The sequence below is a fragment of the Primulina tabacum genome, chromosome 3 (genome assembly GCF_025594145.1).
Source record: "Primulina tabacum isolate GXHZ01 chromosome 3, ASM2559414v2, whole genome shotgun sequence".
Lineage (NCBI taxonomy): Eukaryota > Viridiplantae > Streptophyta > Magnoliopsida > Lamiales > Gesneriaceae > Primulina > Primulina tabacum.
This window is the reverse complement of record NC_134552.1, coordinates 28,621,453-28,693,541: the sequence shown is the minus strand read 5'-3', so window position 1 is coordinate 28,693,541 and position 72,089 is coordinate 28,621,453. Positions and strand designations below refer to the sequence as shown.

Here is a 72,089-nt window from a genome sequence, read left to right as displayed (position 1 = left end):
CTCTTCCTCTTCCAAGTGTTGAAAATGAAAGGAATCCATCCACGTACTCACTAGCTCGGAATGGGAAGCTACGAGTAGCTTTTCAACATTCAAAGTTTTTAGCATCTACAGACACAATACAACACAAATTAGCTGCATACAAACCAGAAAACTTCTCAAATTCATTGCAACCAAACACCATAATGATCACAAACTAAAAGATAATAGCACAAATCAAAGATATTTTCCCGCCAGAGCAAGAGAGTAATTCGTAATGGATATATTGCCTTTTCTATTGATTCCACAAGGAGCCTGAAGTTTCCCTTGCCCTGGTGTTCTTTGCAAGTCGCTATGAAAGGTAACTCTGCCAATTTTGCACCATGTATTCTGCAAGGCAAAGCAAAAAAACTGTAATTGTTATGAGATTTTTACCCAGAAATGTTTTAGGTAGGACGTGGCTAGGAAATTAGCAAAGCAAATACATGCTATAAACAATCATTTCGAATCTACTGCATATTGGTGTTATATCCCCTCTTCTAATTGCTCAACCCATGTTTTCATACATTGGATGGATCATTGATATGTTACCAAATATATAAATAATTTACTAAAGTCTGCCAAATGAATATGCCTATGGAGAAGCATTAGAAAGACAAAATTACCTATCGAATAGAGTGCAGAGTCTTGATATATTTACACTTGGGCACCGTAGAATGGTACAGAGGCCGAGATGTCAAGTTTGTGAATACAACCATATTAATGCATCCTGAAATATCCAATACTATATTCTCTACTACACGCCTCGCATGCATACATGAGATTTAACAACAGCCAACATAAGATTTATAGCATAAATCTACACTACCATTATGTGTCTTAACTTCAAAGATGGAAATCAAAAAATAAAAATGCATTATATGTAATTTGTCTAAATAAAATTTCACAGTTAAAAACATCAGAAGCAGGGTTGCAGGAGATGAGAAACTGAAGAGAGCACGTGTCTGACTCCACAATGATAGAAAGCAAAGCACAAATCAGCAGTAATAAAAGTGCTAGACATGAAAAAAGGAAGCAAATCTGGTGTCATACATGAGGCGTTCTAACATGTTCGTTCAACAAACTACTAAAAGCTATTTGAAAACAGTAAAATAAAAAAAGAACCGATGGATTGAATTACCTTATGCATGCCACAGACATTGTAATGTCATTTTTCTCCAGAATCACGGCATAAAAGTCACTGTAGTCAAAACGAGGAAGTTGTGATCTGAAAGAAAAAAAAAATTATCATGATTTTTAGCTATGAAACATGTTATGATCAAAGCACAATTAATTATTCTGCGCACAAGAGTTAAAATATGAGTAACAAAGCCCAAAATTCACAGAGCACAGCTGCAAGCATGGACTCAAAGCAATCATTCAACAGACTAATTTTACGATGTCTGTCACATAAAGAAGCTCAGCAAACCCTTTTGAAATTATAAGCCACAACAGGAAAGGGGCTTTAGAAAGCCCATAGGCCTGCGCAAACGTGAGGAATGTATTCTTTCTTTCTCAGGCATGGTGGAATGACTCTGTTACAAGGAGAAATTCTATCTCTAAAACCAAGCTGATCCACATAATCTCATCTAAAATTATATATAAACAAATCAAAAAGTAAATGATCATACCTATAATATTTAGTTGAGAAAAATATGGAAAAAAAATTGATGAGACGCCCTTCAAATTACTAATATATAGATGAGATCAAATCCACTACAATGTAAGGGCAAATTTGGAAATTAAATTGGTTTATCCATCATAACAAAAGAAGTTGCTCTATTATGCTCAAGTATAGTTGTATAGCATAGATAATTTATCCCAAAAAATTATTTCTCAGTTTTAGGTGAAACAAAGCTGTTTTTCGGACATCTAGGCAATTATCAAGTTGTAAAATTATGTAAAGGCAAGAAGGTATAGGAGAACTTGAATTAATCCCAAATACCTAGAAAATTTAGTTTTAGTCAAAACTTCCCTATTTCTTATACTAACCTATTTTGTTCCCATTTAGTTAGACTGTTCCAGTTTCCCTTTAGGATCCTTAAATTTAAATTTTTTGTAATCTCTTGTTCTTTAAATTGAATACAGAGAACGCTGAGCCTTAATAGTTAAAGTAGGTGGAGAGTATATAGTAGGAATTTTCGAAGTCCTCTGCTGGATCCAGGATGGAAGACATGCATGAGCATATTAAAGTGCTTCTATGGCCAACATACACTCACGTAAGATATTAAAACAGCTTCTCAACACTTGAACATCAACTTTCCCGAACAGAGATAAAAATGCATTTCTAAATGGTAAGCTTAGAGAACTGTTTATGAAGATTCCCTCCAAACAATTTGGTGATGGAAGTAATAATGAATCCGGACATTAAAAAATCTCTCTGTGGATTGCAACAATCTCCAAAGGCAAAGTTTGTTAGGTTCAGTTCATACTCAAGGAATTTCCGGTATACCACAAGGTCAGGCTGACCACACATTGTCCACAAATCAAGCTTTGATTAGGAAGATATTTGTTCTTTTGTGCATATGGATAACATCGTTATAACGCATAATTTGCTAAAAAAATAAATTCTAAGACAAGGAACTAGGAATTCTTTGTTACTTGAAATGAAGACATCAAGAAGTTTACAAACAATATTATTCCTACAAGCGACGAGCACATTCCGGGAAAGAAATTGGAGACATAAAAGAAGTGGATAGGATCTTCCAGTAACACCAAAAGTTAATTGGAAACTGACAAATCGCTTAGTTTTCAACTTGATATTGTCCCTTTCTTTTAGTGCGAGAATGATAAGTCAAGGCATGCGCTCAGCCAATATAAGAAACTTAGAATCAATTGACTGCTTATTAAAAATCTTGAGGATACCCTAAGCATAAAAATATTGTTTAATTGCATGATACTCGTTTTATCAAAAGTCATAATCAGTGGTAGTTACGTGAAATCAAATATTTTAAATTGTATAAAAACTCAAGAAGCTTACATTTCAATCAGTTGGGCGATTAATGTTTTCCAACAATTCCCCAATAACTCATCAATATCTGCATCTTATGGAAACCAATTATGTGATGTTCATTTTGATACAACTTGCAAGATCACGTGTTTGTCGTTTTACCAAAAGTTATAGTTGGTGATAAGGATGCAATTCAAATGTTTTAAATTATAAAACGGTCTCGGTGTCACAATTCGATCAATGCCCAACTAAAATAATTAAAAGGAATAATAACAAAGAGATCGAATCATTTGGCACAGTGGGCTGCATAATCCAAACTTAAGAAATCCACAATCCGAAATTATTTGAAATGGGGAAATCTTGTAACTTAGACAAGTAGAAGCAACCAGTCACAACCAAAAGCAATGCAAAAGCCAAGTATCAAGCAGTTGCACAAGTTTTGATAGGTCAATAGAAAAAATTATACCAAATATACAATCTTGAAGGGTAGGTCCTATAAAGCTCAAGAGTGATAACAATTTCACCATTGTAGTTTAAAGTCGTGTGTAGCATGATTTTTATGGAACATGCCAGGACTGATAGAAACTTCATCAAGCACAAGTGGTACTAAAATGGTAAAGTAGAATAAGTACTACCCGAGGACTAGGAAGTCGATATCCTCATTGGTCATGAAGGAAAAAATGGGTATGCCTGATATCTATTCTCCAGCTTAGGGCAGGGGTTGAACCCTTGAATCACTCCAAATTTCCAAAAAAATCAATTTAGTTGCTATTTTTCTGTTGCTTGCTGTAATCTTTTCCCCCCTATACAGGACTATTTCATCTACATATAGACTAGTAATTGTTATTGCATGAAATTGGATATAGGAGTATTTTTTTGCTTCTCTTTAGTCAAGCATTAAGAAATCGAAACCCAAAATATTTCCATTTACTTTTCGAAACTTTTATCAATTTTTAAGTATTTGAAACTTAAGTTGAAACAAATATTTAATACATGGATACAACTAGCAAATGCCAAAAAGTAAAATTTTAAGAGATGAATATAATTAAAAGGAAAAGTGGTACATATACATGCCTTTATCAGTTAGCACAGCCTACCAATAATCTAAAGAACTAGTTTACTCGAAAACACCAATGATGGTGGCAGGATAAGTCAGTCATAAATCACAATAGCTACAGTCAGAAGACAAGAAAAACAATAGAACTACTCACTCATGCCTATGTTAAGAAATATGAACAAGATGAGCTAGTTCTGGGAGTTGGAACAAGGAAAAGCCAGCATATTTATGACTTAAGTATCGAGGGTATGCACAATAACAGCAGTTACCCCCAATTGTATATGGCTTGAGGTATCATGCTTATCTTGGTATCTTCATCCTCCATAGGCCGAAAACATTCTTCCATAATTTTGATGGCAACAGCTAACTTTGAGTTGCATTCTGCCTTCAAGGCAACAAAATGCTTAGAAGAATGCGCTTTATGGTCGCCATCGATGCACTTCAGAAGTGTCCAAGAGATACCACTAGACAGATGATTCATCAACCCAATCCGAGATTCAAGACCAGAGTAGATCTGGAAAAAATTGAAAAAATAATTTCAAGCTCGAACTTAACAAATTAATCCATGATACATGCTATTTCACTCTCACGTCTTCCATTAAAGCTGTGAAACCTGTTCCGTGAACATCATCAATACTGCATTCAACAATAAGAGAGATTCATTTTGCTCATTATGTCAATGTTGTACTCCCATTAGCTTCGTAAAACAAACGAGAGGTTGGAATCGACACGAACTGCTTGGCAATCCTTGATAGAGCTTATGTTGAGCCAACTTGTCATCGACAGATTTACATGCATTCTTTAAATGTTAAAGAAGTATTTTACCTAGCAAAACCGATTACCTTTGGCTGCTTTAAACCAAGGTATCAACAATAAACTTGCATTAATAGTCGTTCCCATTTATCTTATAGCACCATACGGGGTTTCGAAATTATGTTCATTTTTACCCTCAATTCATGCCTGTTTTAGCATTACTCGCATTAACACTACTTAGAGAAAGGAACAAACCGAGCATTTCCATTTCTGCAAAGTGATTTGCATTTTATACTGAGTTGACCAGAAAAACATTCAGCACTCGAATTGACAGATCATATGAAAAACATTTAAACTGATGACTGAACCTCTTCAACCACCCAAAGAAGCCCAAATCAAAGTTTATTACCATTTTGGTTTTTTTTTTACTATTTTTAAAAGGTCGTGTGCTTTTGGTTTTTTTTTTATTCAGACCATATATTGTGTTTATATTCAGTAGTATGCAGTAGAAAAAAGAAATATATACTCTAATTTATTTCTTGTTCTAGTAAGAGAAGAAAGATCGACAAAAACAGATATTGTATAAACTTCTCAGGCGATTTATTATTTACCTTTCAAAACATCTACATATTTATTACATATTAATAATTTCATGTATAAATATCAGTTCGATAACGTTGCTCACCAATTAAACCATTTAAATATAACCGTTTGATTTTATGATTTGATTGATGGTCCAGTTTATTATATGTTGGTTCACATATACGCTCAAGAAATCATTTCTTTGATAAGTAGAAGGCTGGGCCTAAAATAAAGACTTCAACTAAGCTACATAGACTAAGCCATACACAATAAATCTTTACATAGGTTTAGCCATGGAGGCTTTGGAGGGTTGTCTGTTACTCCTCACAGAATTTCTCGTGTCCTCATTCTCCTACCATAAAGCCTCGCAAGACTCATTGCGGTGTTCAGGTCATAAGGGTGTTGAAGCTCCACTTTGATCGGTATTTTCACTTGAACCCACGAAGGAAGATCTGAACCTCTTGTTCATTAGTCAATGAACAGGACCAGAGCGCCAATTGTTCGAAACATCATTGGTAGTCAGCGAAATTCCCAATTTGGCAAAACTTGGCTAGTTTGACTAATTTGTTGTTGCGTATGGGAGGCCCAAACCGAAGGTTGCATTGGTCCTTAAATTTTTTCCCTTGTAGCGGAAGTCCAATTTGAGAAACCACAACTGACCATCTCTCTCAAGATGGAAGGATGCCAACCCCACTTTTCCTCTTTTGGTGTTCTCTGATGGCGGAAAAAATGCTCACAAAGATTTAGCCACCCCAAAGGATCAGATCAACCACTGTGTCTAGAAAAATCAAGCTATGAATATCGGGGCATATAAAAGCTGCAATCTTCACTGGTACAGGAGCCCCTTGAGCGCTGGTCCTTGATGCCTCGTCGAAAAAAGTTGTTATGGTCCCGAGTTATAGATTGTGTTATGGAGTGATCAATAGGCTTATAGTTGGGCTTCGCATATTATCCCATTTGTGGGTTCTTTGACCTTTTTCGCTTTTGTCTAATTGTGGAGATTGAGGCTCATTTTAGGAGAGAACCCCGCAATCTCACAACACTTCGATTTCTGAAAAACCTCAATGATTATTTTATAACTTAATCAGCCACATATTTATAATTATGTGATAGCCTAGATAACATTAAATCTTCAAGATTCAACTATCCGCAATTTTAGGACAAGTGAGATAAAGATGACAACATGACACTTGTTTCAAATAAAACAACAATTGATGTGAATTTGACCGGGTGTCACATGCTAACTAGTGGAAGAGATTTCGAGAGATATTATCTAGATTGTGAAAGCTTGATGGTGATTGAAAGTGAAGTATCAAGTATATTCAAGCGATTAAAGAAGTTCAAGGAAACACTTAGTGGAATCGTATCGAGCTATCAAGCATTCGAGTGCAAAAATACCCCGGAAAACAACAATTGATGCGCACCATGCGCACAAAGCCAACCAAAATTGCCCATTATCAGTAGCATCCGTGCAGCAACCTGATATCGATGTGCACCCGTGTGCCACGAAGCGGAAATAGTTCAGAAACCCTAGATTCAAGATTGGCTTTGTTTTCTTGCTTTGTTTTACATATAAACATGTAATATTGAATATATAACAGATTATTATTGATAGTTTTAGAGTTTTTTCTCTCAATTTAAAGTTTGGCTTTGCTACACCTTGTGTGTTTCTCAAATCAAACTTATCAAAGTTTCTTGCTTTGTGACGTTTGTCAATTATTATTCACGCGAATTTTCAAAGAAGAGTTCTTTGAAGAGTCTCTTAAGAGCGATTGTTATATCCGTGTTATTTGTTACTAAGCTTCATAGTTTAGATGTGAATATCACAAAACACTCAGTTTCAACGATCGGGACAAAACTAAAGATTTGTTGTGCTCTTGGATTCAGGGCTCGATTTCACCAAATATTCGAGTTTGCTTTTTACATTCACGAGGAATCATATCATCTGGTATCAGAACTTAGGTTCCTTTGGTTCAAGTAAGTTATATTGTTTTATTTATCGAGTTTGCTCTTTGTTCTTTTATTTACGTTCTTGTTTCTTGCGTCGCAAGATTTCTATTAGGAATCTTGTATTCTAGTCTTCTGGTGTTCGTGAATCTCGCGATTCTCGAATTTTCTTTAGTCTTTCTTCATTGTTTGTTGTCGCATAAGTTTCTTCTTGTCTTATGTGCAATTTGTCAAAGAAAATGTTAAAATTGGAACAAAAAGAAAAGAGAGAGAGAAGTTCAAAGCTTGCACTACAAGAAAAGGATCTTATACCGAATGTTTCCTTGTTGATACAAGTTTCCTTCTTGCATTCAAAGTTTTCCTTATCTGTTTGATTTTTTTTTGTTTGGGATTTTCGATTGAGAATAGTTCTCGTTATTGTAAGAAAAAAATTGATTAAAAGAAATTCAGTTAAAAAAATTTGATAAAAAAAGAAGAGAATCGAAATTTACAAAAAAAAGAATAGAGATCGAAATTCCCTTTGAGAACGCATCTAGTATTGGAAAATTTTCCTCGAGTGTTGAGTCACACTCACGTTATTGGGAAAATCCTTTCAATTTATTTGTTTTTGTGCAATTAACGTGAGTCAATTTTCAAGTGCCTAAAAGTTTGGACTTGTAAAGTTTGATGCACACTAGCTACAAAGCCTAAGTAACCTTCTAGAGAATTCTCAAATTTGAGTAAAATACTTGAGTGTGAGTGTTTTTTTCTTGAAGTGACGCCTACAAGTAAAAGGAGTTCGAATAGCTATTGGAAGATAAAAAAAAGTGATTTTTTTCTTTGGAGTGACCTGTGAGATTTGGGTGAGAAACATATTCTTGTTATTTTTCTACTAACTTTTCTTGCAGGTACAACATGTCCGATGATCTTAAATTTCAAACATTGGTTGGAGAGTTGGGTAGAATTTGGGATAAGGAGTTTAGGCCTCTACGTGAGAGGTATTGGCAAGTTGATGGGAGTAGGATAGAAAGAAGAGTCGATGTGGATAGAATCACGTCTGGATTAGGATGATGATAGGCGGTGTGATAAGAGTAGTAGATATAGAAGTCGGGAAAATATAGAGTAAGTGGCGTTAAGATGACAATTCCATCTTTCGATGGAAGAGCCGATCCAAATGAGTATCTCAATTGGATGAGAATATGAAGTGTATTTTTGTGGTCCAAGATTATTCGGAAGCTAAGAAGCTAAGACGAGCTTGTAGCGAGTTTGCCGACTATGCTATTACTTTGTGGGATCAGTTAGTGTAGGGTAGGAGAAGACGTGGAGAGAATCATATAGTCATGTGGGATGAGATGAAAATGGAGATGAGAAAACATTTTGTTCTTAATCAATATCATAAGGAAGTTGATAGAAGAGGTGGGTGTGACTTGCATGAAGCGTCATTTGCTTCCACATGGAGGTCGAGCATGGATGAGAAATACATGGCTAGGCCAATGATGGATTCAAGGCATGAAGTTCTCAAGCATAGATATCATTATCAAGGTATATCTAAAATTTCAAATGCTCGTACTTGTGATATTATATGTTTTTTGTCTAGAAATTGGACATGTTATTAGCTAATGTCAAAATGAGACGGTGAAAGTGATGGATTCTCAAGCGGAGCTTGAATCCAAAGTTGTAGTTGATTATCAATCAAAAGTTGTAGTTGATTGTGAATCCAAAGTTGTAAGTCGAAGTTGACAAAGTTGAGACTGATGATACTCCACCGATTGATTATGCGAATATTGAACAATATGCGCTGGAAGTGAATCAGTAAATGAAGAAGGAGTTCCTAATATGTATGCTATGGAGGAGGAGAAAAGCTGAAGTGATTCTTTAGTGATGGAAGAACGTCATGGGTTAATCCGTATGACTTCGGAATCAGTCAAAGTGAGGTAAGAGTAGTTGGCAAGGACTATGAGGTATGTCTTGCTTCCAAATCTTAATTCTATAATGTCTTGTTTTCAATAATTTAGAAGAAGAGCCATGGATACGGTGTTTAAGAGATATGACTTAAATTAACTTTTGTCTCTAAGTTTCATGGATGTGAGAGTGGTGAGAAACTGCATGCATTAAGCTTAAAATTTTTGTTTTTGATTTCTCACAAGTTGTCAAATTGATGGGATTTAGTGGCAACAAGGATGTATGTGCATTGAGTTTAAATTCTAGTAAAGTGTTAAAAGCATGCAAGGATAGTACATGTGGCATGTCTTATTTGTATGATTTATATTTGTTTGGTGAGAGTTTACATGATTGGATGTGAGAATTTTTATGTTCATCATCAATATTTGTTTAAAGATGATAAATTTTTCATTCTATATTCATTGCATGAGTTACTTGACAGTGAGGCACATAGTTACGGTTTGATGTGTAACTATGGAGTAGCTAGAACCATATATATAATGCATGAATTTTTACCATGGTTGTATATGAAGAAATATATTGAGTGGGATTGTGAAATATGCATTGCATACGGAAAAATGAAGTCTAGGCTAGATTCTTATATCTTGCATGAACTACTTCTTACTCCTATTGAGCAAATGTTGTACACTTGTATAGATTTTATTGTAGGGTTAACTAGATCTAAGAAGGGGAAGAATTTAATTTTGTGATGCTTAATGAGATTTTATTATTATCATTTGGTATCATTTGGTGTAATTGATAAAGACATGGCGAAGGCAGCCATAGAGTTGAGATTTCTAGGGTTGATGGAGCAAGTAGATCATAGCACCTACGAGCTATATTTGAAAGGTAAGTATGGTGCTAATTTAATTTTTTTTGTTACCAACATTGTTTTTGTCTTGGTAGCAAAGATTCGAGGACAAATCTTCTTGAGAAAAGGGAGTGATGCGAATTTGACTGGGCATCACGTGATAACTAGTGGAAGAGATTTCGAGAGATTATGTTATCCAGATTATGAGAGCTTGATGGTGATTGAAGATGAAGTATCGAGTATATTCAAGAATTAGGAAGCACTTAGATCGTATCGAGCTACCAAGCATTCGAGTGCAAAATGACCCCGGAAGACGACAGTTGGCGCTCACCCGCGCAGCAAGAACGTGCATCCGTGCGCCCTGACAACAAATTACGCACTGGGCGCGCAGTGAAGCCAACCAAAGGTGCCCAACATCAGTAGCATGCGCGCACAGCACGATATCAACGAGCACCCGCGCGCCGCGACGCAGAAATAGTTCAGAAACCCTAGTTTTCGAGAATGGCTTTGTGTTCTTTCTTTGTTTTACATATAAACATGTAACATTAAATATAGAGCAGAATATTATTGATAGTTTTAGAATTTTTCCTCTCAATTCAAAGCTTGGCTTTGCCACAACTTGTGTGTTCCTCAAATCAAACTTATCAAAGCTTCTTGCTTTGTAGCGTTTGTCAATTGTTCTTAACCGGGATTGTCAAAGACGGAATTCTTTGAAAGTTCTCTTGAGAACAATTGTTATATCCGTGTTATTTGTTACTAAGTTTCATAGTTTATGGGTGAATATCACAAAACTAAATATTCGTTGCGTTCTTGGATTGAGTGCTCGATTTCACCTAAATATTCGAGTTTGCTTTTCATGTTCACAAGGAATCATATCAATAAGCTGGAAAAAAACTGGAAATAAACTTTAAAAATAAAATATTTAAAATCCTAATATTTAAACTACTCGAGACCGATCCTCTTTAATGGGCTTGGTCTTGGCCATGACCCATTACAGTATGTTATCGTGTCGTAAGTTAATATGGATTATAATAGGTTATCCATGTATGGAGTTTAGATGAATTTTGATAAATTTGTCAAAAAGGCTTAATTATTTATTTATCCGAGGTAATGCCTCCAAATGTTTGATATTTTAATAAGTAATGCTAAATGCAATTGTAACTAAAGATATAATTTATTTGCATGATTTTAAAAAAATGTGACCTCTTGATTCATTCACGCCTTTGCATAGAACACAACAGCTTGAGGATATAATCAGGTCAGGTTTTTCATTGAAGTATATCGTGGTATTTAATTTACTAAACGACAAAATTCAATTAAAACTTGTAGCCTGCTGAGAAGATTTGCAAACAAGTGGAAACAAATTATGAGATGACAAGGTTAGATTATCAATCCGGTATGGTGAAGAACAAGGGCCAAAAGGAATGAAGAAAATGGAGATTGGTTACAACCAGCTATAGAAAAATGCTTATAATGCCGTTCTTCGAACCATTTAGATTATCAGTCTGGCATGGTGAAGAAAGAGGGCCAAAAGGATTCAAAAAATGAAATGTTTATAATGCCATTCTTTAAACTGTTTATCCGCGGGAGATGAGCCGTTAATACACGAGATGAGGATTGAAATGAAGGAAACATCTAATGTTGGGCATAGTACCTGAAGCTAGACTCATCTGTGCTTAAAAACTGGAGCCGACCAGTGTTTGAACCGATGCAAAAATGGTAGTCTCTTTTAACCAACCAGATGATAGTTGACCAATAAAATATCCAAATAAACCTGTGGGTTTTTTTATCAAAACTAATGACCCAATTATCAAAGACCTACCGGGTTATTTCCTACAACAAATTTTGGAATAAATTTTATAGTTAATAATAACTAAATATTATTATTTTATTATAAATAAAGCATATAACTACGAGTTTTTTTAGAGGCATAACTGTAGTGATCATAATTTATTTATTTAGTTAATAATTTAAGCAATGCATGTTATGTGTTAAATTATTTCAAAAGTATATATATTTATTTTATTATGCAATTTAAAATGTTTATGGGTGTAATGTTAAGTTAAGTTTGTATGGATTTGGGTTGTCGTTATAAGGTCTAAGAGTAAATTAGGAAAGTTTGGGTTTCAGGGGTAAATTACACCTGAAAAATGTTAGACATCCTGGCAATGCCCTGTATGCTGTAATGAATGTTAAAATGTTTATTTTAAAAGATTATGAAATTTTATGATAGAAAACGATAAATGTTAAAAGATGTGATGTATGTTTGATTTAAAAGAAATTGATATTATTGCATGTATTTTCATAAAGTTATGGACATTTGATTGTGACGGTAAGGATATGGGGATTCGTGAGGGACGAAGCCCTAGTGGAATCCGTTTATGGGACAAAGCCACGTGGGAACCCAACGACCGAATTTTCATCGAAAGGATATGATGATATGTAATTCAAGGCTCAGTTGACTGGTGAGAGTGTCGTTGATGTCCCTGCCGACTATAGGCCAAGGCACATAACGGAAAAGTGGTTAATGTTGCCTCGCCTCCTGGTACCAAGGTTACAGCTGAGATTGATCGATTGACCGAAGGATGAGAGGATGGTCACAATTAATTAACGGAATTCATATTAAAGAGAATGTATATGTATATGTTTATGATGAAAGGAAAATGATTTAAAGTATGCATATTCATGAAAAGCTATTTTTATTTAAAGTATTTTCACTGTCACATGTGAATGCATATGTATTACTAGCTATCATGGTTGAGGTTTGCTGAGTCATTAGACTCACTAGGTGTGATCGATGCAGGTGAGCATGATTTTGATGATGTTGGACGACTTGATGGTCGAACTAGCTGGACTGATGGTGCACATAACCCGAGAACCTTTGCTAGTTTTCCGCATTAGTATGATTTTAAGATTTTATAACATTTATGACTTTTGATGCTTTTGAGCGGTTTTGAGAGGATTTAAGAGCTTATGCTACTTTTGAAAAAATACTAGTTTTCCGGTTTTATGTTTTGCACTGCGTTCTTTTGGATTTTTAAATAGTGAGTTGGTGAATTATTTTAAATGGTGCAAAAATACATTTATGCATATATATAGTCGGCCGAAAGCATATAAGAAAAAAAAATTCTAGTATATTTTAAAGAAAAAAGAGTAGTAGACGTTTCACTGACATTCAACAATAAATAAGATACACCTCCATATCTTTCTAAAGTTTTCTATAAAATCTTCATTAATTTTATTCATAAATTTATTGTTTGCTTAATTCATTTATTCCATTAATGAATATTTATAACTGAGAATATTCTACTAATTCCTTATTAGGAGTACATAATATGGTTTTTGCTGAATTTTTATCTGGTAAATGCTAATTATCATGGCCGTATTTCATACAGAAAAATATTTATTCTTTTACTTGTCAATAATTGACCGCTGGTCCAGCCATCGGTTAACTGGTTGCACCACTGACCCAATGGCCCACTGCTATAACTGGGTCAACTGGGTCAGTTTAAACACTACGATGCATGTTACTCCTATGATTATAACTATTGATGAGAAATATAAAAGGCAAGCACCAGATACTGCGTTTGTAAAAGACTGGTGCCGGATAATGTTGTATTCAACAACACAGCACAAGACAAAAGATAGTTTTCGGTTCCGGCATGTGAATTGAGCAATTGTTGAGAGAGAGACTAATTATGGAAACAAGTTCATTCACATAATAGTTTTCCAAAACAAAGACGATGATTTGAACAAAGTTAGAAGTCTTCTACTAAAAAAAGACTTGGCTTTTTCAAAACAACGGAAACAATGGGAGGCAAAAATTAATAAATGATTCATGCTGCTGAAGGGAATTGCTTAAATGTTATCAACTTTATCACCTATTCCTTAACATTCATACATTTCTAATTCAATTAGAGCTGATCAAAACAGCACAATAAGAGACTAGTTCCATTTTAGAAGAAAACCACGCAAATCCATATTTAGAATATTTACCTATGCAAGGTTTCATTTTCCTTGGTGTTTTTCATCTTCGGAAATGAAATCAAACATTACCATCTCATTTTCATATCTTTTCCAACAATTCACATATCCCTATATAATTCAAGTGGTTGTAATACAATTTTTTATCACTTTTCAAAAATTGTCTATTATAATATTATACCCTAGCAAAAAATCGAATTTGTACGCTATGCTTCATTAAACCAATGCATTGTTAAATGAAATGACATTTACAGTAGAAGAAAAAGTATAATTCAAAGAAAAAAACTAAAAATACACCAAATTATCCAGTCAATCTCTATAAAAGCAATTCCAGAATAACATGTCAGGAAATATGACAAATGAATCCAGATATTACCTTAGTTTCCCTTGCTACAACTACCTATAACAGAATTGCAGATCATAAAAATATAAACTGCTTCAATAAACATAAGACTTACCTCGTGACAACTTTGCGTACAGAACCACCTGTCTGATAACAACCCACCATCCGTAATTTGGTTTTGCACACACCCGTAATGATCTATTCACAAGTAACAGTAAGTACGGTTATCTGGATTCAGTAAATGAAAAACACCAGTAAATTTCGCAACATTGTCTGTACTACAAGAAGAATAGGTTGGCGATAGAATAAATAACAAGAAATTAAGTTCTTGCGCTCATGAAATGTTGAAATTCATAAGATACGTCTCAGAGAAATAAAATATCAAAGAAACAGGAGGTGTACAAAAAATACATTACATTTGTGCTTACACAGGGAGCATCTCAGACCACCATCTTTGCCATTGACCATGATTCCACAGGTCTGACAACAACAGTGCAGACAATACCAGCTTCCAGGCGGCAGCACCTGGAGAAACAAAATAAATGGGTTAACCTCCTGTACAAACAAAATCATAAATCATGTTATTTTCCCAAAAAAATGAATTTGCATATGTACCTATTCAGTACAGAAACAAACAATTTAATAAATTTCAGAGGCATAATAAACTGGGAACTCCTGTTCCGTGCCCGATTTGTGCAACAAAGTCTTCGTCAACGAGTTCTATATTCAATGATTGTTTCACTGGAAACAGATTAATCCATAACTTGACTGTGCAGATGCATTGTATCCTGCGTCAAATTCTTTTGCATCCACAAGAGAAGATAATTTTTGCAGAACTTATGGTCCTCTATAGATAACAAAATTTGAAAGGTGGATTTATTCTAATATGTGAAATCCATACACAAGTATTTCAAGAGAAAATTATATTTTCACATGCATGACTAAAAGAATATTCACAGTTGAGCTGCTCCATAAAGCAATTATACAATGGAGTGCATATGAATTACTACAAACTCTTGTTTCTTGGACTCATTAAAAGGATTTTGTTGATTAAATTTTATTTAGCCCTCAACATAGGAGAGAAAGGAAAACCTTATCGAAAAGCTTATAATATTAATGTAACGTCTCGAAAATTTGAGTTTCACGTAAACCACATACATGCAAGTTATTAAATTGTATAAAATATTGTTTTAATGCATGTTTATTTAATGAATTTGTGTTTTAATTCATGGTTTATTTAAAGTTTCATGCATTAGGATTTTAAGTTGCATTTCACGTTCGAACGAGGAACGGAGACCGGGGATATTCAGGAAAATTATTTTTATTGAACAATTATTATTAATTATTTAATATGAGGTGTTTTAAGTATGATATTTGAAAATGGACCTTGGTTGGATATTTTTATCCGCCGGGTTATATTTTTAGCTGGTAAGCAAAATTTAGCGAATCAGGGGACTTTTTGAGGATTCAGACAATATTTTCAAAAACGTACTTAAACGGAATATTTTTCGGGAGTGTTATTGGGCTTGATAGGATTATTTAATTGCTTAATGGGCCAAAACACTATTAATCCATTTATTTTTTATTAAGAGCCCATTAGCACCTTATATTATCACTTAAACACTTCATTAGCAAGCCCTAAACCTAATTGATACATGGTGGCCGCCCCTCCCCATTCAGCAGCACCTTTCTGAAATTCCAGCAGCCCCCAACCTCGAAAATCCTCTCCAAACTTTCAGGGAAATCATCCACACCTTCTTCGGTGCACGTTTTACGCGAGTATCTTCAAGTTTTCGAGCTGTGTATCGGGGCGTAACGCACGGGGGCTGGTGTTTGGGCAGTAGGGTTATCTAGGGCTGGTCAAGGAGAGTCCCTTGGGTTCGAACTTGGCCCTAGTTCGTGGCCGGTCCAGTCTAGGGTGGGCTAGGGTCGAAGATTAATGGCTAGGTGTGTTAGAGTTTTCGGATGACAGACAGAATTTTTCCAGCTGGTTTAAGTTGGGAAAGATTTGGTTAAGTTTCGGGTTGATTCGGGACCCCGATCCAAGTTTTAAAACGAATCGTTTAATTTTTTAAACGGGCTTGAGTTTACGTTTAAGAAATGCTTATAAATATGTTTTGGGATGTTTTAAGGAGTATGGTAAACTTCGGGTGGAAATTTAGAGTTCCAGGGGCAAAATGGTCATTTTGAGTTTTCAGGGGCAAAATGGTCATTTTGCACCCGAGTTGAGATTTTAGTCCTGGCAGCGCCCTGACCCAAAATTACCATTCTACACCTGGACCTTTAAATTTCGACCAAAAGCTTACCAAACTCCTTGAAACATCCCAAAATATATTTATAAGCATTTTTAGGCATAAACTCGAGCCGTTTCAAAACTTAAATTATTCGTTTTAAAACTTGGACCGGTGTCCCGGTTTTAACCTGAATCAACCCGAAACTTAACCAAATCTTTCCAACTTAAACCATGAGTTGAACCTACTGGACCAGCCTCTAAACCACTATTTCCAGACACTTATGACTCACCAAAGAAGCCTGGAAGTAGATGGAAAAATTCTGTCTTTGTCATCCGAAAACCCTAACACACCTAGCCTTGAATCTTCGAGCCTAACCCACCCTAACTGGACCAGCCCCGAACCAACACACCCTAGGGCCAAGTTCGAACCCAAGGGACTCTCCTTGACCAGCCCTAGATAACCCTACTGCCCAAACACCAGCCCCGTGCGTTACCCCCCGATACACCGTCACAACACGACAACCGAGCCACCCCTAAACTTAGCTCCTTCGACCGACTCCTAGACCGCAACCAGCTGTTCATGGCCTTCTCCCAGCCCTGTCACGGACCCAAGAGGGTCAAGCGCTTGGGTGGAATCGAGCGATGGAGGGGTGGACACCCAAATCCTTCGATCTCACCATACCCAAGCCCAAGCACTATCCATAAACCAATCGGCTCTCCCTATCTCGACCCCTATCCATCTCCAGAGCGTGAGTTATATGCAAGGAAAAACGCTTATTTCATATCAAACCTTTAAAAAATGACACCACTTGATACATTAAATAGTTCCTCATGCAAATACATATATATCAGCATAAAAATGGTGTGAATGATGAGAAAAAGAGATACAATGCGTGCCTTTGCGTATTTACGCTCGAAAACTTGAAGATACTCGCGTAGAACGTGCACCGGAGAAGCTGGGGATGATTTCCTTGAAAGTTTGGAGAGGATTTTCGAGGTTGGGGGCTGCTGGAATTTCAGAAAGGTGCCGCTGAATGGAGAGGGCGGCCACCATATATCAATTAGGTTTAGGGCTTGCTAATGAAGTGTTTAAGTCATAATATAAGGCGCTAATCGGCCCTTAATCAAAATAAAGGAATTTTGGGCCCATTAAGCAATTAAATAATCCCATCAAGCCCAATAAAAATCCCGAAAAATATTTCGTTTAGGTACGTTTTTGAAAATATTTTCTGAACCCTCAAAAAGTCACCCGATTCGCTAAATTTTGTGTACTGGCTAAAAATATAACCCAACGGGTAAAAATATTCAACCAATGCCATTTTCAAAAATCATACTTAAAACACCTCATATTAAATAATTAATAATAATTATTCAATAAAAATATTTTTCCTGAATATCCCTAGTTTCTGTTCTTCGTTCGAGTGCGAAATGCAACTTAAAATTCTAATACATGAAACTTTAAATAAACCATGAATTAAAACATAAATTCATTAAATAAACATGCATTTAATGCATTAAAAAAATTTAATAAAATACAAAAGAAATTTAATAACTTGCATGCATGTGGTTTACGTGGACCATCAAATTTTCGTGACGTTACAATTAATCACAGTTAATTTCTAGAAAAGAATACCAAACCACCAAGCTTCAACTGAACTTTGATTTACTGCAGCTTAACTTAATATTGCATACAAGCATCAAAACAAAGCCTTGTTTCTTTTGACCAAGAGTGTAAAGCTTTGTTTATTTTTTAATAAAAACCCCACCACTAAAGGGGGCAAAAGGAAAGGGTGGAAAAATGGTTCTATAGCGAAAAGCTGAAATTTATCATGATGTAACAAGGACATGGTAAAAACCATATAATTATAAACTACATCATACGTAAATAAATATCTCTACATGCAAAATCTTGAGAGTACAAGCACATTTGAACAAGGAATAAACATAAATATTTGAGCCTATGAAGTTGCATTCCTCAAATGATATATGATGTCATAAATTTTCCGCAATACAGAGGTTAATTCTAAGACATGGAATAGTATTAATCATACAAAATTTTAACACATTTCAAAATTATCATATTGGTAGACTTACACGGCAACAAAAGATAAAAATAACTAGCAGACATCAATGAAATCCTTGTGAAAGCTAGCTTGTCCATTTCAACTCATTTCATGTAGTGACGGTACAGCATCTCTTTTAGTAAAGAAAATGGGACGTCCATCTTTATGAGCCAATTAACAACTCCAGTGGCCAAGTCTTTCAAGAAAAAGAAAAATAACACACTGTTCGGCGACGAATGAAGTTTAACTTCCACAGAAGTGAAGTTCACCATAAATTGGACGGTGCATTTTTATCCTTAGATAAGAAAAAAACTGGATAATTACAGTCAACAGAGATTCTGCCACATTAATGTTTGCAATAATGGAAGTGTGTGCATATGATGGGAAACAATCATTTTCACAAATGTCTGAAACACTTGTCGTGAATAAAATTATAGACATCATTAAGCTCTATATTTTTATGCATGGAGAAAATATGGAAGAAATCCAATGGACCAAAATCTGTGAAGAAAGCTGAGACAAACCTGTTCAAGCATACATGCCTGGTGAAATGCAGATGGACAGTTGTCACAGCAAACCAAATCACCAGCACTACCACACAGCCCACAGAACTCATCATTTTCACCTACATGAAAAACTCTACCCTTTTCCAGGGGCGCTTTTCTAGCAAGGTATTCTGCTGACCATGCTTCAAGTTGGCTTAAAATTAACGACTTTCCATTCTCCATGAAGAGATTCATGCATTGACTGTTTAATCCAAACCCAGCATGCCTTTTAAACTCAGAGATGGAAAGCTCCTCCCAACAGCACAGGCATAACAGGTGGCCATTTTTTACTATGCCCTCTTTTACAACAGCATCATTTGTACGACTCCTATATTGAATTACTTCATTCTGTGAAACAACCCCAGAATGTACTAACCAAGATAAAACTGTTCTTGGTGGGGATTTCTTTTTTTTTCAAGTTATATCGTTTCTGGGAACATCTGAAGTTTTTGTTGGTTATAACTGATGAAACCAACAGATCATCGTCGTTAACTTCAAATGTATTTGATTCCATTGATTGGATGCTTCTACTCATTTTACCCAACGAATATTCTCCCGCTCTTAAATGAAGTTTAAACTCACTAGGGACTTTCAATTCAAAAAATTGCCACAAAATTTGTTGGCCTTCCGAGGATGAAAACAACCTTCTTCCTCCATTCACTCTTTTGTTGAAGCTTTAGGAATTTATCATAGCTTGACTGCAAAAAACAGGGTCCACATCACCTGAACTGATGACAAAATCATCCTCAATGACTAACTCGTTGCCTTGTCTCTCGTACCTTAAATTAATATTGCTTTTTGTTCCAGCAAATTATATTTCTATTTTATATGACTGATACAGCAAGTGCATCATTTCTCAAATTCTTCGCAATATCAGCTTTGATGTGATTAGTGGTTGTACAATGGGAACTGAAACCAAGAATGTCAAAATTATCAAATTAATTTCATAGAGAAAACAATTAAAATAATTACAGAGAAGAAATTAGCGCATGCCAGCTAATTACTTGCCAAAATATAAAACTAAACAAAAAATTGCATGATATTAATCTGGTCTGAATTCTGAAAACTCCGTAATCAAATCTCTTATGGATTTTCCTTCTTACATTCTGTAATTTAGTAGGCAACCTACAAATCTTGGTAATATGTGTGTAGAAATTACAGATGTGGAAAATTTTGCACAAGGGACCCAATTGTAAATTGCATAAATCTACTTCCAATAGATGTAAACAAATCTACAGATTACAAATGCACTAATTATACAGCCATAAATAGAGATGGATAGAGAAAAAGATCACTATAAACAGATTTAAATGGCATTAATTTAAAATTTTGCCAATAAGGAAATAGTTTAAATTCATAATGTGCCTATACTCCTGCAGAAAAATAGCAAACTTTGCATTACATTTGATGCATGAGGATGAACGGAACACATTGATAATTGGGGGTTGGGGGAAGATAATAAAAACATTCGTAAAACTAATCCTTGAAACATGCAAATGCATCAAAATAAAAATCTGAGAGTGACAATGGTTCTATTGATGATTAGTGTATAGACCTATTTTCTCACCTCTGCTTTAGCTTTGAGAGAAACAAAGCTCAAATTTCTATAATAATGCTTTTGGAGTCTAAGATTTAAATTTGTGCAATTGGAAGTCATGAGTACTCTAAAGCTTCAATTCCTTGATTCCAATCCTCTGTGCAAGCTGGTGTTAGGAAAGCTTTAATAGTTATGTTCAGACAACATGGAAGAAAAAAATTAACAATAAAAACCCTCTACCAGGGAGTCAAATATTCAAATAGTCTTTTCTTCACTTAGATTTCGGACTTGGAGCAAAGTAAGATGCAAAGGGATTGAGAAAATTTGTTAGATGCCAAAAAGGAGAAGATGAATGGCAGAGGTATTTTTTGCACTCATAAATGCACTCGCAAAGTGAGTGACAAATTTCCACATATTGGAGGGTCAGTAGGTTCTTCAACACAACGGATGGCATTCATGAACCTGGCTCTCTCTCACACAGTATAGATGTATTTCATCATTATACCTGTAGCATTGAAAATTTGCCAACTTATAAAACAATATAACTGATGGTAACAGCTTAAATCTGATATTTTTAAATCTGGAGAAGAGCAAACACCGTATTCGGATCGTTGTGTCATATAAGACAACCACACCAAATGCAATTGCTGCTACCCAACAATGTGTATCCTATCGACACCTACTGGAAACTCTTTTATGTTCCCTTTAACAATAACATACAAGTGAAAAGAACACCAGATAAAGGAGTGAAAATAGTCCTTGCCTCCGTTAGAGCAAAACAACATAGAATAAATGAATTGTGAAGTACAAAGAACCAAGAATTTAATGAACAACACCACATTCCTATCTGTTTTTGTTTTTTGTAACAACCTCGTGAAAAAACGAATTCAAAATCCTAACAAAACATTCCTTCAAAAAAAATCCTAACAAAACGTAAAATGAGAAATAAATTAATTAATTACCATTCAAGTTTCAATAAGAGGGAAAACATCAGGCCATGGATTCAAAATAGGTATAAAGCCCACCAATCCAACCACAATTACCCACCAGACCTCCCACCCCCGACCCCCAAATACCAATCCACTCCACCGCTAGCCTATCCCATATTAACGGAGACCGAGTTCCATTGTAACGTCAAGGAAAATCTGCAGTTGTTCCGTTGTGAGAGTTCCACTCCCATTTAGTGGCCATTTTTGCAGTTATGCCTTTGATTAGCCTCTGTTCCAGGTCCTGCTTCATCACAGGCTTGCTGAAGGGAGCCTTCACAGTCATACTAATCCTGATACCATGAAAGAAGTGCAAAAGCTCCCATTTGGCAGACAAATGTTGAGGCTTACTCTTCTCTCCCAGAGCCTGGCGCGAAAAGGCCATGTAAAAGAGCAAAACATCGAGGAGGAAGCGTCGGGACATGAAAATTGATCTGAAACTGTATGGATAAACAATGGTGGTATGAGTCGGCTGAGCATGCCATTTCTTTCAAAATTAGGGGGAAAGTTGAGGGATTTTGAGTTCATGAAGAATTCTGTTCCAGGTTGGGCTGATCATAAGACCACCGCATTAAAGTTTCTCTGATAAAACTCATTTAAAGTTAAGCGATTTTAGTTGAAATTATAGGTGATTGCCGGGATGATATTGGAGAGGAGTTTTTTTTTGTTCGAAGCCTGAAACCCGACAATGTTCTTGAGATTAAAAATAATATTTGACTTTTCTTTAATCAAAAATTTGAAATTACTTCTTTGACTTTTGTACTTATATTATATTTGCTCTATCTCAATATGTATATTTTTCTTTTCGTGAATGCTCTCTCTGTCTATTTGAAAGTTGTTTCGGAAAACAACAATTTAGAAAAAATGGAAGTATTTGAGCGAAATCATTTTTCAAACTTTATCGCTAGTTCTTCCATGTTAAGGATATCTCCAACTAGGACTTGAAAATAGCATTTCACGCTATTTTGCTGTCCTATGTCCTCCAACCGGGGCGCTATTCCAAAATAGGCGCCCCTCAGTCAAAATTTGACACAGGATGTTGTATTTTTTTTTTATTTTTTTTTTAGAATTTTTTATTTATTTTTTTATTATTTTTAAATTATGATTAATTTAATAAATAATATATTTAATAATATACGAATTCTTTAATTTATTTTAAATGATTTAAAAGCATTTAATTAATATATTAAATAAAAAATTATTTTGTTAGTATTAATAATTGAAATTTATTTTATTAACATATTAATCTATAAATTGAAAGGTTAATGTAAATCATTACTGTAAATAACATAATCGAATACACAAATTTATTGAATAATATTTAAACATTCAAACACACGATTAAAATAAAAAAAGGAAATCAAATACATTTAATTTAAATGCAAGGATAATAAAAGAGAATCAAACTAAATTATCAATAATCTGGAAAATCAGGTCCTGATCCAGATCCTCCAAAATCACCAAAAAATTTTCCAAATGTGTTGCCTTCACGTTGACGACGTTCTTCCTCTCTTTTCTGCATAATTCTTGCTCTTTCATTTTGAACCATTTGACGCATTTCTGGATCATCAATTGTGGTCAGATCCATGTACAAAATTTTATTCTCCTCTTGAAATGCAGCCAATGCTATTTGTTGTTGACAAATTTCTAGCTTTTTTTGTTCATTTTGCAACATTAACAGCTTAATATCATAATTTTGTTGCATATCGGTAGCTCTCTTTTGTAATACATTGATAAGATCGCGATGACCTTCCTTCATCGTAGAAATTAATTCTGATACATTTTCTTCTCATTTTTTCTTTAATTTGGATTTTTTCACTCCAAGTGGTCGCTGAGATTGAGTACCACATGCATTTTCATCACTACTTAAATTAATTGAAAATGAATTTATTCCTTGAGAACCTGACATTGGAGATTCCGGTTCTTGATTATCTGATTTTGACGAATCCAAATTTGTGACATGTTGTTTTGATAGTGGTATCGGTGCACTGTCGTTGGCCGAAAATTTCTCCAAATCTTTCATGATTAGGCCACACATGATCAAATTTGAATCCTCGACTGAAATTTTTATCTTGCATCATTAAATCTTTAGATCGGTTCAACTGCACAAAAATATCCAACCCGTATAAAAATAAAGTTAGCGTATCCAGAATATTTTAAAACTAAAGACTTACAATATCTTCCTCGGATGCGCCACTCGGCTTCAGCTTTTCAATTATGCTTACACAGCCACATAATTTTCTAACAGCACGGAGGATAACTTGCATGCGACATTGCATTGATCTTCTATTGCGTTCTTGCATGTTATTCGATCTACTGCCATTGAAAGCTTCTTCAATACGACTCCAAAATCGATCTTTGGATTGGTTTATACCGATGATAGGATTTTGCGAGACGTCAAGATAAACATGACATAATAGCTTATCTTCTTCGATAGAGTAGTTAGATGTTCGGATACTGGAGTCCATTGATTTTCTTTGAAGAAATATATTATTTGGAGTATGATTTGTAATGTTTGATAATTCATTCAAACAATCAGGAGTATATTTATAGTAGAAATTCCACCTACCATTTCAAATGCACCTACCGGTCCAAATGCACCTATCGATTCACCTACCGTTCCAAATTCACCTACGGTTCCAAATGCACATAACCTTCCAAATTCACCTACCATTCCAAATTCACCTACCGTTCCAAATGCACCTACAATTCCAAATTCATCTACCGTTCCAAATGCACATGACCTTTCAAATTCACCTACCGTTCCAAATTCACCTATCATTCCAAATTCAACTACCGTTCCAAATCCACCGACCCTTCCAAATCCAACTACCGTTCCAAATTCACCTACCATTCTAAATTCATCTACCGTTCCAAATGCACCTAACCTTCCAAATTCACCTACCATTCCAAATTCACCTACTGTTCCAAATGCACCTATCATCCCAAATTCATCTACCGTTCCAAATACACATAACCTTCCAAATGCACCTACCGTTCCAAATGCACCTAACGTTCCAAATCCATCTACGGTTCCAAATTCACCTATGAAACGTCGTCTCTTTTTTATTGCTTTAAAAGTACTAGAAATTTTTTTTTAACACTCAATTTTCGGCCATGTACTCTTCTCACATGAAAATATTTTTATAAAATATTTTACCCTTTAAAATTAAACATTAACCAACTAGCATTTTAAAAACCAAGTGCAATAATGATAAAATGAAATCGTCGCATATTTTACCAAACCTAAAAAGCAATAATTTGAAAAGAATAGCCCATACTAAACCTCTCAAAAATCTCTCAAATGCATAAATAAATAATCTTAAAAATCTTTAATCATAAAGCATGAGTCAAAAGTCATAATGCGGAAAAAGTAGAAGCGCTGGTCCTCGGGTTGTGTGCGCCTTCAGTCCAGTCAAATCACCCGTCAAGTCCTCCCTCAAACTCACCTGCATCCATCACACCTAATGAGTCTAAAGACTCAACACACCATCATCTTTATAGCAAGTAATACGTAATACAGTCAACATATAACAGTGAAAAATATTTGTACTTAAAATATCGTTTTCATGAAGATGCATAAACTTCAAACATGAACATTTTCGTGAACCTTTTATGATGCATGAACTTTAAATAGGAACATTTTCATAATGATGCGTCAACTTTAAGTATAAACATTTTCATGACATGCATAACATAAACCTTAACATTTTCTTTTTCCTCAACATGGCAAAACATAAACATTTTTCATGATCATAAACATTTTTCTTTTCCTTTTCATTTGTTGAATTCAGATCGTTAATTGTGACTTTCCTCAAACCTCAAAAGTCGATGGATCCATCTACATGTAACCACAGTACTGGGCGGCGGGGGACACCAGCAACACTCTCACCGGTCAATTGGGCCCTGGCCTATCATGATCGAATAGAAATACGATCGTCGGGGCTCCCTCTGGGGCCTTCTCCCATAAATGGGCTCCCTCTGGGGCCTTCTCCCCTCACGATATTCCCATTCTTACCTCAAACCTCATATCCTCATAACCTCATATTCGCAATAATGGAAACACGATCGTCGGGCTCCCACTGGGACCATCACCCTCACGACATCGCCATCATTAACGAATTAGTCACAATCACTTCACTTCCTTCAACATTTACATTCTCACCACTTTATAAAAATCATGCATAACATAACATTTTGTTTTTGAAACCAAGCATGCAACATGTCTTTTAAATGTCTTCCTTAAATCATAAAAATCTCTTAGACATTTAAAAATCATAATTTAATCATGAACATTTCATAAACATTTAAAATGACATTTTACCCTCAAAACATGTAAAATAACATTTTTACATATTAAATCATAACCATCTAAAATTCCTTAATCATTTAAAATATCATTTTACATATAATAATTCCATAAACATCCATAACTATAGAAAATGATAATATTAGCACATAAAACAACATTCAGGGCACTGCCATGACGTTTACTAATTTTTAGGTGTAAAAAGACCGTTTTACCCCTAGACTCGACATTTTACGTTTTCGACTTTTATCTAGGTTTCATGACTCTAACATGTCCCAAATAATTATTTAAGCCTACATGAATTTTCCATATTTTTATTTAGCTTAAATCGAGGACTTTTAATTTAATCTTTAAATAAGACGTATTAACACGTTTTAATCCCGAATTAAACCAAACCTTAATATAAAATTCCCAAATTAAAAACTTAGACTTTTCATAATTATTTAAGTTTAAACCTAATTTTTCATAATTTTATAAAGCTTAAAACTAGGCAATTCAATTAACTCGTTAATTAGCGTTTCGTGTGGCGATTAAATCCCGAATTTTAAACATAACATTTTTAAGATTTATTCTACCCTTCCAAGTCGTGAGCCACCCCCGTGGACCCTTGGTTTTAATTTTAGCTTTATTATTTTTGTTTTTGACACCTTATCGAACACTCCGAGACATCTCCTAATTTTCTCGAGCCACGCCCGAGCCGCCTTGAACCAAAACCTAGCCAACCCATCTAGGGACCCTACTGTGCAAGCCCAGCCCGTAAAACAAGCCCTAGCCCGATCAAAACCTTCCTGAATCTCGACCATGTTCTACACGTGTGTGTGTTTGTGAGTTCCTTTGAACACAAGGACTCCTAACTAGTCTAGGACTTCTCCCAACCCTTAACCACCGAACCCACCTAACCCTGACCATCCTCGGACCATGCCCAGACTCGACCCAACCAGCCCCGAGCCCCTGAACCCACGCAGCAGCCAGGCGCACAGCACTAGTGCGCGAGACCCAATGTGTGCGCGAGAGTCCACCTAGCGTGGGACTCCTTGCAGCAGCCATCACCGAGCCCTAGACTTCCTGCCCCACTCTGAACCACCTCAAGCCATCACCCAAACCACCTAGCCCAGCCATCAACCGAGCCATTCCTCTGAAACTCTCGGCCGACCACCATCATCTTACGAGAAGAGTCCTATGCAGCGTGGACTCTTCCCTAGCTTGGTACACGAGTCCTAGCCGTGCTAGGCCTCTTCCTAGGACCTAGTCACGTCCCAAGCTAGCCCTCCTCAAGACTTGGTCGAGCCCCTAAGCCCCATGCATCACAACTGAACCCATGAAGACAAACCAACCTCTCGCTATTCTTTCCTTTTCCCAATTTCGGTTCCAGCTTTCTGTTGTGTACGTGTGCAGCCTGTGTGGGTGACTTAGGACCCTTTAAAACATGTATAAACCACCCTTAAACTTTACCTAATCATGGCAGCCCCTTAACCAAACAATATACACATTATTGGGTTCGAAAATCATGTTTCTTCATGTATACATGCAATATACCGAAAATTATGAAAGATATTTCATGTTCTTCATGCATACAATAATTCAAACAATAATATGATATGATGGATGAGAAAAGGAGATGTATGGCGTGCCTTTGCGTTTTTAACGCACGAATATCCGTTGATGAAGCGAAGAACGGCGACGAGAAACCTTGGGTGAATTTTCCTTCAATTTCAAAACTTCCCTTTTGCTTGTTTTGGTGTGTGCCGTGGGTTTGTGGGGTTGGGGGAGAGTTTTTCAGAAAATAAATTGAGTGGCCGATTGTTTGAGTAGCAAGTGTAGGGTTTTGTGATCAATTAATACTTTATATACTAATTTATTTACTAAGTAGGCTTTATGCCTATTAAGCCACAAAATTTAAGCCCATTAGCTTTAATTAGGATTTAATAAAATAATAACAAAGTTTTCCTTTAATTAAATATGTGAATTTACTAGCCGGGTTGCCCAAAAATTCGTATTTTAGTTGAAAAACCAACACCAATAAAATTTACGTCCCGGCGTATAAAATCACTTCAAAACCCTTTATTTTCAAAAATACTAAAAACCATCAACTTTATTTTAAATAATTAAAAACAATTATTTAACAAAAACATTTTACATTTACAGCCCTCAGTCCCCGTTCCTCGATCGTCACTTGAACATTCCTTAAAAATACCATTTTAATGCAACATGTAGAAAAATATATTTTAAACATGTAAATATGCACAACATAATTAATTCATGCAATTAAAACATTTAATTAAAATACAGGAGAATTTAATAATTTAAATGAATGTGGTTCGCGTGGACCTTTAAATTTTCGGGGCGTTACAACCTACAATTCCAAATCTACCATTATATAATGTGGATTGTATTATCCTACTAACACATAAATCTTGTATTCTTCATATCACAAAAATGAATCCGACTTTTCAATTTGATGCAATATCATCTAGCTCATATTCATTGTCAGATAATCAAGATGATATTCAATTCTTCGAAAATCTCCAAAACAGAAGCAATGCAATACTGACAACTATATCTCGAGAACAAAATTTGGTTGCTTCCTACAACATCCTACAAGAAGAAGAAGTCACACATGGAGGTTCAATTCCGGGTCACATATTCATTCGACGCGACCGTGAAATTGCTGATCATAAGTTGTTTAACGACTATTTTGCTGAAAATCCAGTATATAATGAAGCAATGTTCCGTGGACGATTTCGAATGTCTCGGAACCTTTTCCTTCGGATAGTAGATGGTATATAGAATCACGATGTTTATTTCATACAACGAAGTGATAGTTTGGGACGGCTCGGGCTGTCGACTAATCAAAAAGCAACTGCTGCATTGAGAATGCTAGCATATGCCTTACATGCGGATGCTACTGATGAATACATCCAAATAGGAGAATCGACTGCAATTCAGTGTATGCAACGCTTTTGTCGAGCTATAGTGGATGTTTTTGCTGAACAGTACTTGAGATCACCTACGGCCAATGATGTTGCTAGACTACTCTATATTGGCAAACAACGAGGTTTTCCTGGAATGTTGGGAAGTCTCGACTGTATGCATTGGAGGTGGAAAAATTGCCCTACGGCTTGGGCGGGACAATATGCAGGTCGTAGTGGTTCTCCAACAATCATTTTAGAAGCGGTGGCTGATTATGATCTTTGGATATGGCATGCATATTTTGGTATGCCCCGAACCAATAATGATATAAATGTTTTAGAGTCGTCCAGTCTATTTTCCAATCTTGCACAAGGAATTGCTCCTCCAGCTCATTACAATATTGGAAGCAAAGAATATGATACTAGATATTATCTAACTGATATTATTTATCCGAAATGGTCAACTATTGTGCAGACTATCCATGATCCGTGTGGTCCAAAGAAGCAGTATTTTGCGATGAAACAAGAGTCATGCAGGAAAGATGTGGAGCGTGCATTTGGCGTTCTTCAATCACGATTTGCAATTGTGATATCTCCCGCCCGTGGTTGGAAGAAAAATCATTTGCATGATATAATGAAAGCATGCGTTATAATGCACAATATGATAATCGAAGATGAACGTGATCTTAGTGCACCAATTCAAGATGTGAGGGAAGCACCGACTCCAGTGGTAGAAATTGTTGTCAATGAACATATCAGATTTCAAGAATTTTCTCGCTCGATATAAAAAAATAAAAGACAAAGACGCCCACTTTGCATTACGAAATGCTTTGATTGATCATTTATGGGATGAACATGGTCATTCAAATATTTGAAATTGTATTTATATTGTATTTTTTAATTTAATGTCATGTATTTGTACCATGTTTTTTTAATTCAATGTCATGTATTATTATATTTTATCAATTTAAATAATTTATGTTTCAATTCGTATAATATTAAACAATTAAATAAATTTTTAATAATTATTAAAAAATTTAAATAAATATTAAACAATAATTATTAAACAATTTAAATAATCATTAAACAATTTAAATTAATATTAAACGATACTTATAATTATATTAATAAAATTAGAAATATATATTTAATAATTAATAAGAAATAATTTAAATATATTTTTAAAAAGGAATATTCTGAGAATATTCTTTTTAGAGTAAGATTTGAAGTAGATAGGTTGGAGATGAATATAATATTTGGTGCAGAAATTGCACTATTTTAAAGTAGAGTTGCTTTAAAATAGAATTTTGGGTTGGAGATGACCTAATAGACGATACAGGGGTTACAAATATTTTTGCGAGACTGTATATCATTAGTCAATTTTATAAACGATCCATCTATTTGAGTCACTCATATAAAATATTTACTTTTATGTAAAAAATTTCATTTATTATTATAAATACAAACATAATTGATTTATCTCACGGATAAAGATTTTTGATATAATATAAGAAAGAGGTATGCAACCAGTTAATTGGTTTCACTTGAGTTTGATTAAATAAAAAAATGGTTCGAAACTTTAAATGAGATTTATCATTCAGTTTGTGTCTTGATTGAGCTCGTCTGTTGTCTCTCAAGCGTTACATGAAATAAAATTAATATTTTCAAATTTTCTAACTTATGAAATAATTTTTTATATTTTAATAATATTTTGGTTTCAATATAGATTTAAAACCACCTTTCTCCCTTTATTCAAATAAAAAAAAATTTACAATTGTTTATATAATATTTTTATAGTATGAACATACTAGTGACAATCTTAATTATATAGTTTATAAGGTCAAATACAGAGTATAAGCTCAACTCCTCCGGCCGAACTCATGATTTGAGGTTGCGCACATTTGGGGAAGGGTTCATTAAAATTTGATCTTGTTTAATGTCTAATATCGGTTTGACTAATTTTGGATATATAGATTACAACAATACTTTGAAGTTCACTAATATTGCATATATACATTACAACAATACTTTGAAGTTTGAGTAATGTATAAATCTTAATCTTAACATGACATCATAATCAATGTGTTAAATATCTCACGTCGATCCATAAAATGCTTTAAAATAGTTACATATAGTGTAGCTAATTTCTGAAATGATTTAGGTCAACGTCTAAATCTAAAAAAAATAAAAAAAACTCCACAGATTTCATTTCAAACTAAAGATCAGGATGTCAATACGACGACATACGTACGTGTTAATAATCAAAATATGTGAACATGATTTGATCTCTTAAGTCATGTTTGAGCCGAAATTTTACAAAATTAACTCGAAATTGACACACTTATTATTAGCATCATCATGTTGCTGAGTAAACTTCGACAAATCTACCAATGTTTATGCATCAGACAACTCAAAAAAAAAAAAAAAAAAGCTTTGGGAAAAGAAAGCGAAGCAATAGTGCCCCCACAATCTAAAAACAAAGCTTCATAAAATTCCGAAAATTAAACAAACAAAAATGGAAAAAAAAAAAACTAGAAATATTATGATTTACAGGTGTAAGCAAATGCTACGAAGATTGTTGAAATTCCTCGGATTTCTCTTCATTTTGCCTCTTATTATTCATCTCTTCCTCGTACTTCCTCAATCTCTCGTTCCACATTTCCTACATATGAAAAAGATTTATTAAATTTTTTTAAGGAAAAAGGAGAGGACACAGATCGAGAAATCAAAGATGAAAGCTGCAGACCTTATACTTAAGCTCAGCTCGATGCATATAATAGAATCCAATCATCCCACCAATTACCGTGCCGGAAATTATTCTAAAATATCCCCATCGAGCTGAAGACATCGCAAATCGTTCTGCCTCTGATTAGGTTTCCAATGAGGCAAAACCAAAATTACCGATTTCACGCTGATTAACGCAGACTAGAACACCAAAATTGGACTTCAGTGAAAGATCTGGGTACAAGGATGGGTTAAAAAAACACCGCCGCCACCTCCCCCGCCAAGATTTTAAATGCACGAGCAGTACGGTTTTAGAGACGGGAGATGGCGGCGAATAGCATTTTCTGCGCGTGTGCTACGGTGGAGTGGGGGTCGGTGGGTCATGTTTGTTATTGGGCTTTTCGTGGGCCGACTCGAAACTAATTTAATTGGGCTGTCCAATATATACGAGCATTCTGCTTCAAAAATAAAACTAGTGTGATGCAAAACATTTTCAAAAAATTTTAAAAGAAACATTGAATAAAATCTGAAAAAGCATATTTATTTTCTCTGATAATTTTTTCCTAAAAATGCATGTTTTTTAAGGAAAAAAAACTATCATTTTAAAAGAGGAAAAAAGCAAATTTTGGATCCCTACATGTGCTTTTTTGCCATTTTAGTAATTTATAATGTTGAATTTCAAATTCAGTCATGTATCTTTTTTGAAAACGTTAATAATTTTAAGTATTTTTCAACTAAAAGTTTTGATGTGAGATGTGTAGGTGTAACACTAGCACTATATATGATAGAATACTACAATTGCAAAAATCAATTAACAAAAATAACTAAGTAAAACTAGAATATGATAATATAAATGATCAATACAGAAAAAACATAAATATCCAAAATTATAATTTTCTCAGTTTAAAATCTAATTTTTCTATCCAATTTAGTCTACTATGATGAGACACATAATTAATTAATATAATTAACTATTGAAATGTACAAAATATTTTAAAATAACAGTCTCTTCAAGAAATCATTATCCTTAATTGTAATTAAAGATCTTAATTTGGGGTTTGGAATGAAATAATTGTATGATGATTTGTTTTTTGCTTTACCAAAAATTATAATTAGTAGTAGTTGTGTAATTAAAAATTTTAAAGAATGCAACAGTCCAAATATCATGTGTTAATCGCTCTCATAGTATAATAATTATCGTCGTTCAACAATCCATTTCTCGACAATTGACACTTTTATTCTTTCGTTCCCATAGCTCCTTAGAAAGATGCTAGCTACTTGATCCAAGGGGAATCGGAACACATAAATGAGAATCGAATATGTGATATTTATTCCAATGAAAATTGTTTATTAAGTGTTTATCGTTTTATCAAAAATTATAATTAGAAGTAATGATGTAACTCAATTTATTCAAACTTTACAACGATACAATAATCTAAATATCACATGTCGATCACTTTTTTTTTTTACCATGAACAATGATTTCATCTCAATAATAATTGTTTCCACAATCTAAAAAAAAATTTATTTCCACAATAACAATTTCAAAAATATCGAGTACAAGTATCAATTAAAAACCACAAAATATAATTCTATATTAAATCTCGTACATCAAATTATTTAAAGCAATTTTTCATTTTTTACACCAAGAGAGATTTTACATGGGTCATTAAGTTAAACTAAAAAACTAATTCGGTATTATTTTAGGGAAAAATTGTGATTTCAGTTGTGTAAATTGGCTTGTTTTATTTTCTTTTGTTTTGCAACTTATCAAAATTTTATTTTCATCACGTAACTCGAATTATTATTAATTTTTTTAGCTGGAAGCCATTGATATTATATAATATGCTTATTTGACATTGATATTCTAATATATGACTTTTTATGGAAAAAAATAAAGCTCATGTTATACACATTAAAATCTATTTAAATAAAAATAAAATAAAAAATAAAAAAAAATGACATCTAATATTTCAAAACGGGGAAAAAAAATTTGTTGTTTTTCTTTATTTTTGTTTCGATATATTTTAATGTGTGTGATATAGGCTTTATTCTCATCAATTGAGCTACTTAGGAGATCATCAGTGTTAAACAATATTTCATGGATTTGTTAAAAAAAAATCAAGTTATTGAATGAAAATCAAATTTTAACAACTTATTAGTTATATGACTAAATTTCGAAATATACTAACTTACAAAATTAAATTGCAATTTTTCCCCATTTTAATTTAACAATATTTTCTTCCCCGCTTGCAAATTATTCATCAGTTAATTCAATTATATGTTATGTAATCAACTTATATAATTTTTATTATTTTTCGGACGCTCTGTTGTAGTATGTCTTTATTTTGTTATAATGTGACTATTGCATAGCCTTTGCGGAGTTCTTGATCTAGTCTTCTCCGTTAAGTTTTCTTTGTTCTGCCTTTTTTGTTGTATATATATAGGTAGAGGTCCGTCTAAACCATCGCTTCCGACAGCGTTTTTTTTTTTTTTTTTTTAAAAAGATATATAATTTAATAATATCATGGTGTGTTCCAAAAAAAATATCATGGTGTCGGTGTAACAACTCGATTTTTTTAACACAAGATATAATATTTTGAAACATCAACTCAAAATTATATGATTTATCATAATTTATTTTTATATTATATATCATTAATCGTCCACAAGCTAAGCAATACCTAACTCGATATTGTTGTTCGGCAATGTTCCGTCATATTCTAACAAATAAACCACAATATCCTTTGTTTATAACTTTTATGAATGGTACAAACATTTTAGTGTATATTGATCTTTTTGCAAATTACGTTAGTGGTCCGTTGAAAGCAACATTAAATTTTTTCGTACGTCCTTTAATTATAAATGCGAATGAAGAGATGCAAAAGAAAAGTCAAAAGGGCAAAAAAGTTGAAGTTAGGATTGATGTAGGTGTTTAGACTTGATGAATAAATATCTTAATTTTATTTCTGAACGACGGTGACATCAACTGGTGTTACCAATCGAAATCGAATTTCGATCTTGTAGGTACAATGGACAACTAGAAAAGAATCAGTACGGAATAAGTCCAGTCAAACTTAGCAAATAAAAAAAATTAGTGGACCTCGAGCAATAGAGTGTCTAAGAAAAAGTAACGCTGCTAAAAGTAAATAAAACTACGGTTGTTTATGGAAGTTCAAACGATAAATTTCTTCTGTGTCTTCCCTTCATATGTTTCCAGAAATATTCCACTAAAAGAATTTGGTTTTATAACACTTGTAAACACTCACTTCAATAAGACTTACACACTGCTTACTGAAAGTCTTAGCAACAACTTATCAAAACTTAGAATGATTCTGAACATAAAGACTATTTATGTCAGTTACAAAACTCATACGAAATATTGTACAAATTTGAAACACTTGTGAGTAATAATTCAGTACATATGATCTCTGAAAAAAGATCAGATATATTTATATGTGTGTGCTTCTAAATTTTCAACAAAGCTTCGGTACATATGTTCTCTGAAAAAAGGTCAGATATATTTATATGTGCGTGATTCTAAATTTTCTACGAAGCTTTTAACCTCACAGATCGTAGATAGTGTTGAGTGGATTTGTTGAATCTTGATATGACATTTTATAGAGAAATTACACCATTCATATTTGATGGCTATAATCCATTTATACTAAAGCCATAATAGATAGAGTATTAGTTGCCTTCTGTCATTCGTTAAATTCCAAAAATGATCGAATGTGCTAGTGCCTTTGAAGGCATTTCGAACACTATATTCTCCAATGAGCTGCAATAGCTCGTGTTCTAAAAATGTTAACACCGATGAATTAAATCGAGTTTGGTTTAAAATCAAGAAAAGAAACTCGAGGTAATCCTTCGTTAAGAAGACTGTTATATTAGAAAATATTTTAACTCATATAAAATGAATAACTGAAAAATGGTAGATTAGTTTTTACATTCATCACAATATCTTGTAGCAAATCTATCCTTTTAGTGACAGTCTTCTCCAGAAATTCAAAGCGTCTTCCGACTAAGGCTTGTGTTTGAAAATGAGCTTCAATCGACACTCTGTCCTTTTTAATGTATTCCATCCGGAAGAAATAGTGAATTCACATTATCTTGGATTTGCTGTAGTCTGCCCGTAGTAAATTCATATGAAGAGTTAGAGATGTAAATGAACCAAACCGTTTGTGAGTTATTCGAAGCTCGATTCGATAAAAGCTCGTTTGAGCTCGTTTAATGAGGCTCGTTAAGATAAACAAACCAAACTCAAGCTTTACAGTATTCGGCTCGTTAGCTCGTGAACATGTTCGTTGGTAAGTTCATGAGTAATCTTTTAGATGAAAAAATAATAGCTTTGATATTTGATTTATTGATTTTGTATATTATTTATGAAATATATAGAAAAATCTATTAAATTTATTTATTATAATAAATTTACAAATTTTAATAAGAATAATATATTTTTCTTTAAATATATAATTTACTTTTTAATTAATTTAATGAAAATTTAAATGTATAATTCATATTTATTAAATTTGTTTAGGTTCGATAAAGGCTTGAATAAGCTCGTGAGCCATGCATATATTCGTTAAATAAAGCTCGAGCTCGGCTCGATTATAAACGAACCAAGCTCAAACATTCAAGAGTTCGGCTCGACTCGACTCGATTACATCCCTATGAAGAGTTGATCTTCTAGGTGTACGCAAGCTGGGTTGACTTGATTTCAGAAATAGTATGCATCATACTGAGTAGGTTGTGTTGAACAGATTGGATTTCTTCGAACAGAGATTCAGTATCCATAGATATACTAGGAGACATGGCTCCAGAGGATTCTGGTATCTGCTCCCTTTCTTCTTGATTAAGATCACAAAAGCTCTGTCAATTGTATCTGATTCAAGCATTACCATTTCTGGAACATCTTCTTGTAAAACTTCTTGTTGAAGTTGTTGAGGAGGAGAAGGATTCGGATCAACAAAGGTACCGGACGGCTCTTCATTTTGCTGATCAGCTGAAACAATTGATGGTTGTGCAGTTAGTTGCGCAGCTGATTCACAAACTGGTTCTTCAGTTGGTTGAACGACTGAAGCTTCAACTAGCTCTTCAGCTGGCACTCTCTCATGTTTCAACTGAGTGCAGCTGAGCCTCTTCAGTTTCTTCAAAAACTGACTGTTTAGTCATGGCAGTTGACTGAACTGCCTCTTCTGTTACAAAAATAGCCTGTTCGGCTGGTTCTTTAGCTTGATTGACTGGTTCTTCAGTAATACCAGTCGAATCAACTGGTTCTTCAGTTGCAAAAATTTCTTCAACTGCTCTAGTAGTATCTAGCTGGATATCAATGGTTACTGATTTGATCACCTCGTCAAGATTTGCTAGTGATAACTCAGCATCAGAATAAAGTAAAAGTTCTGCAGTTGAAGATGGAGGAGCAGTCGATGATGGTTGTTCTTCAGTTGTGGAAGGAGCAGTTGCTTGCTGAGAAGATTCAGCAACTGGGTCCTTTGTTGGCTCTTGAACTGATTATTCAGCCTGCTCTTCAGAGGAAGGATCTTGGGAATCTGCCGAAAAAATCAGCTCTTGGTCCATTTCCGAGTGTTTAATCTCCGTTAGCACGATGAGATCCATTTCCAGTTGGTTAAAGACATCTTTGTCATTGAAAGTAGTAGGACTGGTAGGATCAAAATTCTATCGTAACTGAGCAACCATCTTTGTTAACTGCTTGGCTCGTATTTGACCAAAGAAATACTTCTCACGTTGCAAAGCTTGTACAACCAAAGCAGCTTTGACCACCTTCAGAACAGCTCTTTCTAGGTCAACAAATTTCTTCAGAACTGATTTCTTCTAAAGTTGCTTGGCAAAAACTTCAGTTCTGAATATAACCCACATTGATCTTATCTGGTCAGAGATCAATGAATTTTCCACGGACAAGCTCAAAATTTTCGATATTGATAAGATTTTGGCAGATTTTTTAAGATTCTTGAAGATTATTTCATTTTTTTAATCTTTGTACGAATCTGTACATTATTTTATCTACAAAGAGTTCGAATTATTTTATCTACATAAAGTTCAGTTGATTAGTTCATTTACTAAGTTTTGTCAAACACCTAAAAGGGGAAAATTGTTGGAAACTAAATTTCGGTTGTTTGACAAACTAAATGATTAATGTTGGTAACTGATTAAGAAGTTCTAGAGTAACTGAACATATACTCTAACTAATAGTTGCCTGTAACTGAAGAATAACGCGCAGATTTTCTAAGGCAACTGAAACCAGCTGAACTGAACTTACGAAGACAACTGATTGATCAGTTGGAAACTGATCAGTTGCTACATCCAGTTGTGAGCTTATAAGCTGATCCTTCATCTGTACACATCAAGAAAAAGACGTTCAACCGACAATAGTACAAAAGAAGACTGCAACAGATAATGGGAACGCCGCAATTCAGCTGCAGTATACGAATGTCAGAAGAATGTTGACATGAAAAACCAACGGATAAAAAGATTCAAATTCTATTAAATGTTACCGTTGAAGAGAAGCCTATAAATAGCAGAGAAGAGAAGCTGAGAGAAAATAAAACATCAAAATTCTGAACATCTAAACTCGTCTATTCTCTAAAATACGCTGTTACTCTGCTGAAATAAAAGCTCACGCTTATCGCATATATTCGTAGCAATCAAGGCTACACTTTTGAGCTTCTAGCACATTGTTATCATTGTAAAACTCGATCTTGTAAGAAATCAGTTGTAACGTCCGAAAAATCAATTTAAGTAAACCAAATGCATGAAAATTATTTTAATTGCTTAATTATTTTATTTAATTGATTTTAAATGCTAGCATGATGTTTATTATATGATTACATGATTAACTGATAATATGACATGATTACATGAAATTAAAGATTTAACCCGAATATTCGAAAATAGGCAGGGAAAAGGAGATCGGGGACGACCAAGACAAGAACATGTATTTTTATTTAAATAATGGCAAGGCTTCCTAGTATGATTTAAAAATGATATAATTTTTCTAAAAATATTAGAGTTCGAATTATTTTACGAGTCCAGCTCGATTTTTTCCGGGAAGCCGGTTTTGGGCAAACAAGGAGTTTTAAAAGATTAAAAATTATTATTTTTGGGAAACTTATTTTATAAACTTTTATTATCTAATTAATTAAATGTTATTGGACCCAATTTTATTAATTTAAGTAGGCCTAATCACCCTTAAGTTGCAAGCCCAAAACCAAAGCCCATTTATCATGCAAATTAAAATTATAAATAAGCTACCTAGGCTTTGTAAATACCACAATTCTTAAACCTAGCAGCCGAAATTCACCTCCAAGCACACACATAATTTTCGAAAAAATAAGGAGAAGGAAAGCTTGTGTTCTTCGTCGCCCGTTCGCCCTTCCTCGCCGACGATTGAAAATTCGAGCGTTATAAACGCAAAGGCACGTTTTCTAAACCTTTTCAAACATCATACAAATCATAATATGTGTGTTTTAAATGTTTATGCTTGAATAAAATAGGTATTCGATAATTTTTACGGTAAAATGTTTATACGACGTTTTTACGCTTTTATAAAAAAACATTTTTGAATCTAACGATATGCTGTCAAGGTAGGATGTTATATGATTAAAATATGTACAAAACATGATAAATAATTGAGAAATAGAGGCTGGAAACCGTGGGGCAAAAGCTAATAAGAAGGGCCGTGAGTTTTTTTAAAAGGTGTGTGTATGCTTGGGTGGTTCAAGTGGCTCGTTGTGTTGCATGGAGGCTTGGGGCTCGACCAGGGCTGGGGGTTGGGTCCTAAGGGTCATGGTCTAGGTCTGATTTGGGTCCTAGGGTGGCTATGGTTCGAGCTAGGGGCTGGGGAAGAGTCCACGTGAAGTGGGACTCTCCCCCATGCGCGGCGCACAGCAGGGGCTTCGGGAGAGGGCTGCAGCGGGGCTAAGGGCGAGCTGGGTAGGTCCATCAGGGTGCAAAGGAGATGGGCAGGGTTCGGGCCAGGGGCTGGAGCGGCTGGGCTTGTGGCTGGCTCGAGCGAAGCAAGTGATTGTCGAAGTAAGCGTGCGCAGGCTGCTGTCTGGTTTCAGGTGGTTTGTGCGCACGGTCAGGGGCTTGGCTAGGCTTGGGTTGGGTCTGGGAGTGGTCCAGGGATGTCAGCTGGAAGTGTCCTAGTTGGGTTAGGAGTTCTAGAGGCGCTAGGAGACTCACGCTCAAAACATCTAGAATTTGGAGTCAAGTTTCAGGTGGGTTTGAGCGAGCTAGGGCTCGTTCTTTGGGCTGGGATGGGTCAGTAGGGTCCCTAGGTGGGTTGGATATAGTTTGGCTCAAGGTGGCTCGGGCGTGGCTCGACTAAATTGGGAGATGGCTCGGTGTGTTCGATTATGTGTCAATTTCGAAAATATAAGGAGGAAAATTGAATCCATGAGTTCACTGGTGTGGCTGATGACTTGGAAGTGTAGAATAAATATTAAAAATGTTATGTTTAAAATTTGGGATCAAAATATGGAGTTTTGGATTTATCCGGGATTTTATCGCCGCACAAAACGCTAAATAAAGAATTAATTCAAAAGCCTAGTTTGAAGCTTCATAAAATTATGAAAAAATTATATTTAAGCTTAAATAATTATTTAGAATAATCCCATGTCATTAAATTTGAGAAAAAGATAAATTCGAGATTTTTTACGTCCAGGGACAAAACAGTCTTTTTACATTTAGGAAAATACGAAAACAACAGCGTTCCGAAGGATCATAACACATGTTAAATGATATTATATGATTTAAAATGGTGATTTATATGATAATATATATTTTTATGATTTATGGTAAAGTTGTGCAATTTATACTGTTTAAAATGCTATTTTTGGAAAGCTGTCTTATTTTATGATTTTTAAAGAAAACGAAAAATATTTTGAGGGATGTGAATTGACTGTTACAAAAGATATGATTTATGATATATAATTTTGTGGGGATAACGTGAGGGGAAAAGACCCCAGAGGGAACTCATTTACGGGAAAAGGCCCCGGAGGGAACCCATGTTTGGGAAAAGGCCCCCGCGGGAACCCGTCTATGGGAAAAGGCCCCCGAGGGAACCCCAACGACCGTACTTTCATGGTGGAGCCTAGTGCACACCCCCATGGACCATGTGGAGCTAAGACTGCAGTCGACCAAAGGATAAAAGCTAGTCACTTTCAAGGATCAAACTTCACCCAAAATGATATATGATTGCAAGCTTATGATAAAAATGATTCTTATGATATATGATTTATGATGAGGATTAAAGTTATTTTTAAAATGATTTATTTATACTTAAAGCTTATTTTAAATGATTTTTAAAAGATTTATTTATGCTCAAAGTTATTTTTAAAATGATTTTACTATTTATGATTTATTTATGCTCAAATGATTTTTAATTGTTTATTTATGTTCAAAAGTTTATTTTGTAACACCCTCGACCGGTTTTAAAAAAAATAGCAGCGGAATTTAAAATTTTCTTAAAAGAAAGAAGGATTTAAAAATACATGTCAATGTATAATCAAAAGTATATACATGATCAATCAAATGATACAACAAAATACAAAATATCATTTTTGTGATCATGTCAAAATGCTAGCAAAATAACTTCTTCCTTCCTTCTCTATATGCATATGACTCCGGCCCACAATCAACGTCCCGGCTCGTCGCTCTTAACTGCATCACATGAAATAACTGAAATGAGTATAAAACTCAGCAAGTGGAACTCTTACATAGCAATGGATACATATATCATACTCTGTAAAATATGGCTTTGAAATCATTAAATATCATCAACTCTTGAAACATGAATAACATAATAATATAACAATAAGATGGTATTTCTCTTTTCTCTGTTGGATTGATATCTATATAGTATCTCTGTCTCTGTACCTATATCCCATCGATATAAATCGATAACTCTGAGGGATATAAGCCTATGGTCGTTGATCAACTAATTGCATGCAATCTCTGACTATGTATCTATCAATCCAATAAATCATTTAAACTCTCTCTTTGGCATTAAATCAAACACTTTGAAGACTCTTTTCTCTTGTATTCCCTTTTTCACAATTGAGACATAAAATGCCTCCATAATATACAACAAAGTGTATCAATACATAACATGAATCAAATGAAGGGAATAACACATTAAAACCATTGAAACACCATACATATATTATCATGTGAGCACAAGGAATGAAATTCCACTTACAACCACTTGGAACCTAGAATATATCTCTTGGTACACAACCTACAACAATAAATCATGAAATACACCATCAACATCTTAATAATCATAAACCCATAACAATTAATCCATAAAACCAACACAATCACCAAACCCATGATTTCTCCCAACACCAAAACCAAGAAATAAACAAACCCATAAGCTTACCTTAGCTTCCTTGAACCCAAGTAAACCTTGCTCTCAACACAAAACTCCAACAAGATGCAAGAATCAAAGAAATGAGAGAAAGGAAATGGAACCCTGGCCTTCACTTGAGGAGAAGAATCGAGAATGAGGGGAAAAGAATGAGGAAAAGTGAACAAATCTATGCCTTATATCATTAAAATCTCGAAAACACGCTTTCACTATTCATCGACCGCAGGTGCGCTCCAACATGCACCGCGGGTGCGGTGTGCCTACGGCAATACAACCAAAATTCTGAAACTGACGACCGCGGGTGCGGTACAAAACTTACCGCGGGTGCGGTGCCTCCACCGCGAGTGCGGTAGCTATCACACCGCAGGTGCGGTGTCTGTTCGGCAATCCACCAAAAATGCTGCAATAGAGACCGTGGGGGCGCTGCTCAAATTACCGCGGGTGCGGTCTGGTCTCGGCCAAAACAAACTCTTATGCAACTAAAATCGAATCGCAACGCTGATACAATACAACTACCATTAACTAATATCAACAATGCCACAAAACAATAATAACCAACAATACTATGACCCATAATCACAACTCTTAACATCTAAACCAAATAATCCATAAACATACGAAAACTTAAACCATACCGTTCACCAGGCTTGGCTATTACAATCTCCCCTCCTTAAGGGAATTTCGTCCTCGAAATTGACGTCACTACGCAAAAAGCTCGGGATACTTCTCTTTCATCTCATCCTCTGTTTCCCACGTGGCTTCTTCAATCAAATGATTCCTCCAAAGGACTTTAACAATGCCGATCTCTTTGTTTCTTAACACTTTAACTTTGCGATCTAGAATCTGGACTAGAATCTCTTGGTACGTCAAATTCGGCGTCAAATCCAATGGCTCGTGGCGAAGAACATGGGAAGGATTCGCAATATATTTCCTGAGCATTGAAACATGAAAAACATTATGAACCCTGTCAAGATCTGGCGGTAGGGCTAACCTGTAAGCTCGATCACCAACTCTGTCCAAAATCTCAAATGGACCAATAAATCTCGGACTCAACTTTCCCTTCTTGCTAAACCTCATCACACCCTTAAGAGGTGCTATCTTCAAGAACACATGGTCGCCAAACTCAAACTGCAACGGCCTACGACGCACATCAGCATAACTCTTCTGTCTCAACTGAGCTGTCTTCATCCTCTCTCGAATAACAGCAACAACATCAGCTGTCTGTTGGACCAACTCTGAACCCAACATCTTCCTCTCACCAATCTCGTCCCAATACAAGGGCAATCTACACTTTCTGCCATAAAGTGCTTCATACGGTGCCATGCCAATCGTCGCTTGGTAGCTATTATTGTACGTGAACTCAACAAGAGGCAATTTGGAATCTCAGCTATCAGGATAATCAATAGTACAAGCTCTGAGCATATCCTCTAGAATCTGAATAACTCTCTCTGATTGACCGTCACTCTGGGGGTGATATGCTGTACTGAATGCTAACCGTGAACCCATAGCTCTGTGCAAACTCTTTCAAAACTCTGAAGTAAATCTAGGGTCACGATCAGACACGATCGACACAGGAACACCATGAAGTCTAACAATCTCTGCTATGTACTCTTCAGCATACTGGTTCATAGAATTCGTCGTCTTGACTGGAAGAAAATGCGCTGACTTGGTCAACCGATCAACAATAACCCAAATAGAGTTAAAACCTTTCTGCGTCCTTGGAAGACCAGTCACGAAGTCCATCGTAATATGCTCCCATTTCCATTGAGGAATCGGTAATGACAGCAATGTCCCAGCAGGTCTCTGATGTTCGATTTTCACCTGCTGACAAGTTAGGCACTGAGAAATAAATATGGCAATATCCTTCTTCATACCTGGCCACCAATAGAGTCTACGAAGATCCTGATACATCTTGGTGCTGCCTGGATGTATCGAGTATGGCGCGGTATATGCCTCTGTCAAGACGTCTCGCCGAATATCATCACCAACAGGAATACATATACGGCCTCTGAAAGTCACCAAACCATCTCCATTCAATCCAAACTCTAAATTACCTCTCTCCTCTGCTCTGGCTCTCAACTCTATCAACTGTAAATCATTGACCTGCTCTCTACGGATCCTGTCCGTCAATGTAGCCCGAATGACCAATGCTGAAAAGCGAGCAATGGTCCCCGGAACAACCAAAGCTATCTCTTCTCGCTGCAAATATAACAACAATGGCTTCTGAATCAAAGAATTCAAAGAAGAACTCGACTTACGGCTCAAAGCATCTGCTACAACATTTGCCTTCCCTGGGTGATAACTAATCGTCACATCATAATCTTTGACAAGCTCTAACCACCGTCTCTGTCTCATATTGAGTTCTTTCTGGGAAAAAAAATACTTCAAACTCTTGTGGTCCGTGAAAATTTCACACTTTTCGCCATATAAGTAATGTCTCCAGATTTTCAAGGCGAAAACCACAGCTGTCAGTTCCAGATCATGCGTAGGATAATTTTTCTCGTAGTCCTTCAACTGGCGAGAAGCATAAGCTATAACCTTTCCACGTTTCATCAGCACTACACCGAGGCCCTTCTTCGACGCATCGGTATAAACAACAAAATCCTCTGAACCACTGGGCAATGCAAGTACCGGAGTTGACGTCAACTTATCTTTCAACTCTTGAAATCCACTCTGGCATTCATTGGACCACTCGTACTTCACAGTCTTCCTCGTCAGATTGGTCAATGGCAGGGCAATCTTGGAGAAATCTGAAATAAAACGACGATAATAACCCGCCAAACCAAGAAAACTGCGTACCTCTGATACAGTGGTAGGGATAGGCCATTTCTGAATCGTCTCGATTTTCACTGGATCAACCGCTATACCATCCTTCGAGACAACATGGCCTAAGAAAGAAATCTGCTCCAACCAGAACTCACATTTCTTCAACTTAGCATACAACCGCTTCTCTCTCAAAAACTGAAGAACAACTCTGAGGTGCTCTGAATGAAGCTCTCTGGTCTTGGAATAAATCAATATGTCATCGATGAAAACAATGACAAATCTATCTAAATACGGCTTGAACACTCGGTTCATCAGATCCATGAAGACTGAAGGAGCATTAGTCAGACCAAAATACATCACAAGAAATTCATAATGACCATACCTGGTCCGAAATGCCGTCTTAGGGATATCAGACTCCCTAACTTTCAACTGATAATAGCCAGATCGCAGATCAATCTTCGAAAACACTGTAGCCCCATGCAGTTGGTCAAAAAGATCATCTATCCATGGCAACGGATATTTATTCTTGATAGTCACTTTGTTGATCTCTCTGTAGTCAATGCAAAGCCGCAAAGACCCATCTTTCTTCTTGACGAAAAGAACCGGAGCTCCCCAAGGCGAAGAACTCGGCCGAATGAAACCTTTATCTAAAAGATCTTGCAACTGCGTCTTCAACTCTTTCATCTCTGTTGGGGCCATTCTGTACAGAGCCTTGGAAATAGGAACCGTACCTGGAACTAGATCAATCACAAACTCCACATCTCTGTCCGACGGCAAACCCGGCACATCATCCTCAAAAACATCAGGGAACTCTCTCACCACATTAATATCATCAATATTCAATTTCACAATTATATCCACATCCACAATCAAAGCCAAAAACCCATCACAACCTCTAAACAACAACTTCTTAGCCTCAAGACATGAAATAAAAGGAAGGACCAGCGAAGTACCTGCATTGGCGAGCATACCTTCCCTATTGCCATCATCTGCAAATTTCACCGTCTTAGCAACGCAATCAATCACTGCACGATAGGTTGATAGCCAATCCATGCCAAGTATAATATCAAACGCAACCATCGGAATAACAATCAAATCAGCATAAACCACTCGCTCATCAATTTGAACAGAGCACGCATATACAATAGATGTCGGGCACAACACATACCCCGAAGGCAATACAACATTAAACTGGAGGGGAATAACAGAAGGAACTATACCCAAAGATCTCAAAAATGGTTCAGACATAAAAGAATGAGTAGCACCTGTATCAATCAATGTCGTAGCTACTCTGCCTGAAATTAAAATAGCGCTAGAGATCACAGAAGAATCATGGTTTATACCTTCCTTTGTCGTGGTGAAGATGCGTCCCTGCACCTTCTCTTTACCCGATCCTCTCAGACAATCCTTGGCAATATGGCCTGCAGTGCCACATCGATAACAAGTATGAGTACCAAATCTGCACTCTCCCCGATGATGTCTACTGCACTTGGGACACAATGGCTTCTCGGGATCAAATGGAACTGCCGGTGGTTTAGGACTCGGCTCTAACTTGCCTTTCCCTTTGAAACTGCCCTTTCCTCTTTGACTTGAACCTTGGCCTCTTTGAGCAATGGCCTGCTGCCTCGCTTGTCTCTCCCTAGCAATGTCTTTCTCATCTTGCTCGGCCAACAGAGCCTTAGCCACAATCTCTTTGAATGTCACAACCTTCGACATGTTAATGTCCCTTCTGATTTATGCTCTAAGGCCTCTAATGAAATGAGCACCTTTGTCTTTGTCATTGGAAGCAATATACGGGGCAAACAGACAGCCCTCCTCGAATTTCAGAATGTACTCGTCGACATTCGTACCTCCTTGACGAAGCTCCAAGAACTCAGTCACCTTCCTAGCTCGAAGTGCGTCTGGGAAGTACTTGTCATAGAAAAGATCAGTGAACTCTGACCACTTCAATGCTGGAACATCCACACTAACCTTGGTAGCATTCCGCCAAATGCGTGCAGCCTTGACTAACATGTACACTGCACATCCAACTCTGTCTTTGTCTGCATAGTTGAGATGATAAAAAATAGCCTCAAGTGCCTTGATCCACTCTACTGCCACCAATGGATCAGTGCTTCCTGCAAATTCAGGCGGATCCATCCTCTTGAAAGCAGTAAAGATCCCATCAGTACCAACTGCTTGTGCCACTTGGCCTCTGACTTGACCTCTACCTTGACCTGTACTTTGCAAACGTAGTAACTGTTGGATCTGCTCACTGTGGACCTTAGCTTGCTCTTTCAATAACTTGCCAAACTCATCGACAACTCTAGAGGAAGAACTATTCTCACCCTCTGCAGCTTTCCTCTTAGGAGGCATAACTCCTACAATGTGCTCACACAATACATATCAATAGATAACAATGAATAGATGTAGAAGAAGACATACCCGGACTGTTGAACGTAGACGAAGTTATATGCATTTGTCCGAAGAACGGTGCTCTAATACCACTAAATGTATCACCCTCGACCGGTTTTAAAAAAAATAGCAGCGGAATTTAAAATTTTCTAAAAAGAAAGAAGGATTTAAAAATACATGTCAATGTATAATCAAAAATATATACATGATCAATCAAATGATACAACAAAATACAAAATATCATTTTTGTGATCATGTCAAAATGCTAGCAAAATAACTTCTTCCTTCCTTCTCTATATGCATATGACTCCGGCCCACAATCAACGTCCCGGCTCGTCGCTCTTAACTGCATCACATGAAATAACTGAAATGAGTATAAAACTCAGCAAGTGGAACTCTTACATAGCAATAGATACATATATCATACTCTGTAAAACATGGCTTTGAAATCATTAAATACCATCAATTCTTGAAACATGAATAACATAATAATATAACAATAAGATGGTATTTCTCTTTTCTCTGTTGGATTGATATCTATATAGTATCTCTGTCTCTGTACCTATACCCCATCGATATAAATCGATAACTCTGAGGGATATAAGCCTATGGTCGTTGATCAACTAATTGCATGCAATCTCTGACTATGTATCTATCAATCCAATAAATCATTTAAACTCTCTCTTTGGCATTAAATCAAACACTTTGAAGACTCTTTTCTCTTGTATTCTCTTTTTCACAATTAAAACATAAAATACCTCTATAATATACAACAAAGTGTATCAATACATAACATGAATCAAATGAAGGGAATAGCATATTAAAACCATTGAAACACCATACATATATTATCATGTGAGCACAAGGAATGAAATTCCACTTACAACCACTTGGAACCTAGAATATATCTCTTGGTACACAACCTACAACAATAAATCATGAAATACACCATCAACATCTCAATAATCATAAACCCATAACAATTAATCCATAAATCTATGCCTTATATCATTAAAATCTCGAAAACACGCTTTCACTATTCATCGACCGCAGGTGCGCTCCAACATGCACCGTGGGTGCGGTGTGCCTACGGCAATACAACCAAAATTCTGAAACTGACGACCGCGGGTGCGGTAAAAAACTTACCGCGGGTACGGTGCCTCCACCGCGAGTGGGGTAACTATCACACCGCGGGTGCGGTGTCTGTTCGGCAATCCACCAAAAATGCTGCAATAAAGACCGCCGGGGCGCTGCTCAAATTACCGCGGGTGCGATCTGGTCTCAGCCAAAACAAACTCTTATGCAACTAAAATCGAATCGCAACGCTTATACAATACAACTACCATCAACTAATATCAACAATGCCACAAAATAATAATAACCAACAATACTATGACCCATAATCACAACTCTTAACATCTAAACCAAATAATCCATAAACATACGAAAACTTAAACTATACCGTTCACCAGGCTTGGCTATTACATATTTTAAATAAAAATATGATTTTTAAATGCATGTGGATATATAGGTATTATTTGTTATCCATGTTTAGAACGTGTTGCGTCTTTAAACTCACTAGGTTTGTATGATGCAGGATTGGTATTTTTGGAGGCGGTGACGATTGAGTCGATCGAGTGCAGCATTACACACCTGAGGGCCTTTATGTTTCCGCACTAGCTTATTAAATTAAGGATTTAAAGATTACGTTAATGATTTTTATTAGAGATATTTTATACTTTATTTTTATTGTTAGTTATCTTTTCAAAGGTCGAGTTAGGATTTTATTTTATGCACTTGAGATTTAAATTGTTAATTTATTATGATTCATGAATATGCAAAATTATTTTGTTTAGTAATTTAGAATTTACGATTTAAGATTAGAAAAAAATTCGAGGTTGTTTCAGTTGGTATCAGAGCCAATGATCCCCAAAGGGTTGTGTACTGTCACTCCGAGAAGCTCAAGAAGTCACGCCTCATATATGTGAGTTTTTTCTGCTTTATATTTTATATGCTTAAAATTCTTTAAATGCTTATATGATACATGATATACATGTTAGTTGCATGCTGCATGAAAAATTTTAAATGCATGTTGGTTACGTGGTTGGACGACGTGTACAGAGATGCCTCCTAGAAGGATTTTACGTAGGACTGATGAGGTTAGACAGGAGGAGAATATTCCACAGCCTCCACTTTGTCAGGATGCTAGTGCCTATGTACTAGCCGGTATGGCCCGTTTTTTTGAACAACATGTAGGGGATGGAGCAAGGGTTAGACCAGAGCCAGTTTATGAGCGTTTTAGGTGGATGCACCCCGATGAGTTTCATGGCACTACTGATCCATTCGTTGCTGAGGGATGGATTCGATCTTTAGAGGTGATTTTTCGCTATATGGTCATGGCAGACGCTGACCGAGTTTGATGTACCATTTATCTGTTGAAGGGCGACGCTTCCTTATGGTGGGAGGGAGCAGAACGAGGAGTGAATATGATGACGTTGACTTGGGAGGAGTTCAAGAGGGTATTCTATGACAAGTACTTCACATCTGATGTTCGTTCTAGGCTTAAGAGGGAGTTTATGAGTCTCCGTCAGGGGGATTGGACTGTTGCCGAGTTTGTGCAGAAGTTTGATAGGGGCTGTCACTTTGTGCCCTTGATTGCCAACGATGCTGCTGAAAAATTACGACATTTCCTAGATGGCTTGAAGCCGACTATCCGACGTGATGTGATGCTTAGCGATCCTATTGACTACACTACTGCCGTCGCCAAAGCTTTTAGAGCCGAACAGTCACTTAATGACATAGATTGGGAGATGCAGCGAAAGAGGAACCGTGCTCGGCAAGCTAATCATAGTAATAATAAGCCTTATACAGGATCTCCTAAGCAACCAGAACCACCAAAACCACAAGGACAACCACCAAGAGGGAATGTTCCGAAGGCTGATGAGAGACCACTGTGCAAGGAGTGCAATCGTCCACATTCTGGCAAATGCATGTGGGGCACCTACAAGTGCTTCAATTGCGGAGAGTTGGGGCACAAGATGGTGGAATGCACAAAGCCTAGACAACCCATGACTGGAAGAGTCTATGTGATGCAAGCTGCAGAGAATGAGACAGAGCCGGCACTACACTGATTTCGAGGTAACCTAGCTGTTTAACATTTTTTCGATGCTTTTCTTGCATGAAATATTAAATTGGGATATGGTAATGGTTTGGGATATTGAAAAACTTAGAAGAATAAGGTGCATAGACTACTTGAGCTTGATTTAGGGGTCGACTTTGGGAAATTTTTTGGGTTAGAATTGCAATTTTCAAGATTTTGATGACCAAATTGAAAAGTAGGATTTAAGTTAGAAGTTAAGTTTGAGGTGAATAAGGGAATCTTAACTTTGCAATCATCAAGTCAAGGAAAATTTCGAGGACGAAATTCTATTTAGGGGGGGGGAGGGGGGGATTGTAACGTCCGAAAAATCAACCTACGTAAACCACATGCATGAAAATTATTTTAATTGCTTAATTGTTTTATTTAATTGATTTTAAATGCTAGCATGATGTTTATTATATGATAAATGTATGATTACATGATTAACTGATAATTAACATGATTACATGAAATTAAAGATTTAACCCGAATATTCGAAAATAGGCAGGGAAAAGGAGATCGGGGACGACCAAGACAAGAACATGTATTTTTATTTAAATAATGGCAAGGCTTCCTAATATGATTTAAAAAAATGATTTAATTTTTCTAAAAATGTTATTGTTCGAATTATTTTACGAGTCCAGCTCGATTTTTCCCGTTAAGCCGATTTTGGGCAAACAAGGAGTTTTAAAAGATTAAAAATTATTATTTTCAGAGAACTTATTTTATAAAATTTTATTATCTAATTAATTAAGTGTTATTGAGCCCAATTTTATTAATTTAAGTAGGCCTAATAATCCTTAAGTTGCAAGCCCAAAACTAAAGCACATTTATCATGCAAATTAAAATTATAAATAAGCTACCTAGGCTTTGAAAACACCACAATTCTTAAACCTAGCAGCCAAAATTCACCTCCAAGCACACACATAATTTTCGAAAAAATAAGGAGAAGGAAAGCTTGTGTTCTTCGTCGCCCGTTCGCCCTTCCTCGCCGACGATTGAAAATTCGAGCGTTATAAACGCAAAGGCACGTTTTCTAAACCTTTTCAAACATCATACAAATCATAATATGTGTGTTTTAAATGTTTATGCTTGAATAAAATAGGTATTTGATAATTTTTATGGTAAAACGTTTATACGGCGTTAGGCTGCAAACCGTGGGGCAAAAGCTAATAAGAAGGGCCTTGAGTTTTTTTAAAAGGTGTGTGTATGCTTGGGTGATTCAAGTGACTCGTTGTGTTGCATGGGGGCTTGGGGCTCGACCAGGGCTGGCGGTTGGGTCCTAAGGGTCATGGTCTAGGTCTGATTTGGGTCCTACGACGGCTAGGGTTCGAGCTAGGGGCTGGGGAAGAGTTCGCGTGAAGTGGGACTCTCCCCCATGCGCGGCGCACAGCAGGGGCTTCGGGAGAGGGATGCAGCGGGGCTAAGGGCAAGCTGCGTAGGTCCATCAAGGTCCAAAGGAGATGGGCAGGGGTTGGGCCAGGGGCTGGAACGGCTGGGCTTGTGGCTGGCTCGAGCGAAGCAAGTGATTGTGGAAGTAAGCGTGCGCAGGCTGCTGTCTGGTTTCAGGTGGCTTGTGCACGCGGTCAGGGGCTGGGATAGGCTTGAGTTTGGTTTGGGCGTGGTCCAGGGATGGTGAGGGTTGTGTAGGATTGGTGGTGGCTCAGGTTGAAGTGTCCTAGTTGGGTTAGGAGTTCTAGAGGCGCTAGGAGACTCACGCTCAAAACATCCAGAATTTGGAGTCAAGTTTCAGGTGGGTTTGAGCGAGTTAGGGGCTGGTAATTTGGTCTGGGATGGGTCAGTAGGGTCCCTAGGTGGGTTGGATATAGTTTGGCTCAAGGTGGCTCGGGCGTGGCTCGACTAAATTGGGAGATGGCTCGGTGTGTTCGATTATGTGTCAATTTCGAAAATATAAGGAGGAAAATTGAATCCATGAGTTCACTGGTGTGGCCTGATGACTTGGAAGTGTAGAATAAATATTAAAAATGTTATGTTTAAAATTTGGGATCAAAATATGGAGTTTTGGGATTTATCCGGGATTTTATCGCCGCACAAAACGCTAAATAAAGAATTAATTCAAAAGCCTAGTTTTAAACTTCATAAAATTATGAAAAAATTATATTTAAGCTTAAATAATTATTTAGAATAATCCCATGTCATTAAATTTGAGAAAAAGATAAATTCGAGAATTTTTACGTCCAGGGTCAAAACGGTCTTTTTACACTTAGGAAAATACGAAAACGCTTGGTAGCGTTCCGAAGGACCATAATGCATGTTAAATGATATTATATGATTTAAAATGATGATTTTGATTATAATATGTATTTTTATGATTTATGGTAAAGCTGTACAATTTATACTGTTTAAAATGCTATTTTTGGAAAGCTGTCTTATTTTATGATTTTTAAAGAAAACGAAAAATATTTTGAGGGACGTGAATTGACTGTGACAAAAGATATGATTTATGATATATGATTTTGTGGGGATAACGTGAGGGAAAAAGGCCCCAGAGGGAACCCATTTACGGGAAAAGGCCCAGAGGGAACCCATGTTTGGGAAAAGGCCACTGAGGGAACCCGTTTATGGGAAAAGGCCCCCGAGGGAACCCCAACGACCGTATTTTCATGGTGGAGCCTAGTGCACATGCCCATGGACCATGTGGAGCTAAGACTGTAGTCGACCAAAGAATAAAAGCTAGTCACTTTCAAGGATCAAACTTCACCCAAAAAGATATATGATTGCAAGCTTATGATAAAAATGATTCTTATGATATATGATTTATGATGAGAATTAAAACTATTTTTAAAATGATTTATTTATGCTTAAAGCTTATTTTAAATGATTTTTATAAAAGATTTATTTATGCTCAAAGTTATTTTTAAAATGATTTTACTATTTATGATTTATTTATGCTAAAATGATTTTTAATGGTTTATTTATGTTCAAAAGTTTATTTTAAATAAAAATATGATTTTTAAATGCATGTGGATGTATAGGTATTATTTGTTATCCATGTTTAGAACGTGTTGAGTCTTTATAATCACTAGGTTTGTATGATACATGATTTGGTGATTTTTGGATGCGATGACGATTGAGTCGATCGAGTGCAGCAGTACACACCCGAGCGCCTTTATGTTTCCGCACTAGCTTATTAAATTAAGGATTTAAAGATTATGTTAATGATTTTTATTAGAGATATTTTATGCTTTATTTTTATTGTTAATGATCTTTTCAAAGGTCGAGTCAGGATTTTATTTTATGCACTTGAAATTTAAATTGTTAATTTATTATGATTCATGAATATGCAAAATTATTTTATTTAGTAATTTAGAATTTACGATTTAAGATTAGAAAAAAAAATCGAGGTCGTTTCATCAGTTGTGCTAAATTCAGTTGTATACTGTGAAGCATTTTGTAAACTAAAAGTTTCAGTTTTGACAGTGTTAAGTCCAAACTGAAGTGGGTCTGTACAAACTTTTGTATCGATCAAAGTCTTTTAATGAATATCATATCCTTGTGATAGAAGGGGTGACGTATGAGTGTTTGAAATATCCGAACATCCGTAAAATCTTATGTTCTTATTTCAGTTTTTATTCTATCTATTAGTCAGTTTTATTCCGCACTTTATTGTTAACTGATTGATATTGACTGACAAGATTCCGAGTATCATTTTATCAATAACTGAACTCAACTTTCGAAAAGTTTATAAAAGTTGTGAGTGTTTATTCAACCCCCTTCTAAACACTCTTTTAACCAAGTATTCGATTCTATCAAATAGTTTGTAACAATAAATTCATGGAACACTGAAATTCAATGAGAAGAATGTTTTTGTCCTTTATACCTTGAACCGTAACGTCCAAAAGTAAATTCACATAAACCATATGTATGCAAATGTGCTAAATTTCTTAATTGTTTTAATTGATTTATTTTAATGCTTAAATATTACATATTGCATGATTAAACGATTAGATTGCAAGATTTCATGGGAATTGAAGTTTTTATCCGAATATTCGATAATAGGCTGGAGAAAGAAGATCATAGACGAATAAAATAAATATTTTTAAGGCCTGTTAATATGATTAAATTTTTGTAAAAATAATAGAGTCCAAATTACTCTACGAGCCGAGCTCGATTTTACCCGGAAAGCCGGTTTTGGGCAAACAAGGGACTTTTAAAGGATTCAAAGTATTATTTTTGAAAACTACTGTAACGTCTACCGTTTTAAAAGTGCGGAAATAATTTTTTTTTAAAAGCTCACATTTTGAAATTATGCATTTAAATAAATTGCATGCATGCATGCAGTCCTACTTAAAAATATCATTTAAAAATAATCATAAGTAATTACCAATAAAAATATAACATAGCAAAAACGAGTAAAAATCCTAGCATCAAACAGTAAAATAAAACAGCGTATAAAATACACATATCCTTTCAAATCGTAAAATCATAAGTGCGGAAAACATGAGGTCCTCGGGTCGTGTCGCCCCACCAGGTCTGCCTACTCAGAGTCCAGCACCTCCAGTCCCCTTGATATCGAGCTCATCTGCATCACACACGCCTAGTGAGTCTAAATACTCAACACACCTGTACCATAAATAACAAGTACATATACATGGAACACAGCAGTGAAAAATTACATACTAAACATACATTTCATGAACTTTAAAAGCGTAACATAAACATGTCGTGTAAATTCATGACATGTCAAAACAGCTCATCGTTAATCATCATTCATCATTCAACGTTATCATTTCCTTTGGTGAATTAAGCTCATTAGAGGTGACTATCGTACATCATCATTTACGATGGATCCATCATACATAGAACCGCGGTACCCGGCGGCTGTCGGACATCAGTGAGAGGATTACCCATCCACTGTGCCTAGGCCTCATCATCATCATTTACATATACGTCTTATGCATTTACAAATACTTCGATAGTCACAACTAATTCCCATCATTCAAAAAAATCATCATTTTCATCACTTATAAAAATCATGCACTTATGCAATTTTTCTTAAATCCAAGCATGCAACGTATAATTCATAAAATCTTAAAAAACGTGAACATGATGCATAAAAATTTAAAATATGGTAAATTTGTGCTCAGGGCGTTGCCAGGACTAAAATCTCACATCGGGTGCAAAATGATCATTTTGCCCCTGGAAACCCAAAATTACCGTTTTACCCCTGGACCTCTAAAATTTGACCCGAAGCTTACCCAACTCCTTAAAACATCCCAAAAAATATTTTTAAGCATTCCTAGACGTAAACTAGAGCCCATTACAACTTAACCGATTTGTTTAAAACTTGAACCGGGGTCCCGGTTTTAACCCAAATCGACTCGAAACCTAACCAAATTTTTCCCAACTTTTTACCATACTTAGTACTCATCTAAAAGGCCCTAAAACCATCAAAATTAGACCTTAAACATTTTGAATGGATCCCTGAACGGCTGCTGGAAAAATCCAGCAAGTTACTAACCGTAACTCTAGTGCACCGAATTCACGTTTTAACCTTCCTAGACCGAACTATCGATGACCAGCCCAAGACCAGCCACTCCTAGCCCTTGACCAGACCCTACAGGACCTTTTTGAACCAAGCCTATAGTCCCATGCACCCCAACCAACATGCCCGAACGCTAGCTCCCACTGAAGCTCCTCCATGCGCACACAAGCTCTCAAGCCTTCGATCCTAACCTAGCCTTAGACAACCTCGACCAGTCACTATGGTTCACGATTTGGACCCTCCAAGGTCTGCATCACAGCCTGAACAGCCCCTTGCATGACCTCCTCAACCCCTAGGCTGTAACTCCCACTTCCTCAACCTTGGTCACCAAAAACCCAACCAAAAGCACACGACCACTTAAGTCTCCTACACCAAAACTCTACATGTGGGGCCCCGGGTCCGACATCTAATATTAATAATTATAAATGTAACAAACCAAACGATTTAGTAAAATACATAATATGTGGTTCACAACCCGACATAAACATCATTAAAATAATTTAAAGGTCTCAAATGTTTGAAATAAAAATTTTAACATGTCAAAATAAAGTAGTAAACCAAAGTAATTCAAACATCATCAAATTACACCTAAGACCTGAGTATCCCACTCTAACTCGTATCTCCTCGCCTGGAGCTGGACTCTGGCATCCCTCGCCTCGCCTCTCCAACCATCAAGCACATGAAAACAAGAGATAGCCGACGTGCCGATGAGTATAAATCCAGTATGATACAATCAATAACATTTGAGATTTAAAATGACAAATAGTTCATATAAAATTCATAAATATGCAATATAATGCAATGCATGATCAAAAGCTGTGGCCTATCAATAAATCTCAAGATCAAGTGAATCATCTGGTCATAGGGTACCCAAGGGAAGAAAATCCCCCAGAACATCCACCGACTCATCCACTCGAGGTGGGGTGCTATGTTCTACAGTCCCAGGACTATGGTGCGCCTTTAGAGAGTGTTCAGGCCATAGCAGCGACCTCCGCATATACTATGCCAACTCAACTATAGCCCCATACGTCCAACAAATCAATAAATCAAGGCGACCTCCGTCATATCAAATTTGAATCGACAAGTGGCTCAATATGCAATATAATGATGCAAATAAATATCATCATCTCGACATAATAATAAACTCATCTCAAGACAACAATCATTATCAAATCACAAATAATTCATCGAGCCATAGAATTTTCAATTTAAAATAAAAATGATACTTTTACTTCGTATGTTACCGACCGTAAAATACTTTTAAAATGTTGCCAAAAAGAGATTGAAATATGTAGTTGAGAAGTCTTGAACCTCTGAAGTCTACTATAACTCAAGAACTCGGATCATTTATCAAAACAGAGCAGTTTCTGTAAAAAAGTTCATAATTAATTCAATACTGCTTCAAATCAAGATCTACAAATTGGATATGCAAGAAAACTCAATCTTCAACAATTATTCTTCACAAAGTTTTGTCAAATAAAGTCATTTACCCAGTAGTTCATAATCTGAAACATACAACATAATTTTCACGAATTCTGCGTCAATACATTTCTGCCACACTTTAGTAGTTTGAGCATAACTTCTTCAATATCCAATGGAATCAAGCCATTTTGGTATCTTTTCGAAGACAAGAAAATTTTCTATAATTTTTATTTGAACATCAAATTCCGAATCCCAACCAATAAATCTCAGAATTCGAATAAACAGAAGGCATGTACACAAATCTGCACAACTCGGAAATCCAGACCATTTTTAGTAAAAATCACGTATCTCTTTCAATTCTTCCTGAAATTGAGTGATTCAAGAACCAAATCGAAGCTAACTTGATTATCTACAAGTTTGATGAAGACCCTAACTCCAAAATCCAAGTACAACTGTCCCATTTACACAAAATACAGAAGATGTAGAAATTGTTCTTTGCACATAAACAAGAAACCATTTTCATATCCCTTTTACATTCAAACCAACTCAAATACAACATCTTCAACATCTTAATATCTCAAATATGAACTCAAATATCAATTCTAAACTTCAATCCATTTCCAAACTTGAATAAAAATTGGAAATACTTACATCCTCGTGAAGCCCGTGATGAGAGGATCACAAATCTACCTTCATTTAAAAATTTTCTTGAGCAAATCTCTCTTAGATTTAAGAAGAAATGTAGAGATGGAAGCAGAGGAAGGTTTTCAATGGAGAAGAAGGAGAAAAATGATTGGAGGAGGTGAAGATGAGCTTACATAGTCAATTTTCGCGTCTGTAGCGCCACAACGCCACTTTTCAGCGCCTCAGCGCCAAATTTGCGCAACTCTAGCGCATAGGCGCTATTATTCTCGCGCCGCATCGCTTGAATAGTAACTGATGAACAATAATTTTTTTTAAAATTCGGGCATTACAATTCCTCCCCTCTAAAAATAGATTTTGTCCTCGAAATCAAATAATCAATTTCAAGTCTACGATGAAATCATCAATACTGAAAGTAAGGCCGAGAATAGAAGCGTACTTCATTTGAATAACTCTAGATATTTATGTCTCATATTGTCTTCTAATTCCCAAGTTGCCTCTTCGACACCATGTCTGTTCCACTATACTTTAATCAACGATATCAATTTATTTCTGAGTTGCTTATCTTTTCTGTCTAGAATCTGAATTGGTTTCTCAATATAACTTAAAGTCTGATCTAACTCAACCTCGTCGGGTGGAAGTACATGAGAAGGATCTGGATGATATTTCCTCAACATAGACATATGAAAAACATCATGAACACCTGATAATGCAAGAGGAAGAGATAATCTATAATCCAAATCACCAACACGTTCCAAAATATCATACAGACCTAAGAATCTCGGTGATAATTTACCTTTCTTTACAAATCTAATTATATCACGGAAAGGAGATATTTTTAGAAAAACTCTGTCACCTTTCTCAAAAATCAACGGTCGTCTCCTGATGTTCGCATACTTAGCCTGCCTATCCTGAGCCGCTTGCATACGACTTGGAATCAATTTCATCTTCTCTGTCATATCTCTTATCATATCAGGTCCTACAATTGGTGCTTCAGATAAATCGTCCCAATACAGAGGAGATCGACACTTCCTGCCATATAGTGCTTCAAATGGTGACATTCCAATGCTTACTTGATAACTGTTGTTATAAGAAAACTTTACAAGTGGTAACAAATCTTGCCAACAAATACCAAAATCCATCACTACAGCTCTCAGCATATCCTCTAATGTATGAATATAACGTTCTAACTGTTTGTCTGTCTGAGGATGATATGATGTACTCAAATGCAAACTAGTACCAAGGGCCTCTTGTAAACTCTGACAAAAATGAGAAGAAAATCTGGGATCACGATCTGATACAATTGACATAGGCACACCATGCAATCTGAAAACTTCTCTGATGTACAATTTGGCCATCTGATCATGCCTATATGTCATCTGATAATGAATGAAACATGAAGACTTGGTTAATCTGTCAACGATAATCCAAATTGCATCGCAACCCCTTGACGACCTCGGCAATTTCGTGACAAAGTCCATGGTGATATGTTCCCACTTCCATTCTGGAACCTTAAGGCTACGCAAAAGACCTCTTGGTCGCTTCCTTTCTGCTTTCACTTGTTGACAATTCAAACAACGAGATCCAAATTCTGCTATGTCAGATTTCATTATTTTCAACCAAAATTGTTTCTTCAAATCATTGTACATCTTTTTACTTCCAGGGTGTACACAGAACTTACTGCAATGAGCATCACGCAAAATATGTATCCTCAACTCTAAAATAGTAGGAACTACAATACGATCATTCACAGACAAAATACCCTCATTATTGACCAGAAATTCTGATCGATGTCTTTATTTGACGAGTTCAATTGATTTATGAATGCTTTGATATAACCTTTGGGCATCTCTAATTTTGACAAATAATTCTGGCTCTGCATGAATCATAAATACTCTTACAGGTTGAATATCTACCACAAAATCCAAACCAGAAAGACAACATTCTTCTACTAGATCAGAAATACTGCTAGTGATCAAGGACACATTACATACTTTTCTGCTCAAAGCATCAGCTGCTACATTTGACTTGCCTGGGTAATATTTTTTTCACAATCATAGTATTTCAACAAGTCTAACCAACGCCTCTGTCTTAGGTTCAGCTCCGCTTGTGAAAAGAGGTATTTCAAACTCTAATGATCCGTGAATATCTCAAATGTCTCCCCAGACAAGTAGTGACGCCAAATCTTCAAGGCAAAAACCACTGCTGCTATTTCCAAGTCATGCACCGATGTGAAGCATCAGTGTGCACTGTAAATCCTCCTACACCTGATGGGATAGTCAGAACTGGAGCACTAGTCAATCTCTGCTTAAGTTCAACAAAACTAGCCTCGCATGCTTGCGACCAAATAAATGGTGTATTCTTTTGTGTCAACTGGGTAATTGGCCTCACAATATGTGATAATCTTTCAATAAACCTGCGATAATAACCTGCCAAACCCATAAAACTACGCACCTCAGGAACTGATGTCGGTCTAGACCAATTGATGATTGCCTCAACTTTACTCGGATCAACTGATATACCAGCACTTGAAATCACATGTCCAAGAAAAACCACTTTATCCAACCAAAACTCGCATTTGGATAATTTAGCATACAACTTTTCAGTTCTCAAAATCTGCAAAGCAACTCTCAAGTGCTCGGCATGCTCAAATTCAAATTTTGAATAAATAAGAATATCATCAATGAAGATCACAACAAATTGATCTATGTACCTTTGAAACACACAGTTCATCAAATCCATGAATACCGCAGGTGCATTGGTCAATCCAAAAAGCATAATAAAAAATTCAAAATGTCCATACCTGGTACAAAAAGCAGTCTTAGGCACATCTGCATCTCTAACTTTTAACTGATGATATCCAGATCTTAAACCAATCGTAGAATATACTGAAGAACCCTGCAAATGGTCAAAGAGATAATCAATCATTGGCAAATGATACTTATTCTTTACTGTGGCTTTATTCAACTGTCTATAATCGACACAAAACCTCATAGACCCATCTTTCTTCTTCACGAATAAAACTGGAGCACCCCAAGGTGAAAAACTTGGTCTTATATTTCCTTTAGCCAATAGATCCTCAAGTTGTTCCTTTAGTTCCTTCAATTCAATTGGCGTCATCCTATAAGGAGCTCTAGAAATAGTCTGTGTACTTGGCATCAACTCAATGTTGAAAATCTCTCGGACTGGAGGAAATCCTGGAATTTCATCTGGAAATACATCTAAAAATTCACTAAAAATTGGAATATCTGTCAATTTAGGTACTGACCTTGAAATATCAATTGCATAAACCAAGAAACATTCTGCTCTTTTATGCAACAAACGAGTCATGGACAAAACATTAATCAAAAGAATCTTAGCTTGAGAACCCTTACCATAGAATGTCCAGTGATCTGTCATATCGGGCCTAAAATTAACAATCTTCTGTAAACAATCTACAGTAGCGCTGTATCTTGTCAACATGTCAATACCAACTATGCAGTCAAAATCAGACATCTCCAACACAACGCAATCAAGCTTAATGACATTATCCTCATAACGAAATTCACAACCACTTATCATTTCAGCTGACCTCATCACTTTGCCCAGTGGAGTAGAAATAGATAATGTAGATGATAATGGCATAGAATGCAATGTGACAAAGTGCTCAGCTATGAAAGTGTGTGATGCACTGGTATCCATTAAAACATAAGCAGGATAACTTGAGAGAAAACAATTACTTGCAATAACATTATCTAGAGCATTATGTGCCTCATCCTCAGTGAGTGCAAAAACTCGGGCCTGCTATCTAGGTGGTTGCCCGACCATGTGGCTACCACTCTGTTTGTTCTGACCTGACCGATTTGATTGCTGATAGGAATGAAATGTAGGGGTCTGACTGTTCTGGTGAGGTGTCTGTTTCGATGATCCCCCACTCTGAGATATATCACTGTCACTGTTAGGACACACTCGAGCATAGTGTCCCACCCTGTTACACAAGTGGCAAGCTCCCGAGACTCCTCTACACTGATCGGTATAATGTCTACCACCACACTGACCACAATTCGGGCCTGAATAACCAGTACTCTGAACTGAACCATATTGTCTTGATCAACTAGAACTCGAAAAATTACTGCCATGTCTCTTGAATTGCTTGCCTCTAGCCCTAAATTGTTCTCTGGTGTTGCCACTGTTACCGCCACTATTACCCTGTCTGAACTGACGTCGGAACTGTGGCTGTTGGGGTCGTTGCATATACTGAGAACCTCTCTGTCTAATGATTCCGATTTCACCTCCCTTGGCTCGATCAAGAGCCTCAGTAAAAGTATTAGGCCTTCCGGTATTAACCAAAGTAAATATATCAGAGTTAAGATCATTTATGAAGTGATCGGCCTTAGCTTCTTCATCGGATGCTACATGAGGCGCAAATCTCAGTAAATTCGAGAACTTAGCAACATAGTCCTCAACATTCAGATTTCCATGATTTAAATTTGCAAACTCGGCTCCTTTATCTTACCTATAAGAGGTAGGAAAAAAACGCTGATAAAATTCAGATTTTAAGATATCCCAGGTAACAATTGTACCTTGACCCTCTAAAGCTTTCTTTATCATGATCCACCAACTCTTAGCAACATCCGATAAATGATGAACAACTAACTTGATTCTACGATCATCTGGATGCTCAAGAGATTCAAATAACTGATCCATATTTTCCAACCAGTTCTCACACTCTAATGCATTCTCGATACCCTTCAACATCGGTGGGTGCAAAGACTGAAATCTGGCTAATAGTATCTCCATCGGAGTCGGAGTTATATCCATCTGAGTATGAGTAGCACTGCCCTGATCTTGTGCCACTGGTATATTCTGTCTAGGTCTACCATGACCTCTACCTCCAGTAGCCATGTATGATATACAATAGATCAAACACATATAAAATCACAATATCATAATCATCTCAATCTTGTATAAATTATCTCTGGCTTTCGAGACTAAATAATCTCAAAAATCTCGAATAAAGCTCAACAATATAATATCTCAATTATAATCATGTATTTCACATTATGGCACAGTAAAAATGCTAGCTAATATATCACATGATCAAGCAATTCGGACTGACTCGATCTACCGTGTTCTCAAATATCTTAGGCTCTGATACCACCTAATGTGGGGCCCCGGGTTCGACATCTAACATTAATAATTATAAATGTAACAAACCAAACAATTTAGTAAAATACATAATCTATGGTTCACAACCCGACATAAACATCATTAAAATAATTTAAAGGTCTCAAATGTTTGGAAATAGTTTGCTGAAAACTTTACTTACAGATTGGACATAACTAAGTCCAAAATGTCTTCCTTTTTTTCATTTGATCAAAAAACTTTTGATTCGAATTTCAGGTTCTTTTTATTAATGTCTCGTACCTGATCTTACAAATTTAATGCATTTCACTTAGTACATACCTAGATGCGATGGAGTACTGGTTTCAAAATATGTGCTTTCATTGTTACTAAAGTCTAGACTAGTCCTATCTCCAGATTGATTTTGTAACTTTTGCATCTTTTCTAATGAAATAGAAGACTTATTCTGAAACTTCTACTACGAAATACTGCTAATATTTTTTATTTGCAAGATAATTCAAAAATGCTCATACGAATGCATGTGAAAAACAGACCATCATGCGTATAAAAAGTTATTCAATCACTGAATAAAAAAACTGCGGTTAAATAAAGATATAAATATTATCAAATTCTTAAACTATTGTTTTAAAAGAACTTCAAGGCAATATTCGAATTCATGTCTAATCCTCAACGTGTAAAACAATGCCAAACGTGAAAACATAATGTATCAACCCTGACTCATAAACATAAAGTGTGGAAAAATGCAAGGTCTTCGGGTCAAAGAACATACACCCAGCTCTGCCTACTCAGTCTTCAACACCTCCAGTCTCCACAACATCATGCTCACCTGCATCATTCACACCTAGTGAGTCTAAAGACTCAACACACTTGAATTGTTATACCAAGTATATATACATAACATGAAATATTGAAAAGTACCGTAAGTAACATAGATTTCACGATCTTAAAAGCATGAAATTAAACCTACCACGTGAAAGCATAACGTGTCCATCGCATATCTCATTATATCAACATATATGTGTTCATTTTCTTTATTTGAATTCAGATCATTAGTTGTGACTTTCATATCAGTTCTAGTTGATGGATCCATCTACGTATAATCGCGGTACCCGGTGGTGGGGACAGCAGCGGCAGTATTACCTATCCACTGAGCCTTGGCCTTACAGGTTCATGTTCGTGTTTGTGTTCGTATAGTCACAACTAACTCCAATCCTTCAAAATATAATATTACATTCATCACTTATAAAAAATCATGCATATACGTAAATTTGCTAAAAATCAAGCATGCAACGTATTTTTCATATTTCCATAAAAAGTCATGTTCGTGATTACATGTACATTTAAAACATGTCGATTTGTGATCAGGGCGCTGCTAGGACTGCTAACTCGACCCGGGTGAAAAATGAGAATTTTCCCCCTCACTCCTGGACCTAAAAATTTCGACCCAAAGCCAACCAAACTCTTTAAAACACCTCAAAACATATTTATAATCATTTCCTAGACTTAATTTCGAGCCCGTTCCGAAACTTCCATGATTCGTTTTAAAACTTGGACCGGGGTCCGGTTTTAACCTGAATAAAATTGAAATTTAACCAAACTTTCTAAAATTTTAACCAGAACTTAATCACACCCTACCAACCCCTAACCAACACAATTCCAGCCATTTTGAACCCCATAAAACTGGCTGCTACTTGCTGGAAAATTTCCGCACTTGCATCTAAAAATCCTAATGCGCCAAGCCCTCAAGAACTCGATCCTAGCCCAAACTAGACCGGACAAGCCTCAAACCAACCACTATTAGCCCGTCTTTAGACCTTCTTGGACTGACCTAACCACTGCCCTCAGCCCCAAGCACGCAAAAAAAAAGATTCACATGACGCAAGCCCGAAACCTGATCGTGCAAACCCTAAAACACGGCTAGCCCCTACGATCTTCCTTCCACCCAAGACCAGCCATGTGTGGACCTCCCTAGACCATGGCTTGGACCCACCAAGGTCCGCACCATGGCCTGGTTCAGCCCTTCATGGCCCTGCTCTTCATTTCTCTTCACGGATCGCCCACGAATCCTAGTTCCTCCAAGACCCGATCGACCCTCACCAAAGCTCGACCTCTAATCGACTCTAGCATCTTGACTCCTCAATTCTCGACATGAATAGCCCCTTAAAACCGTGATATATCATCCCCTTACACAGACAAATCAAGGACATGAGTTACGTATAAAAAAATGCATATTTCGTGTCAAAATCGTACCAAACTTACAAAACATTATACAACTAAAATTTCTCATGCAAAAACATACAAACCAACATATATTTATGTGAATGATGAGAAAAACGAGGCATAGGCGTGCCTTTGTGATTTTACGCTCGCAAACCTTATTACCAACGCGTAGAACTTGCACCAGAGAGACGAGGAAAGATTTCTTTGCAAAACTTAGAGGATTTTCGAAGGTGAAAAGCTACTGGAATTCAAAAATGGCTGCTGGAGGATGATGAAGGGGGATGCCGAAATAATGAGGAGTAGGTTTAGGGTTTTGAATGTAGGTTTTAATAAAATAATTAGTGTAAAATATGCCCTTAATTAAAATAATGAAGTTGACCATTAAGCTCAAAAACACCCCGAAAAATATTTCATTTAGGTAAGTTTATGAAAATATTGTCGGAACCCTCAAAAAGTCTCTCAACTTGCTAAATTTTGCGTACCGTTTTAAAATATGACCCGGTTAGTAAAAATACCCCACCAAGGCCCATTTTCGAAAATCACACCTAATTACACCATTATTAAATAATTAAAATAATTATTTAATTAAAAATATTTTTTTTTAATTATCTCTAGTCTCCGTTCCTCGTTCGAGCGCGAAACACTACTAAAGGCCCTAATACGTGAAAATTTAATAAACCATGCAATAAACTGCATATCCATGCAATAATCATGCATTTAATGCTTTAAAATAATTAAACACATATTTTAGTAAAACTCTAGTTTGCGTGCAGTCAGGTTACGTAACTTGAATTTCCTAGACCTTACAATTCCTCCCCTTTATAAAGAATTTCGTCCTCGAAATTTAAAACATACCGAATAACTCAGGGTAGCGACTCCTCAACTCGGTCTCAGTCTCCCAAGTAGCCTATTCATCGGAATGATTCGGCCACTTGACCTTGATAATCTGTATCACCTTGTTCCGGAGCCTCCTCTCCTGCCTATCCAATATCTGAGTAGGTCTTTCCTCGAAAGACAGGTTCGGCGTCAGCTGCAGTGGCTCATAATTCATCACATGCGAAGGGTTCGACATATACTTCCGCAGCATCGAGACGTGGAACACATTATGAACTCCTGCCAGATTCGGCGGTAATGCAACTCTGTAAGATAGTGTCCCCACTCTCTACAGGATCTCGAATGGTCCTATGAATCTAGGACTGAGTTTGCACTTCTTCCCAAATCTCATGACACCCTTCATCGGTGCGACCTTCATGAACACATGATTGTCCATTGCAAACTCTAGATCCATGTGCCTCTGATCTACATAGCTCTTATGTCGGCTCTGAGCGGTCTTCATCCTGTCCTGGATCTTGACCACTAACTCCGTAGTCTGACTGACAATGTCTTGTCCCAACTCTGCTCTTTCCCCTACCTCATCCCAATAAAATGGTGGCCTACACTTCCTCCCGTAAAGTGCCTCATATGGAGCCATACCAATAGATGCCTGATAGCTATTGTTGTACGTGAACTCCATGAGGGATAATTTCAGCTCCCAGCTGCCCTGGAAGTCGATCATACAAGCTGTGAGTAGGTCTTCAAAAAGCTGAATCACATTCTCTTACTGTCTGTCGATCTGAGGATGGAAGCCAGTACTGAATAGCAGCTTAGTACCCAATGCCTGATGCAGACTCTTCCAGAAAGCAGACGTGAACCTCAGATCCCTGTCTGACACAATGTACACTGGAATCCCATGCAGTCTGACTATCTCTCTTATATGCAGCTCTGCATACTGAGTCATGGTGAAAGTCTTCTTGATCGGTAGAAAGTGTGCTGACTTAGTGAGCTGATCAACTACACCCAAATGGCATTATATCCTCTAGTTTTCCTCGGTAGCCCTGTCACAAAATTCATGGTGATGTTCTCCCATTTCCACTCGGGAATAGGGAGCGATCTCATCTTTCCTGCATGTCTCTGATGCTCTGCGTTGACATGCTGACACGTCAAACAATCCGACAAGAAACACAAAATATCTCGCTTCATGCTCGGCCACCTATATAGAGTCTGTAGATCCTTATACATATTCATACTCCCTGAATGAATGGATTATGGGGTGCTGTGGGCCTCCCTCATAATACCTGCTCTAAGGGAATCACCGGTAGGAACCCACAGTCGATCACGATATCTGACTATGTCATCCTCAACTGAATACAACCACATGCCCTTAGATTCATCCCTCTGCCTCCATTTCTGTAATTGCTCATCAGAAGTCTCCCTGCTCGAATCTTGTCCCTTAGTGTCGACTGTACTGTAAGGGTAGAAAGGCTAGAGGAATCTCCCCTGGCCTACACTGCAAGCTCAAATCTCCGAATTTCTGCCTGTAACGGTCTCTGTAGAGGCAACTGAGCGATCACCGCATGCTTCCTGCTCAGGGCATCTGCGTCCACATTATCCTTACCTGGATGGTAGCTAATGTCGCAGTCATAATCCTTCACTAGCTCCAGCCACCTCCGCTGTCCTATATTCAGCTCTTTCTGTGTGAAGAAGTAATTCAAACTCTTCTGATCAGTGAAGATCTTGCACTTCTCCAATACAGATAGTGCCTCCAAATCTTCAGGACGAATACCATGCTGCTAGATCAAGGTCATGAGTCGGATAATTCTTCTCATGGACCTTCAACTATTTGGATGCGTAGAATATAACTCTGCCATGCTACATCATAACTGCGCCCAAATCGAGCTTCGAAGCATCCGTGAAAAGCACAAACTCTCCTTGCCCTGATTGCATAGTAGAACTGGCGCTGAAGTCAACGCTTGCTTCAGCCTGTCGAAGTTCTCCTGGCACTCTGAACCCTAAATGAATTTGGCATTCTTCTTTTCCAAGGCCGTCATGGGCACCACAATATAAGAAAAGCCATGAATAAACTTTCTGTCGTACCCAGCCAATCCCAAGAAACTACGGATCTCGGTCACACTCTTAGGCACTGGCCTATCTCTAACTGCCTCAAACTTGCTGGGATCAACCTCCACTCAATCTCGGAATATGATGTGTCCTAAGAATGCCACTCTGTCTAGTCAGAACTCACACTTGCTGAACTTGGCATACAACCATCTATATTGTAAGGTCTACAACGCGGTCCTCAAATGCTGATTGTGCTCCTCTCTGCTCTTCGAATAGATCAGGATGTCATCTATGAAAACTATGATGAACTGATCCAAATACGGCTGAAACACGCGATTCATGAGATCTATGAAGATCGATGGTGTGCTCGTCAGTCCGAAGGGCATCACCATAAACTCATAGTTCCCATAACGCGTCCTGAAAGCCTTCTTATGAACACAAGACTTTCTCACCTTCAGCTGATGGTATCCTGATCGGAGATATATCTTCGGAAACACTGATGCTCCCTGAATATGATCAAATAGTTCTTCAATTCTAGCCAGAGGATACTTGTTCTTGACTGTGACCCTGTTCAGTTCCCTGTAATCAATGCAAAGTCGCATGCTAACGTCTTTCTTTTTCACAAAAAGTACCGGTGCGCCCCATGGAGAGAAACTCGGGTTGATTGAACCCTTGTCTAGCAAGTCCTGTATCTTATCCTTCAGCTCCTTCATCTCTGCAGGTGTTAGACGATAAGATGCCTTAAAAATCGGCACTATGCCTGGCATCAGCTCAATAGAAAAATCCACCTCTCAGTCTGGTGGAATGCCTGAAACATCGTCCCGGAAAACATCGGGAAAATCCCTGACCACTTCGACATCCTCTAGCTTCTGGCTGACTGGCTCGGTCACTGTCACAATACCCACTAGAAATGCTTGACAACCTCTCCTCATAAACTTCCTCGCACATATGCAAGAAATGATGTGCGGCATCTGCTGGTGTCTGGCTGCCTAAAAAATAAATGGCTTCCCGCTGGGCTGTTGGACAGATACTGACCTATATTGAAAATCTATAGCAGCTCCGTTCGAAGAAAGCCAATCCATACTCTGAATAATGTCGAACTTCGACAACAGTAGCACAATCAAATCTGCCTGCACCGTATTTTTCTACAACCGAAGCTCCAATCTCTTCACTATCTGCGAGGTAAACAGATGATCTCCGGACGGAATCAAAACTCTGAATCCCAAATCCATAGCCTTTGGTACGATTCCTAGTCTCTTGAAAAATGACTCGGATATAAATGAATGTCTAGCTCCGGAATCTAGCAAAGCATATGTGGTTACACCTGAAATATATATTATTCATGCGACAAAACGTACCATCAAACCCAATCGCGTTGAATCTAAAGGAAATTTTCTATAATTAATTAACCCAAAATGTTCAAAAATCTCCAATTTAGTCCTAGAAGTCCTTCGAGAATTTACCAAATTTACCCTATAATTTTTGAAAATTGCAAATTCACCCCTAAAGTTTCAAATCCTATACATTTTATCAAAAGACTCGTGCTACTAAAATACTACTAGAATTTTTTTTTTGTAAAATATTTTTCCAAAATTACCTTTAAGCTCATGCATGCAATAACAGCTGTCCATCACACATTTTAAAATAAAAGAATTCAACTACTGGTAAAAATACCGCAGTTAAAAAGAATATCTCAACATCCCTTAGACTGTTATTTAAAATAATTCAAATATTCGACATGCAATGTCCTGTCATCTATCAATATATAAAAGCGAAAGTGTATAAAAATATCCATGTTTACTCCGAACTCATAAACATAATGTACGAAAAATTATGGTCCTCGGGTTAGCGTGCGCAATCTCGCCCCGCCTACTCAGTCTTCGGCGCCTCCAGTCTCCATAACAATATGCTCACCTACATCATTCATACCTAGTGAGTCTAAAGACTCAACACACCTGAACCGTGATAGCAAGTACACATACAACACGCAACAGTGAAAAATACTGTAATTAAAATACATTTCGTGATCTCAAAAGCGTAAGCATAAACATGATATGTCAAAGCATAAACGTGTCCATATCGCATCATATCAACATATATGTGTTCAATTTTATTTATTTGAATTTCGTTTATTAGTTGTGACTTTCGTATCAGCTCTAGTCGATGGATCTATCTACGTATAACGGCGATACCTGACGGCGGGGACATCAACAACAGTATTATCCATCCACTAAACCTTAGCCTTACATGTTCGTGTTCATGTTTGTATTAGTCACAACCAACTCCATTCCTTCAGAACATGTCATCGTATTCATCACTTATAAAAATAATGCATATACATAAATTTCTTCAAACCAAGCATGCAACGTATTTTTTCGTATTTCCATAAAAGTCATGTTCATGATAATATATACATTAAAAACATGTCAATTTTTGATCAGGGCGTTGCCAGGATTGCTAACTCGACCCAAGTGCAAAATGACCATTTTGCCCCTGGAAACCCTAATGGTCATTTTGCACCTGGAAACCCCAATTGACCATTTTACCCCTGGACCTCAAAATTTCGACCCGAAGCCAACCAAAATCCTCAAAACATATTTATAATCAATTCCAAGACGTAACCTCGAGCCCATGCATTAATTTATATCATTCGTTTTAAAATCTTGGACCGAAAACCCGGTTTTAACCCGAACTCAATCACAATTAAATCATAGATTGGAGACTCCCAATCAAACTCCATGTGACCTAATTTAACTGTCAATAACCTCAGTGTTATAAGCACTATAATCACTACCCCATCCATACTGGGCTTGAGCCTAGGGGCTGACACTATGGTGCTATGGCTCTTGATTAGCTCCTAGGAACCTGGCATCAGCGCTGCAGCGCTACCAGCCCCGATGATCGGGCGCTACAGCGCCTGAATTGCAGCACTGTGGCGCTAGCCCTGCGGATCAAAAATCCCAAATGACATTAGAAGTCAACCTCAACCCCACGTTCAACTAGCCCGAACCAAGCTCAAACCAACCCTTCCTAGCACACCTTTGGACCCTCCTGGACCCTCATGGACCAACCTAACCACTACCCTCAGCCTCATGTATGTGCACCCCTCAATTCACCATGAAACACCCAAAATCACCCAAATCTGAACGCTAATCGGCACTAGCCTCCTCGATCTTCCCCTAACCCGAGACCAACCATGCACGAGCTGCTCTAGGCCGTGTCTCAGACCCACCATGGTCTACTCACGTCCATGGAGCATCCCTCACACTGCTGTCTTCCCCAAAACAATCGATCGAGCCACAACCTATCCCGAACGCAAATGCCCGATCGGTCACCTACAAGAGCGTGACCTAACCTCAATCTCAGCACCTAAAACGCATAAAATCTGCTATCGAACCCCCGAATTGGCAGCACCCCATAAACCGAGCCGGGACATGATGCACATGAAGGCAAGAAAATCATATTCATGGAGAAACGCAAGTAAAATCAATTTAAAACATTAAAACCGACATAAATCATGCATAATCCATACAAAACATGTATTATGGTGTGAAAGACGAGAAAATAAAGGTAACGGGAGTGTCGTTGCGTAAATACGCTCGAGAACTTGGAGATACTCGCGTAGAACGTGCACCGGAGAGTCGAGAAAGGACTTCTTTGAAAAACCTTGAAGAATTTCGAAGGTTGCTGCTGGTGTTAAAAAAAAATGCTGGTGGAGGAGTAAGTGAGGGGGCGGGCAAAGGCGAGTAGAATTATGTTAGGGTTTGGGAGGTTAGGGTTAGTTATAATATAGATGTATATTGGGCACTTAAATTAAAATAATAAGTATGTGATGGAGTTTAGGCCCAATATAAATTATATTAGGCCCATCCCAATTAAATTCATTGGAAAGATTCGAAATCAACAAAGGAAAAAGCAAGTGGACCTGGCCTTGCGGT

At 36.6% G+C, this 72,089-nt stretch overlaps 2 protein-coding genes, 1 long non-coding RNA gene and 1 pseudogene across 7 annotated transcripts in view; 2 read left to right on the top strand and 2 right to left on the bottom strand.

The window, feature by feature from the left end:
- LOC142541043 (increased DNA methylation 1-like) overlaps positions 1 to 22,386 on the bottom strand; it is a 22,671-nt gene extending 285 nt beyond the window's left edge. Inside the window, exons 1-8 of one of the 5 annotated variants that reach the window (XM_075647581.1) lie at positions 21,703 to 22,386; positions 19,183 to 19,531; positions 14,779 to 14,887; positions 14,478 to 14,560; positions 4,292 to 4,536; positions 1,157 to 1,243; positions 267 to 366; positions 1 to 105 (exon numbers count right to left, since the gene is read on the bottom strand). The exon at positions 1 to 105 is cut by the window's left edge and continues 285 nt beyond it. In XM_075647581.1, the coding sequence (XP_075503696.1) occupies positions 1 to 105; positions 267 to 366; positions 1,157 to 1,243; positions 4,292 to 4,536; positions 14,478 to 14,560; positions 14,779 to 14,887; positions 19,183 to 19,531; positions 21,703 to 21,731 (1,107 nt within the window). In that variant the 5' untranslated portion in view covers positions 21,732 to 22,386. Of the gene's footprint in view, positions 106 to 266; positions 367 to 1,156; positions 1,244 to 4,291; positions 4,537 to 14,477; positions 14,561 to 14,778; positions 14,888 to 19,182; positions 21,246 to 21,702 lie in introns of all 5 variants that reach the window. The other 4 variants (XM_075647582.1, XM_075647583.1, XM_075647584.1 and 1 more) reach the window with 4 other exon arrangements.
- Positions 22,387 to 28,394: 6,008 nt separating this feature from the next.
- LOC142538639 (uncharacterized) lies at positions 28,395 to 29,731 on the top strand (annotated as a pseudogene).
- Positions 29,732 to 31,413: 1,682 nt separating this feature from the next.
- On the bottom strand, positions 31,414 to 32,188 carry LOC142539112 (uncharacterized). Its single transcript, XR_012818818.1, has 2 exons — positions 31,691 to 32,188; positions 31,414 to 31,606 (listed from the first exon to the last, which is right to left on the bottom strand). It is a non-coding gene; the product is annotated as an uncharacterized LOC142539112 (long non-coding RNA).
- Positions 32,189 to 49,344: 17,156 nt separating this feature from the next.
- LOC142538638 (uncharacterized) lies at positions 49,345 to 50,352 on the top strand. The gene is made up of 2 exons (XM_075643952.1): positions 49,345 to 49,596; positions 49,663 to 50,352. Exons 1-2 carry the CDS (start codon positions 49,345 to 49,347, stop codon positions 50,350 to 50,352), a joined length of 942 nt encoding a protein of 313 aa, XP_075500067.1.
- The last annotated feature ends 21,737 nt before the right edge of the window (positions 50,353 to 72,089 follow it).

Excerpts from the sequence above, each read along its gene's own strand:
- LOC142538638 (XM_075643952.1), top strand. The coding sequence starts at position 49,345 with ATGCCTCCTAGAAGGATTTTACGTAGGACTGATGAGGTTAGACAGGAG. Across the intron at positions 49,597-49,662 it reads GATGGATTCGATCTTTAGAG|GGCGACGCTTCCTTATGGTG; the intron begins GTGATTTTTCGC and ends TATCTGTTGAAG.